The following is a 71,904-nucleotide window of genomic DNA, read 5'->3' as shown; positions in this document are numbered from 1 at the left end:
ACACAGGCACTAGTACCCTCCACCAGGAAGCCTACACAACCCACTGAACCAACCTTAGCCACTGGGGACAGACACCAAAAACAACGGGAACTACGAACCTGCAGCCTGCAAAAAGGAGACCCCAAACAGTAAGATAAGCAAAATGAGAAGACAGAAAAACACAGCAGGTGAAGGAGCAAGATAAAAACCCACCAGACCTAACAAATGAAGAGGAAATAGGCAGTCTACCTGAAAAAGAATTCAGAATAATGATAGTAAAGATGATCCAAAATCTTGGAAATAGAATAGACAAAATGCAAGAAACAGTTAACAAGGACCTAGAAGAACTAAAGATGAAACAAGCAACGATGAACAACACAATAAATGAAATTAAAAATACTCTAGATGGGATCAATAGCAGAATAACTGAGGCAGAAAAACGGATAAGTGACGTGGAAGATAAAATAGTGGAAATAACTACTGCAGAGCAGAAGAAAGAAAAAGAATGAAAAGAATGGAGGACAGTCTCAGAGACCTCTGGGACAACATTAAAAGCACCAACATTCGAATTACAGGGGTTCCAGAAGAAGAAGAGAAAAAGGGACTGAGAAAATATTTGAAGAGATTATAGTTGAAAATTTCCCTAATATGGGAAAGGAAACAGTTAATCAAGTCCAGGAGGCACAGAGAGTCCCATACAGAATAATCCAAGGAGAAATACGCCAATACACATATTAATCAAACTGTCAAAAATTAAATACAAAGAAAACATATTAAAAGCAGCAAGGGAAAAACAACAAATAACACACAAGGGAATCCCCATAAGGTTAACAGCTGATCTTTCAGCAGAAACTCTGCAAGCCAGAAGGGACTGGCAGGACATATTTAAAGTGATGAAGGAGAAAAACCTGCAACCAAGATTACTCTACCCAGCAAGGATCTCAATTCAGATTTGATGGAGAAATTAAAACGTTTACAGACAAGCAAAAGCTGAGAGAGTTCAGCACGACCAAATCAGCTTTACAACAAATGCTAAAGGAACTTCTCTAGGCAAGAAACACAACAGAAGGAAAAGGCCTACAATAACGAACCCCAAACCATTAAGAAAATGGGAATAGGAACATACATATCAGTAATTACCTTAAATGTAAATGGACTAAATACTCCCACCAAAAGACACAGATTGGCTGAATGGATACAAAAACAAGACCCATATATATGCTGTCTACAAGAGACCCACTTCAGACCTAGAGACACATACAGACTGAAAGTAAGGGGATGGAAAAAGATATTCCATGCAAATGGAAACCAAAAGAAAGCTGGAGTAGCAATTCTCATATCAGACAAAATAGACTTTAAAATAAAGACTATTACAAGAGACAAAGAAGGACACTACATAATGATCAAGGGATTGATCCAAGAAGAAGACATAACAGTTGTAAATATTTATGCACCCAACATAGGAGCACTTCAATACATAAGGCAAATACTAACAGCCATAAAGGGGAAATCGACAGTAACACATTCATAGTAGGGGACTTTAATACCCCACTTTCACCAATGGACAGATCATCCAAAATGAAAATAAATAAGGAAACACAAGCTTTAAATGATACATTAAACAAGATGGACTTAATTGATATTTATAGGACATTCCATCCAAAAACAACAGAATACACATTCTTCTCAAGTGCTCAAGGAACATTCCTCAGGATAGATCATACCTTGGGTCACAAATCAAACCTTGGTAAATTTAAGAAAATTGAAATCGTATCAGGTATCTATTCCGACCACAATGCTATGAGACTAGATATCAATTACAGGAAAAGATCTGTAAAAAATACAAACACATGGAGGCTAAACAATACACTACTTAATAACGAAGTGATCACTGAAGAAATCAAAGAGGAAATAAAAAAATACCTAGAAACAAATGACAATGGAGACACGACGACCCAAAACCTATGGGATGCAGCAAAAGCAGTTCTAAGAGGGAAGTGTATAGCAATACAATCCCACCTTAAGAAACAGGAAACATCTCGAATAAACAACTGGACCTTGCACCAAAAGCAATTAGAGAAAGAAGAACCAAAACACCCCAAAGTTAGCAGAAGAAAAGAAATCATAAAAATCAGATCAGAAATACATGAAAAAGAAATGAAGGAAACGATAGCAAAGATCAATAAAACTAAAAGCTGGTTCTCTGAGAAGATAAACAAAACTGATAAACCATTAGCCAGACTCATCAAGAAAAAAGAGAAAAGACTCAAATCAATAGATTTAGAAATGAGAAAGGAGAAGTTACAACAGACACCGCAGAAATACAAAGCATTCTAAGAGACTACTACAAGCAACTCTATGCCAATAAAATGGACAACCTGGAAGAAATGGACAAATTCTTAGAAATGCACAACCTGCCAAGACTGAATCAGGAAGAAATAGAAAATATGAACAGACCAATCACAAGCACTGAAATTGAAACTGTGATAAAAAATCTTCCAACAAACAAAAGCCCAGGACCAGATGGCTTCACAGGCAAATTCTATCAAACATTTAGAGGAGAGCTAACACCTATCCTTCTCAAACTCTTCCAAAATATAGCAGAGGGAGGAACACTCCCAAACTCATTCTACAAGGCCATCATCACCCTGATACCAAAACCAGGCAAGGATGTCACAAAGAAAGAAAACTATAGGCCAATATCACTGATGAACATAGATGCAAAAATCCTCAACAAAATACTTGCAAACAGAATCCAACAGCACATTAAAAGGATCATACACCATGATCAAGTGGGGTTTATTCCAGGAATGCAAGGATTCTTCAATATATGCAAATCAATCAACGTGATACACCATATTAACAAATTGAAGGAGAAAAACCATATGATCATCTCAATAGATGCAGAGAAAGCTTTCAACAAAATTCAGCACACATTTGTGATAAAAACCCTGCAGAAAGTAGGCATAGAGGGAACTTTCCTCAACATGATAAAGGCCATATATGACAAACCCACAGCCAGCATCATCCTCAATGGTGAAAAACTGAAACCATTTCCACTAAGATCAGGAACAAGACAAGGTTGCCCACTCTCACCACTCTTATCCAACACAATTTTGGAAGTTTTAGCCACAGCAATCAGAGAAGAAAAGGAAATAAAAGGAATCCAAATTGGAAAAGAAGAAGTAAAGCTGTCACTGTTTGCAGATGACATGATACTATACATAGAGAATCCTAAAGATGCTACCAGAAAACTACTAGAACTAATCAATGAATTTGGTAAAGTAGCAGGATACAAAATTAATGCACAGAAAACTCTGGCATTCCTATACACTAATGATGAAAAATCTGAAAGTGAAATCAAGAACTCCCATTTACCACTGCAACAACAAAAAATAAAATATCTAGGAATAAACCTACCTAAGGAGACAAAAGACCTGTATGCAGAAAATTATAAGACACTGAGGAAAGAAATTAAAGATGATACAAATAGATGGAGAGATATACCATGTTCTTGGATTGGAAGAATCAACATTGTGAAAATGATTCTACTACCCAAAGCAATCTACAGATTCAATGCAATCCCTATTAAACTACCACTGGCATTTTTCACAGAACTAGAACAAAAAATTTCACAATTTGTATGGAAACACAAAAAACCCCGAACAGCCAAAGCAATCTTGAGAACGAAAAAGGGAGCTGGAGGAATCAGGCTCCCTGACTCCAGACTATACTACAAAGCTACAGTAATCAAGACAGTATGGTACTGGCACAAAAACAGAAATATAGATCAACGGAACAGGATAGAAAGTCCAGAGATAAACCCACGCACATATGGTCACCTTATCTTTGATAAAGGAGGCAGGAATGTACAGTGGAGAAAGGACAGCCTCTTCAATAAGTGGTGCTGGGAAAACTGGACAGGGACATGTAACAGTATGAGATTAGATCACTCCCTAACACCATACACAAAAATAAGCTCAAAATGGATTAAAGACCTAAATGTAAGGCCAGAAAGTATCAAACTCTTAGAGGAAAACACAGGCAGAACACTCTATGACATAAATCACAGCAAGATCCTTTTTGACCCACCTCCTAGAAAAATGGAAATAAAAACAAAAATAAACAAATGGGACCTAATGAAACTTCAAAGGTTTTGCACAGCAAAGGAAACCATAAACAAGACCAAAAGACAACCCTCAGAATGGGAGAAAATATTTGCAAATGAAGCAACTGACAAAGGATTAATCTTCAAAATTTACAAGCAGCTCATGCAGCTCAATAACAAAAAAACAACCCAATCCACAAATGGGCAGAAGACCTAAACAGACATTTCTCCAAAGAAGATATACAGATTGCCAACAAACACATGAAAGGATGCTCAACATCACTAACCATTAGAGAAATGCAAATCAAAACTACAATGAGATATCATCTCACACCAATCAGAATGGCCATCATCAAAAAATCTACAAACAATAAATGCTGGAGAGGGTATGGAGAAAAGGGAACACTCTTGCACTGCTGGCGGGAATGTGAATTGGTACAGCCACTATGGAGAACAGTATGGAGGTTCCTTAAAAAACTACAAATAGAACTACCATATGACCCAGCAATCCCACTACTGGGCATATACCCTGAGAAAACCATAATTCAAAAAGAGTCATGCACCAAAAGGTTCATTGCAGCTCTACTTACAATAGCCCGGAGATGAAAACAATCTAAGTGTCCATCATTGGATGAATGGATAAAGAAGATGTGGCACATATATACAATGGAATATTATTACTTAGCCATAAAAAGAAACAAAACTGAGCTATTTGTAATGAGGTGGATAGAACTAGAGTCTGTCATACAGTGTGAAGTAAGTCAGAAAGAGAAAGACAAATACCGTATGCTAACACATATATATGGAATTTAAGAAAGAAAATGTCATGAAGAACCTAGGGGTAAAACAGGAATAAAGACACAGACCTACTTGAGAATGGACTTGAGGATATGGGGAGGGTGAATGGTAAGCTGTGACAAAGCGAGAGAGAGGCATGGACATATATACACTACCAAATGTAAGGTAGATAGCTAGTGGGAAGCAGCCGCATAGCACAGGGAGATCCGATCGGTGCTTTGTGACCGCCTGGAGGGGTGGGATAGGGAGGGTGGGAGGGAGGGAGATGCAAGAGGGAAGGGATATGGGGACATATGTATATGTATAACTGATTCACTCTGTTATACAGCAGAAACTAACACACCATTGTGAAGCAATTATACTCCAATAAAGTTGTAAAAAAAAAAAGATTCACATCTCTCTAAATGGACTAAAGACTTAAATATAAGACCCGAAATTGTAAAATTCCTAGAAGAAAACATAAGGGAAAAGCTTCTTGAAACTGGTCTTGGCAATGATTACCTGAATTCCACATCAAAAGCACAGGGAACAAAACCAAAAATTGACAAGTTGGGATGACATCAAACTAAAAAGCTTCTGCACAACACAGGAAATAAAACAGTGAAAAGGTAACCTAAGGAATAGAAGAAAACATTTACAAACCATTTATCTGATGAGGTTAATACCCAGAATATACAAGAAACTCCTACAGCTCAATAACAACTACAACAACAAAATAATCTGTTTTTAAACATGGGCAAAAGACTTGGATAGACACTTCTCCAAAGAAGACCAAAAATGGCCACCAGGTGCATGAAAAGGACCCAATATCACTAATCATCAGGGAAATGCAAATCACAACCACAATGATATACCACTTCATACCAGTTAGGATGGCTATCACTAAAAACAAAAGATAAGTGTTAGCAAGGTTATGGAGAACAGAGAATCCTTGTGACACTGTTGGTGGAAACCTACATGGGTACAACCCTTATGGAAAACAGTATGGAGTTTCCCCAAAAAACTTAAAATAGAACTATCATGTGACTCAGCAATCCCACTTCTGGGTGTATATCCAGAATACTTGAGATCAGTATCTCAAAGAGATACCTGCAATCTCCTGTTCATTGCAGCATTATTCATAATAACCAAGATAGGGAAACAACCTAAATGTCCATCAAGAAACAAATGGATAAAGACAATGTATGACATACATTCAATGAAATATTATTCTGCCTTAAAAAAGAAGAAAATCCTACCATTTGTGACAACATGGATGAACCCGGATGACATTATGTTAAGTGAAATAAGCCAGTCTCAGAAGGACAAATATTGCATGATTCCAGTTATATGAGGTATCTAAAATAGTCAACTTTGTAGAAGCAGAGAATAGAATGGAGGTTGCTAGGGGCTGGAGAGAGGGGAAAATGGGAAGTTTTTGTTCAGGAGGTACAAAGTTTCAGTTATGCAAGATGCATAGGTTGTAGAGATCTGCTCTACGACATGCACCTATAGTTAACAACATGGTATTGTGCACTTAACTTTTTGTTAAGAACGTAGATCTCATAATAAGCGCTCTTACCATACACACAAAAATGAAGACACAAGGAAACTTTTGGAGGTAATGGATGTGTCTATATGTTTATTACGTTGACTGTGGTGGTACTATCATGGGTGTGTGCACATGTCCAAACTCATCAGATTGTATTCACTTAAACATGTGCAGGGTTTTGTGGGGGTTTTTTGGTATAGAAGTTATACATCAATAAAACTGTTTTTTAGGGGCTTCCCTGGTGGCGCAGTGGTTGAGAGTCCGCCTGTCGATGCAGGGGACACGGGTTCATGCCCTGGTCCGGGAGGATCCCACATGATGTGGAGCGGCTGGGCCCATGAGCCATGGCCGCTGAGCCTGCACGTCCGGAGCCTGTGCTCCACAATCGGAGAGGCCACAACAGTGAGAGGCCCGCGTACCGCCAAAAAAACAAACATACAAAAAAAACCCTGTTTTTTATTTTTTATTTTTTCTCTATGTGGGCCTCTCAATGTTGTGGCCTCTCCCATTGCGGAGCACAGGCTCCAGACGCGCAGGCCCAGCGGCCATGGCTCATGGGCCCAGCCGCTCCGCGGCATGTGGGATCCTCCCGGACCGGGGCATGAACCCGCGTCCCCTGCATCGGCAGGCGGACTCTCAACCACTGCGCCACCAGGGAAGCCCCAAACCCTGTTTTTTAAAAGAAAACTCAAGGATGTCCACTCTCACCACTATTATTATTATTATTATTATTATTATTATTATTATTATTATTTTGTGGTACACGGGCCTCTCACCGCCGCGGCCTGTCCCGTTGCGGAGCACACGCTCTGGATGCACAGGCTCAGTGGCCATGGCTCACGGGCCTAGCTGCTCCGCGGTATGTGGGATCCTCCCGGACCGGGGCATACACGTGTGTCCCCTGCATCGGCAGGTGGACCCTCAACCACTGCGCCACTGGGGAAGCCCTCACCACTATTATTCAACATAGTTTTGGAAGTCCTAGCCACGGCAATCAGAGAAGAAAAAATAAATAAAAAGAATACAGATCAGAAAAGAAGAAGTAAAACTGTCACTGTTTGCAGATGACATGATACTATATGTAGAGAGTCCTAAAGATGCCACCAGAAAACCACTAGAGCTAATCAATGAATTTGGTAAAGTAGCAGGATACAAAATTAATGCACAGAAATCTCTTGCATTCCTGTACACTAATGATGAAAAATCTGAAAGAGAAATTAAGGATACACTCCCATTTACCATTGCAACAAAAACAGTAAAATACCTAGGAATAAACCTACCCAGGGAAACAAAAAACCTGTATACAGAAAACTAAGATACTGATGAAAGAAATTAAAGATGATAGAAACAGGTGGAGAGATATACCATGTTCTTGGATTGGAAGAATCAACATTGTGAAAATGACTATACTACCCAAAGCAATCTACAGATTCAATGCAATCCCTATCAAATTACCAATGCCATTTTTTTTTTTTTTTTTTTGCAGTATGCGGGCCTCTCACTGTTGTGGCCTCTCCCACTGCAGAGCACAGGCTCTGGACGTGCAGGCTCAACGGCCATGGCTCATGGGCCCAGCCGCTCCACGGTATGTAGGATCTTCCCAGACCGGGGCATGAACTCACGTCCCCTGCATCGGCAGGAGGACCCTCAACCACTGTGCCACCAGGGAAGCCCCTAATGGCATTTTTAACAGAACTAGTGTTAAAAACCTTAAAATTTGTATGGAGACACAAAAGACCCCAAATAGCCAAAGCCGTCTTGAGGGAAAACGGAGCTGGAGGAATCAGACTCCCTGACTTCAGAGTATACTACAAACCTACAGTAATCAAGACAATATGGCACTGGCACAAAAAGAGAGATACAGATCAATGGAACATGACAGAAAGCCCAGAGATAAACCCACGCACCTATGGTCAAGTAATCTATGACAAAGGAGGGAAGCATATACAATGGAGATAAGGCCGTCTCTTCAATAAGTGGTGCTGGGAAAACTGGACAGCTACATGTAAAAGAATGAAATTAGAACACTCCCTAACACCACACACAAAAATAAACTCAAAATCGATTAGAGACCTAAATGTAAGACCGGACACTATAAAACTCTTAGAGGAAAACATAGGAAGTACACTCTGACATAAATCACAGCAAGATCTTTTTTGATCCACCTCGTAGAGTAATGGAAATAAAAACAAAAATAGACAAATGGGACCTAATGAAAGTTAAAACCTTTTTGCAAAGCAAAGGAAACTACAAACAAGATGAAAAGACAACCCTCAGAATTGGAGAAAATATTTGCAAACGAATCAACAGACAAAGGATTATTCTCCAAAATATATAAACAGCTCATGCAGCTCAATATTAAAAAAACAAACCACCCAATCCAAAAATAGGCAGAACACCTAAATAGACATTTCTCCAAAGAAGACATACAGATGGCCAAGAAGCACATGAAAAGCCGCTCAACATCACTAATTATTAGAGAAATGCAAATCAAAACTGCAATGAGGTATCACCTCACACCACTTAGAATGGGCATCATCAGAAAATCTACAAACAACAAATGCTGGAGAGGGTGTGGAGAAAAGGGAACCTTCTTGCACTGTTGGTGGGAATGCAAATTGATACAGCCACTATGGAGAACAGTATGGAGGTTCCTTAAAAAACTAAAAATAGAATTACCATATGACCCAGCAATCCCACTACTGGGCATATATCCAGAGAAAACCATAATTCAAAAAGACACATGCACCGTGATGTTCACTGCCGCACTATTTACAATAGCCAGGTCATGGAAGCAACCTAAATGCCCACTGACAGACGAATGGATAAAGAAGATGTGGTACATACATATAATGGAATATCATTCAGCCATAAAAAGGAACGAAATTTGGTCATTTGTAGAGATATGGATGGATTTAGAGACTGTCATACAGAGTGAAGTAAGTCAGAAAGAGAAAAATAAATATCATATATTAATGCATATATGTGTAACCTAGAAAAATGGTTCAGATGAATTGGTTTGCAGTGCAGAAATTGAGACACAGATGTAGAGAACAAACGTATGGACACCAAGGGGCGAAAGTGGCAGAGGAGGGTGTTGTTGTTGTGATGAATTGGGAGATTGGGTTTGACATGTATACATTAATATGTATAAAATGGATAACTAATAAGAACATGCCTTATAAAAAAATAAAATTAAAAGGAAAAAAACCAGTGTTCACAAAAACAAAAAAACAAAAACACTTTTGCAAATGCTTTTAGTAGTTTTGGTAATTGCCCCAAACTGTAAAGAACCAACGTGACCCTTGAGTGGGAATGGAGACTCAAACTGCTTCCTCCAGATAATGGAAACCTAGTCAGCAAACCAATGGAACAATCTCCCCGGGCTCGCAGCTACATGGGTGACCTCCACTGTGCGTTCCAAGTGAAGGAAGCTAGGCCAAAGGCCTCCATTCGGTGTGATTCCATTTGTGTGACATCAGTTCTGGAGAAGGCAGAAATATAGGGTCAGAGGAGAGAGCAGTGGTTGCCTGTGCCGAATGCGGGGTGGGGGGTGACAATAAAGGGAGTCAGAGAACTTGACGGGGGGCAGGGTGGTACTGATGGAACTCTTTCGTCTTTTAATTGTGGTCGTGGTTACACAGTGCTTTGCATTTGTCAAAACTTACAGGACGTGCATTAAAACCAGTGAATTTTAGTGTGTGTGAAGGTTTTCAATGTTTTAATAAAAAGAGTGTATATTAAAAAAATCATTCATAAACATACCATCATTAGTAATAACATTTTGGTGTGTATTTTTTTGTGTTTATACAAAAAATGAGATCAAACTTCTGCAGCTTATTCACTTAAAGCATATATTGGACAACTTTCCATATCATTAAACATAAATCAACTCCTCCATTTTCAAGGTTCCATGGCACTCCACTCATAAATGTACCATGGCTTACTTATCCCCATAGTTGGGAAAATAGGTTGCTTTCCATTATCTACCATTTCCATTATTTATTATCACAAAAACGTTGTGGTGAACAAACCTTCGTGCAAACCTACTGCTCTTTTTGTGGATAAAATGCATAAAGATGGAACAGTGGGCTTAGCTCTACATTGACAAACTGCTGTCCAGAAAGGCTGCCACACTGTATAGCCCACCAGTTCTATGTGAGACAAAAATTCCACCATTTTAATTTGTATTATCTGATCACTAGTAATTTTTTTTTTTGGTATGTATGGCTGTTAACTATTTGATATTCTTTTCCGAACTCTTTATGTCCTTTGCCCCGCTCTATCTTGGGGTGTTCATCTTCTATTTCCTTATGGATTTGTAAACATTCCTTATATGTTAGTGATAGTAACTTTATGATCTTGATCAGGCCTAGCAATGACTTACTCTATGCTTTTTGTCTTTAGTATCATGTTTACAAAAGCTTTTTCTACTATTTTAGTCTGCATTTTATGGTTGCAAAAAACAGAAGCTCATGCAGAACCTCCACAGAAAGGAGGTGGGATGGGGAGGGTGGGTATTGTTAGAGTGGATGTAGGTGACATCAAAATCCGGGAAGCCCAGGAAGCCTAAAGCACTGGTCTCCAGACTCAGTAGCACACACCACATTGGAGTGTGGGAAGAGAACATCAGCCCTCCTACTTGAGTACATATATGTTTACAGTTTTTATAGGAAACTAGAACAAATGTACATAAGATGTATAAAAATACGTGTTCAGTTTATAGAATAAAACAAATACTCAGGTATCCATCACCTGGGCTAATAATACCATTTATTTGTTATCTCATCCTTTCAGATGTCTGCTTTTTTCCCCACATGCTACCTCTGACAACCACTTGCCAAATGTTTGTGCAGTAGTACACGTAGACAATGTGTGAGTAAGTAAATATGCGTGCGCTGGAGGAGGCGTGTCAAGTTGTTGACTCCGAGGCCCCACTTGTCTCTGCCCGCCAGCTTCTTGCTCTACCCACAGGCCTCCTTTGCTGAGTGGTTTACACCTGGCTCGTGGTGGCTGTGCTGGCCCGGCTCCTGCACCTCCTCGTCATGACCTTCTTGCTTCATTCAGCTCCTGTTGCTCATCGGCACAGCCTTCTTCCGTCCATGCTCCAGAGCTGGCTGTGACCGGTCCAGCTGTGAACTGGCAGGCTCCGGGCTGCGGAGGGTTTGACCGTGTGGTGCAGTAGACTGCACTGCCCACCAGAGGCCCACGTGAGTGGGCTGCTGCCCTCCGGCGTGTTCATTTTAAAGGAGGATGTAGCATTAGAATCTCTGTCTTCATTAGAATCTCTGTCTTCATTTCGTTAAGTTCATCAAGTTCTGGTATTAATTTTTAGTAATCACCACCAGTACAATATACTACCTTTGTTACGCAGTCAAGTTTTATAAGCCATGTATCTGTTTCCATACTTTCATTTGTGACTTGATCCAGCTGTTGAATGCTAGGTAAGCACTACACTTTAACAAATCATTATGGCTTTGTAATATATTTTAGTAACAGTAAGACAAGTCTTTTCTCCTTGCTATCATTTTTACTGTCTTCCCTTACTTTCCTTGAACTATTTTGCACATTTATTTTTCCAGATTAATTTCAGAATCTTTTTTGTTGAGCTCCCAAAAAACGCCCCTGCAAATTTTTAAAGTTTATTGAGGTGTGTACGTATAAACTAAATTATACCCTTCCTGCCTGTCCCTGTTAAGGGTGGAAGTTGATTCTCTCAGGGCTCCATAGCCCCACTCTCTTCTGTAACTGAGAGCCTTTCTGGCGACTGAGCTGACCAGGAGACGGGCAGATTTAGCCTCCCTCAGCTTCATTTAATTACATCGGCTGTTCTCATCAGCCTGACTGCGCAAGGGCAGGATGGAAGTCAAATGGTTCTCAATCTGGTTTCAATTCAGTATTTGAAAATGCTCAAATGGAAATACTGCATTTAGCCTTGATAAAGCCTCACAGGCTAACCAAACAGCCTATTTCTCCTTTGTGCTGGAATTATAGCAACTCAGTGGAGAAACCCTTGGTATCCTATGCTGAACATAAGTTCTGATAAGGAATGATATATGTCTTTGATTAAAAATTTTAAATGGAGTGATCAAATAATTACCAGAAAATGGAATTTGTTTACTTGAGAGATGCTTTCAAATTATGTGTTTCAAGGAAGCAAAATTAATTAAAGAGCTTCCTGGTCAGGGGAAGATGAATTACTTCATTATTCTTAACTTTTTCTCTTCTCTATTGGGAGAAAATTAGTAGGCTCCGTGGTATTGGGGGCGGGAGGGGGGGAAGCCAATGTGCTGCAGAGCAGTGGTCCTCAAACCTTAATGTGCATAAAAATCACGTGGGGATCTTGTTAAACTACAGATTCTGACTCAGGACACCTGGATGGAGCCTGATTCTGCGTTTCTAGTCAGCCCTCAGGTGATCCTGCTGGTCCAGGGACCACTTCTGGGCATCAAGGCTGTAGAGGGAGGTCTAGGGTTAGCTTTGCTGCAGACTTGCAGACAGGTCCCCCTTGGCCCTTCCTCTCCTACACAGCGAGGACGTACGGGATGGTCTCTGCCACGTCTGATACCGTGATGACACAACAACCTCAAGGTCATCCGAGAGACCTCAGCACCCAGCAGATGCAGAGCCCAAGGCTCTCAAGACTGGGAGGCTCTCTTACCATCTACACAGTTCAGCTTGGCCCCGTACCTCTGCATCATCCCAGTGGAGACTGGATAGGGGGCCCCCAGCTGAGGACCACCCCCTCAAGCAGTACTTCACACGGGTCATGTGTAAGGGCAGCGCCTAGGCTTGGTCCATAAAAAGGGACTCGGCGGGCACACGAGTCACCAGCCCCACAGCTGACAGTGACCCAGTGCTGCTACCTGCAGCCCGAGGGGAAACTGCCTGCTCTCCCCTCCAGTTCATTGCCCGCTCGGCGTCCTGGGCCCCAGAAAGCGCCCCCATGGCCGCCGAGCAAACTGCGCTGCCTCTCTGAGCCGGGCCCCTGTTGGCCCCACCTCCAGCTCGAGTCACCAGAGCTGCGGAGTGGGGCTGCGGAGACCTCGTCTGACCGCCTGCCTGACCCCCGGCCCCATCCCGCCTCTGCTCCGTCAGAGCTCTCCGAGAGGCTCCTTCAGCCGGCTCTCACCTGCAACCTGGAGGAGCCGGTAGCTCGCGTTCCCGTGTCCGAGCTGCAGTGAGTCGCTGGACGATGGCAATGCCTTCTCCACATCGCGCTGTTTTCTTTCAAGTGCCCTTCGTGGGAACTCTTCTTCCCCTCCTCAGTTGTTTTGTTTCTTTTTATTTTTTTGAGTTGTAGATTACAATCAAATGCAAACACCCAAAGTTTATACTTAACACCTCCTGAGCTACGCAAGTCATCACCCAGCTCCAGCCAGAAAGCGTCTCCACGGCCACGGAAGGACGCCTGTGCTTCTCATAGTAACCGCCCACCTCCTGCCGCAGGTGAGCACTGTTCTCATCACCACCGTAGATTAGTATTCCCTGTTCTCACAGCGTCTCATCTCATCCTCAGTTATCCCTGTTCTACAAATAAAAAATCCAAGACAAGTGAGTTGGTGTTTCTAACCTGGTCCTGTACCCGAGCAGGACACTGTGGGGCCTTTCCAGAACAGACCCCCTCCCCCCGCCCAGATCCTCCACCAGCCTCTCGTCCGCAGGAGAGTTTTAGCCTCCTAGGCCTTCCCTGAGTTCCAAAGAGAAAAATTAATCAGAGAAGTGCGAAAATACAGACGAAAGGAAAAGAGTCAAGTAAAACAAAAAAAGAAGAGTTTAGGTATTAAAGTCAGGGACCTTTAGTTCCTCCTCAAGGGCTGTAGATAATATTCTGAGCCATTTCCTTTGAGCTGCTTTGCAGATACCGAAACTCCCACCAGGTGGAAGAAGTTGACCGCATGCTGATCACAAGCAGGTAGACTTCAGACCAGCTGGAACCAGGTTGATGGTGTTGACTCTCGCTTACCTCGCCACTGACCAATCAAAAGAGTGTCCACGAGCTGATCACGTACCCCACAACGCCCCTCCCCCACCCTGTCTTTAAAAACCTTTCCCTGAAGGCCGTCCGGGGAGTTTGGGCCTTTCCAGCACTAGCTACCTGGACTGCTTGCTCGGTGCCCTGTGATAAATGCTGCACCTCACCCACACCCCGTGTCCGTGCATTGGCTTTACTGCGTGTGGGCGAGTGGACCCAAGTTTGGTTGGGCAAGAGGCCGACCTGAGTACTGCCTCCCCCATGAGTGGGATTGGTAACCCCTGTGTCCTCCTTGACTGGGCACAAACACAGTCACACGTGCAACACAGACAGGACACCCCTCCACGATGAGGTGTTGCGGCTCCCTGAAAGCAAAGGACCCAATTTATAAACTTGACTTTTCACTGGATATTCAGTGATATTAAGCAAAAATAAATATTTTTTTGTGTGATAATGAGATTGTGGGTTTTTTTTTTTTTTTTTTTTTTGTGGTATGCGGGCCTTTCACTGTTGTGGCCTCTCCCATTGCGGAGCACAGGCCCCAGACGCGCAGGCCCAGTGGCCATGCCTCACGGGCCCAGCAGCTCTGCGGCATGTGGGATCTCCCCAGACCGGGGCACGAACCCGTCTCCCCTGTGTCGGCAGGTGGACTCTCAACCACTGCGCCACCAGGGAAGCCCGATTGTGGTTGTTTTTAAAAGACTGAGTTGGTATCTTCTGTAGATGTGCACACATGTGGGACTGGGTGGGGTGGGAATGGGTGGAGGTGTAGAATAAACAAGGTCAGCTGCATTGAGAGTTACTGAAGCTGGGTGACGGGCGTATCAAGTTCACTAAACTAGGCCACTCTTTGAGTATGTTTAAAATTTCCCACAATAAAAAGGAAACTCAAGTTTTCCTTCAATTAAATATCCACAGAGATGTTCTCCTGAAGTATGACACAAAGTGAGTGACTTCTAAGACCCCCTAGGAGGGGCAACATTAGCGCCCTCAGACTCCTAACGTGAATCAAAGCAACGGTTGCAGTGGGCGCCTGGCAGATGGATCAGATGAAGCTCTGCGCTCGGCCCTTCCAGGGCCTCCCCGACACTCAAAATAGAGCCAGAGTCCCTGCCATGGACTCCAGCGCCCAATGTGGCTTCCGGCCCCTTCTCCAGCCTCCTGCCCTCCCTGACTCACCAGCCACTGTCACGCTGGGCTCCGTGCTCTTCTTGAGCATCCCATGCTCACTCTGGGGTCAGGGGCTTCCCCCCAGATACTCACATGGCTCACTCCCAGTTTCCAAATGGTCACCTCCTCAAAGAGTCCTTCCATGACCAGTCACACTAATACCCATCCTCGTTACTCTCCAAGCCCACCTTCTTTTATTTTTCTTCCCCACTATACGATTATCTGACCCCACTTTATGCATTTATCTGTTGATGGTCTGTCAGCCACACTAAAGATGAGCTCCCCCAGCTAGGAGAGTTCCCTCCTGTCTCCCAGCACAGAGAACAGTCCTGGCACGTGGCAGATGCACGATAAATACTGAAGGAACAGACGAACAGGCTGCTGAGCACAGCTGGGTGTCCTGGGGCCAGAGGAGGAGAAATGCTCACTCATGACCTGTTGTTGGACCCTCGAAGGCAAGTAAGCACCACCCTGTGAGCCAAGCACAGGCAGAGATGGCACAGAATTAAACCAACTTGGCCCAGACTGGCAGAAACTAGGCCCCAGGAAAATCTGAGCAGCCAGACACAGCAACTGGCCCCTTAGGTCAAAGTGGGAGTGACTTTCCATTGTTAAAGCCAGAAATCCTTGATAGGAACAGTCACAATCTGATGGAGCAGCCGCACCTGTGGTCGAAGCCCTCGCTGCAGCCAGCAGCCCTCCAACAACCCGCTGTCCTGAGCATCACTTTCTAGAACGTGGAGGACTGCCCTCCTCCTTGGAAGACTCAGAGCTGCTTGAAGACTAACAGGCCCCTGCACCCACCCCACTCCTGAGGAAGAAGCTGCTCTGACCGTGTACTCATGCCCTGCTGTTCCTGTCAGGACCAAACGCCCCAAAACTTCTGGTTTCAACCTGGTGGTTTTCCCCAGAAACTTTCTTTTCTATATTTGAATACCATTTAAGAAAACAGGTTTGAAGAGTTCATTAAGGCAATGTGACCAAACAGCTCCAGGCTCAGGTATGTATGGGGGCGGGGACAGGAGATGGGGGAGTTCCAGGAATTAGGGTTCTGCAAGGCAGGTTCCAGTGTGGGAAGCAGGGGGCCGGAGGCAGGGTAGAAAACACTTATAATCAAACCCACTTGCTGACAGCACCTGTTAAGCAAGCCTCAAATCACTGCCCTCATCAGGACCAAAAATAACATCAGCCGTCACTTCCTGAGCATGTGCTGGTGTTCTACACGGCTTCTCTAACCCTCACACCGACCTTACCACACCAGTGCTATTATAACCCCAGGTTACAGGTAAGAAAAGTAAGGCTTCGAGAGGTTACCTTAGCATCGTCAGGATTGAAACCAGGCTGGTTTCAGGGCAATGAACTCCTGAGGAGCAACACACGATGGACGGACAGGCTGCGTGCAGGTGCTGCACACCGGCCACACCTGCAGGGGAGGAGCCCGAGTCCGGCCAGCTCTGAGGGTTGCTGGCCGTGTGGCCCCCAATTCCACGTCACCATTCCTAGAGAACGAAGTCTCTCCACTAACACACCTGAAATGATGCCATCAATCAACAATGGTGAGGGGACAACTGAAGTTTGCCCTGAAAACTGTTTTTTTTTTTTTTTTTCCTCTAGTTAATCCACTACCTAACCTTGGCAAGAGGGGACTATTTCGGACTACCTTCAAGTTCAATAATATAATTATACAAAATATAACAAAAATAACAGCTACATAAAAACTGAGCAGCACTGTGCTAGTTTAACTTAAGTGTTCATAACTGGAGCCTGAGAACACAGCCTGAGTGGGTCCTTAATACTCTGGAATGACACCCACCCAACACTAAACAGCAGTTGCCTATGAGGAAGGTGGGGGAGTGCTGGTTACAGGGACTTGAGCTTGACCTGCCATGTCTAATTTTTTAAAGGAACACATTGGTGGATTTCCACTACAATAAAAGATTAATGTTGAAGAGCCAAAGGAAATGCATCCAAATAGTTTCCTGGGGGTGGAAAAATGGTGGTTTAAAAATTTTTTCAACTTTTCTGTATATTCCAAATTTTTATGTTATAATCATGGAAAGACAAATAAACTTTAAAGTACATTCTTTTTTTTTTTTTTTTTTTTTGTGGTACGCGGGCCTCTCACTGTTGTGGCCTCTCCCGTTGCGGAGCACAGGCTCCGGACGTGCAGGCCCAGCGGCCATGGCTCACGGGCCCAGCCGCTCCACGGCATGTGGGGTCCTCCCGGACCGGGGCACGAACCCGTGTCCCCTGCATCGGCAGGCGGACTCCCAACCTCTGCGCCACCAGGGAAGCCCCTAAAGTACATTCTTAAATGAAGAGAAAATACCTAAGTTCTAAAGAGGGTATTAAGGAACACGTGGCTAGAGGTCATTAATTGTACCTCACTAATAAATAGGAATAACCACCCATATCTTTACAGAGTAATGTAACTCAGAACTAGTAAAATGTATCAGCTAAATGGATGAAAAATGCTTGTGTGACTGCTCTTTGAAAGGGTAGCTCTCCCTCACACACACAAATTTAAATTGTGCTATATGCAAAATAAAACACTTCTTTAGAGCACTATTGGTGATCTGAAAATTTTAATTTCTTTTAACCTTGTATTTAAGAACAATGAGAAATTTTAGTCTCTCATGCAGATGCATTCACAATTTCAAATCATTTACTGGGTTCACATTAGCTGTCCAACCCACACAGGCTTTCTACCGTTAAGAGTCTCAGCTCTTACACCTGAGGTATCAGCTACTTCACGGACAGCCAGATGCAGAAAATACTTCTGGGCCTGCTGCATGGACAGCATTCTTATAATTTTCAAATAAATGCCATTTCTTAAAATATTAATTCCACTGAACAGTCCAGCAAAAACACCATAACCCATCCAGGTCAAGGTCTGCAAGTGGCACTTTGTTGAGAGGCAGCCTTGATTTTAATTTCCCCAAGATTCACAATGGAAAGGTTGCCCCATGGGTACACAGCGCCCCCGTTTTGTCTGGATTCACAAGGTCCCCATGAGTGCCCCACAGCACTGGGACAGGCAGGGACCTGACTAGAAATTGGGACCCAAGTTCTAATCTAGATTCAGAAGTGAAGCCAGCACCTTAATCTCTGGGATTGTCCGCTCACGAGTAGAGAGATTTGGATTGGCATCTCTGAGGTGCCTTTCCCTGCTTCTAAGCCTTTAAGCTTGACACTGGAATGAAGAGCAAATAAAAGGTTTCTTCAAAAGCTTCTGTTCCTTTTCTGGATCATGACACAAGCGTTAACCTCCAACAGCTGAGAATGAAGACAATTTTCTCCAGCACAAGCTGCTGCAAAGTGATCCACACAAATGTTCTGTGGCTTAAAACAGACCATCTTTTTAAATGTCTGGTATTTTAGATACTTAAGATCGTTGTTACATGAGAGTAGTCTTTTATTAAGTTCCTCACCTTCTTGACAAGGTTCCTGGGAAAGTCATTCCAAACCAACTACTCCTGAGTTGAAGTTTATATGAACTAAATCTTGGTGTTTTTTAAGTAAGGGAACCTAAAAGAAGAATGGCACTGTATGAGTTCGCTAGGGCGCTGTCACAAAGTACCACAGCACCGGGGCTTGAACCACAGATGTTTATTGTCTCAGCAGTTCTGGCGGCCAGAAGTCCCAGATCAATGGGTCGGCAGGGCTTGTTTCTGGAGGCCTCTCTGTGTCTTCACGTGGTCTCCTCTCTGCCTGTGTCCCAATCTCTTCCCATAAGAACACCAGGCATGTTGGATGAGGGCCTTTCCTAAAGGCCTCATTTTAACTTCATCACCCTTTTAGAGTCTGTCTCCACTGGGTTAGGACTTCAACGAACACATGAATCTGGGGGAAAGTTCAGCCCATAACCACTGGAGTTTATGACTTTTCTTTTTCACATGCCTTGACATAAATATCTATAGTAGGTTTTAACATTAAGTATTGAGAATTTAAAACCCAAAAGATAGCGCCATGTCACGTGCAGAGCACAGAACTGATGTGCAAGGAAAGCCCATGTCTGATGAAGCGCCACACCTGTTACGGTTTGTTGAGACTTTCAGAGGCTTTGCAGCAGCTTCAGGTGGAGAATGGTGATGAACGGTCAAGTCCAGACAGCAGGGAAGTTAAGTTCAGAAACAAAAGTCAGCATCTTCCTGAAGGGCTGTCTGCCTAGCACTTTGTGGATGGATGCACCAGATGACGCACCTAACTCACCCAGATCCAAACCTGCCCCCCTCCACCCTCAAAACAGTCTCTCGAGGCCCCAGTACCCCAGCCACCGCATCAGAGGCACCTGGGGTGGCAGGTGTGAATGCAGGTCTTTGCATCCTTCCTCAGCTCAGTGAACCCAGCCCTGGGCCCGGGAACCTGCACTTTAACAAGCACCCACCTACCTGCCCCCTCGAGTCTGGGGGTCTCAGCCCAGAGAGGTATAAGCTGCCATCTCTGCACCCACAAGAAAGGCCATGGTTGTCCAAGCTGCAAAACTGAGCACACCTTTATTTCAGACAAGTGCAATCCAGTACAGGCAGGAAGGTACTCTGTACACACTCATGATTTGTATCCTCTCATACCCATTTGGCAGGTCCCTAAAAGCCTGGCACACCATTCAGTTAAAAAAATCACATGAAAGATCCCTAGGGAATCTGATCTAATGGTTTGCCCCAAACAACGGATTTTCTCTCCATTAGTAAAATCAGCACCTGCTGACAGGGGAACACAATGCAAACCTGACAGTGATTTTCATTAACAAGCAAGACTACACTAATGCTTTCAAGCATAAAGATTAACTGTGAATGTCAGAAAGCCTAATTTGATTGCTATCAGCCACCAAGAACTCGAAGAGGAAAGCAAGGTCATTATGGAAGTTACGCTCTTCCTGGAAATTCACTACAACCTGCCAGAGCAAGAGTCCAAGACACTGGAGAGACAGCCATGCTGATCAGAGGGCTCTGCTCACGCGGAGAGACCCCATGGTTGCGTCTTTTCCGGCTGTGTCCTTCCCTGAGGTCCATTCCGCTGGCTTCATGGCAACTTGGTCCCCTGGTCTCAAGGTGACCATTTGGGAGACTTCTGCTTAAGAATCCATCCTTGCTGAACCCAAGGGTAGCATGCCCTGCCCAAAATTTAGGTGTTCTCCTGTTATGAAGGCCATTCTGTAGGTTGCATGTATATACATATAAGCATCAGCCCCTACGAGAGACAAAGCTTCCTTCCTCTTCAGCAGAGTAGCGCAGGCCGCGCTGCTTTGGCTAGCTCTTTTTCCTGTGTTCCCTCATGTGAGCAGCAATCGAACCAGCTATTTCTGCATTCTTCTTGTTCTGGCCAAAATAATTTAGAAACTCACCATCTGGTCCAATCAAGTACATTATGATTGTATGATCCACCTGCAGAGAAAAGGTGGGGGGAAGGAGAGGATGACAAAAAGTTCACCAAAATAAGCTGCTTATTTTACTGAATAAATGCTGCAGGATCAGAGACTTCACATTACTAGTTAAGCAACCTTTGTAGCACCTATTATTTATGGAACAGGCCTAAGTCTATTATACTAAATACACAGCAACGAATTATCTAAAATCTTTCCAGAAATTTGCCGACTATTGCCTGACACATTAGCTAGAACTTGGAATTCTTTTGGTTCAATCCTTAACACACTCATCCACACAATTTCTGAGAAAAGAATGCACTTCTAAGAAATGGCCACTGCCAGCCTTCATTAAACAGCCAATGTTTGGGGAACAGCAAAGCCTGCTTAGGAAGAGCCTACATTCATGAGTAAAATATTTCATCTGACCCCTTAACCATATTATAAAGAAATACCACATGGGATTAAAAGTGTTGGGGAAAAATACTTTCTTTATTAAGTTCTTGGGTATATTCTTTTATGTTTTAGGAAGAACTGGTTATCATTCAACAGGCTAAATTCTGCTTACCATGTTATATTATAAACAAAAACAGAAAAGTAACCACTAAACATATAATATATAAATTCTAATACAGTAATTAGTCCTCATATTAGTGACTCAACTGGAAACATGATGAGTGTTGTCCTCCCCTAAGAAATGTTACTACACTGAACAATCCTACCTGAAGCACATCACCCAGAAGTTCCTCAGGAGCCGTAAGTGCTACACCCCCAAGGAGTTACCTTAAATCCATTATCCACTTTCATGGCAAAGTTCTTAAAGTGTTCCTAGCTCCACCTAAAGTTTAGACTAGCCATCAATTTTTTTTTTTTAGTTATATGCTTCCACAAATCCAATTTTAAATGAGTTGAAGACTTGGCACTTAGAATCCTTGGAATTTATTCCAGGCTTGATTGCTGTCTGGCAAGACAAAAAGACAGACAGGAATGCGATCATACATACCAAGCTGGAGACACCCCAAATACACCCAGACACACGATGTGTCTGTTAGGTTATCGTGCTTTTATACACACACATTCATAAAGAGAGTAAATGGAAAGAGCCACTTGCTTATTCACATAAGTAAAGAATGTAGACCCAGAGGGCTCAGACAGCTGGTGATCTTGAGGGGGCTGAGAGTAATTCACTGCAGGAAGACAGGGAACCCGCGTTTCTCCAACTGTCTGACAGAGTCAGAACCAGGTCTCCAGGTGTCTCTTAAAGCCCTACTCCACAGCTTACACCTCTCTTTCTCCCCATTTCTTCCTCTTTCCTATTCTTTCTATTCTCTCTCCTCCTTAAAAAACCAGAATTTCAGCGTGTGTTGGGCTTATTTTATGAGTGTTCTTCACATAAATTACTTTTTAATACATAATAAAAATATTGTTCTACTCAAACTGTCAAACTTGTCAGTGGTCACATCTCAGTGTTCACTTGGGTTATGGGCACATCATATCATATGTAAATAAGAATGAAAGAATACACAGTAAATGTATACAATGAAGTCTTCCACTCCTTCCAGAGCCCCCGAGTCCCTCAGTTCTCCTCAGAGGGCACCACTACCACCAGTTCCTGCTGTTATTCTTCCAGAGAAACCCTCTGCGTCTATTAGTGTGTCGATAACCACCTATTTCTTTTTAGACAGAATTAACAACACACTATACTTGTTTTCTCACTTAGCAATATACTGGACGTTGTTCTGTATCAGTACATATATAGTAGCCTTTTAAAGAATGGTTGCTTGTTTTCCAGTCTTTGTTTTACAAACAATGCTATAGGTTATCTCTGTAGGACAAATTCCAAAAAATGGGTTCTCTAATCTAAGAAGTATTCCACTTTAAATGCTGATGATACTGACAAACAGCCTTCTTACGAGGGCCTATCAGTTTAATTCCCATCAACAATGCATGAAAGTGCCAGCTGGTCCAATTTCACTCCAACACTGCAGCATTTTCTCTTTTCCTAAATTAGATTTTGACAGTATCTTTGGCCTTTCTGATCTAACAGGTGAAAAATGGCATCACATTATACAATTCACATTTATTGTGAATAAAACTGAACATCTTTTCTTAGGTGTGAAAGCTCTTTGTATTCTTTTGCAAAAGTATTTCCTAATTAATATTTAGAAAATAATGTAATACTATACATATAATGCAATGATGTGCACATTTAGCTTTCAGTGGAATTCTAAACGTTTGTAACCTGGGTTACATATACTATGGGTCAGAGGATGCCACTCGTATTCAAAGCCAGAAGCTCACCTCTGTTGCTATCGAGATTAAGAAAACTTCATTCCTTTATCTCAACCTTTAAGGTACTCCCTCATTCCCTACATGTCCTTAAATCTTAAGTTTCCCACACCATCTCGCGGATTAAAATCTGTAACCTCAAGGGACAGAAGTCATACTAATGAAAAACTCAAGAAGCTGGAGAGTGTCTCCCCCTACTGGTTGATTTGGCAAATGTACAGCAGTGAACTCACAGATTCTTATCAAACGTCACATTCTTATGGCAGTAGACCAGTATTTATTTGTCAACATGGGGTCTGGGATAGGTTCTAGAGGATCCAAGAATCTCCGTAAGATGTACATATTTACATCTTGATTTTTAAGACTAAAAAACTTAATATCCATATTCTGGATTATCTGCATGGCTACCTTAGAGTGCAAATCTCAGGGCCCAAACCTTATTTATGTTTAAGAGCTCACTGGCACCTCGCCGTATACTGCTGGTTACAGTCAGACAAGAAAAAGATGCATCCTTACTAAGTCAAGACCAACCAGTCCAGGTAGGCTACACAATGAAAGGTTTCAAAGTAATTTAAATAAAAAACCACAAGGGGCGGCTGGCTGACTATAGAGGTGGGTGTCTCAAATCACATTCCTGTGGTGAGAAGTGCTTCGGTTTCAGCCAAGTATCTCTTATTACGTTAACTGAATGTTTTACTTTTTTTTTTTTTTTTTTTTTTGCGGTACGCGGGCCTCTCACTGCCGTGGCCTCTCCCGTGGCGGAGCACAGGCTCCGGACGCACAGGCCCAGCGGCCATGGCTCATGGGCCCAGCCGCTCCTTGGCATGTGGGATCTTCCCAGACCGGGGCACGAACCTGTGTCTCCTGCATCGGCAGGTGGACTCAACCACTGCACCACCAGAGAAGCCCATGTTTTACTTGTTTTATAAGTTGTTTGCTCTAATTTGTAAAATTTATTTTAACTCTAGAATTATGAGCTATAAGCAACAAGACTAAAGGGTGTTACCTAGTTTACAACTGTACGTATGTAAACAATTTAATAAAACTACTCAGCACTGGAAGTCAGACTGACTAGCTCAACTGCTCCCACTATCATCATAAGTTAAACCTCAAAACCAGTCAATACAACTCTCTTTCATAGGAAGAGTAAAGAATTCTGAAAAGCTCTTGTTTCTCCACGGCTTCCTTTCTGCTCTCCTCTCATTCTTCTCATGCTGCTGGTGTGACAAGAGGAAACCACAGTAGGGTCCCTCTACTTTCCTTAAACTTAGGGTGTAAGAAGAAAATGCTAATTTTTCTTGTCTTTTTCTCCCATGAACTCAAGTTTCCCTAAGTCTATGAGGCACCAGAACTAGAAAATAAGATTATTGTGTGGGCTTAAGGCAAAGGGACCGGAAACATGCTTTTAATTTAGGCCAAAGGCTACAGTGCTGGGACTTCCCTGGGGGCACAGTGGTTGGGACTCTATGCTCCCAGTGCATGGGGCCTGGGTTCGATCCCTGGTCAGAGAACTAGATCCCACACGCATGCCGCAACTAAAAGTTCGCATGCCACAGCTAAGAAGCCTGCCTGCCGCAACTAAGACCCAGCACAACCAAATAAATAAATAAATAAATAAAATATTAAAAAAAAAAAAAAAAGCTACAGGGGCACATGTGCTTCAGGTTCAAAAGTGGTGAGGAAATCACAGTGGGCCGTAGAGACAAAGCACCACAGTGGGATGTCCCCTCTGCATATCACTCTTGGGAGCTGGCCATGGCGTTGCGGGAAGAGCAATGACTCAGGATCCTGACCATCTTTCTTTCTTTTTTTTTTTTTTTGCTGTACGCGGGCCTCTCACTGCAGTGGCCTCTCCCGTTGCAGAGCACAGGCTCCGGACACACAGGCTCCGCGGCCATGGCTCGCGGGCCCAGCCGCTCCGCGGCATGTGGGATCCTCCGGGATCGGGGCACGAACCCGTGTCCCCTGCATCGGCAGGCGGACTCTCAACCACTGCGCCACCAGGGAGGCCCGATGACCATCTTTCTTTCTACAAAACCAGCTCTGTGGCTGGAAAGGCTCTTATGATTAATCACTTTGTCTAACCAATACTATAGAGAAACTAGAGCATGACAACAGAGGAAAAAACCTGAAATAATACTAAAATACAATGTCAACTCTTCCTGTGATAGGGAAAAACGTCCACACTGAGAAGGAAACTGGGTGCGTAGGGGTGGCGCTTATGTTTCACTGTGAAACCACTGACGAGAAGAGGAACAAGGTGACCCAGGACTCCTGGGCAGTGCCAATGAACGTGAAGACGGCTCTTTAATGTAAGAGCTACAGAAGAACAACCTGATAGAATTTGTTCTTCATCATTAAAAAAACTTTATTAAGTACCTAATTATGTAGAGCATAATAGCTGCAAATGCAACGCAAATTATGCAAACGCATAGTTGGTATGAAAAGAAATCTTATGGGAAGTCTAGTTGCCTATGGCTTTCTTTTCTCTTGCTTTTCAGAATTCTTCCTGACTCAACCCAAAAAAGCAGTTCCCTACGGCCTAACACTACTTCTCAAAAGGAGTATATTTCTTATACCTCTTCATTGAGGGCAGAGAGAACCAATACAATGTTTATCAACTAAAATGAGCCTTGCCCCAAACGATTATATTATATTCTATTGAATCTAAGATATCCCTGATTTTATATTGCTCTATAATTTTATGTGCCACTAGAAAAGCAGGCAATTAAACTCTAAGAACAATGAATATAAATTAAACAATCATCCTTCAAAAAATATATATACTTCTTCTATCCTTTCAAACATCCCTAATTATTAAGGAATTTGCTATGATCTCAGATTATCTTTCGTTTTAATTTCATTTTTAAAAACAGTCGTCACGGAAAGCTATATGAATGTCTGGGACCTGGGAGCCTGTCCAGGTGTTGAAAGCTGTGCATTTGCTTACTATATAGTCCTCATCTTCGTCCTTGGGGCCAGGGCTGTAATACACTCTGAATGCTCTGGCCACTTGATCGATCTCTTCTTTTGTGCCAGTTAAGCCAATCAGTTTGGGAGAAAATTCTAAATAAACAATGAGAAAGACAGTGAAAAAGAAGCAAGCAAACCAACCAACCCTACACTTCAAAACACAGTATCAGTTATACAGCAGCCCCACTGCCACTTTCTTCCTGGAGTCCCTAAACATTTCATGTTTCAAAGAAAAACAAATTCGCATAGAACAAATGAAAATTCTCCTCTGTAATATAGGTCACATTCACCAAGATAGATCACACTGGAATTAAACTAGAAATCAATGGCAGAAAGATATCTGGAAAATCCCTAAACGCATGGAAATTAAACACACTTCTAAGTAACACATGAGCCAAAGAAGAAATCTCAAGAGAAATTAAAAAAATATCTTGAATAAAATAAAAATGGAAACACAACTTATTGAATCCATATAGTAGAAAAGAAGATTTAAATCAATAATATAAGTTTCCACCTTAGGATCTAGAAAAAGAGCAAATTAAATCCAGAGTATTCAGAAGAAGAGAATCAGAGCAGAAATCAATGAAACTTAAAACAGGCTATTAATAGAGAAGAGCAATGAAACCAGAAGTTGGGTTTTGGTAATATATAAGTCAAATCCTTTCATGACTAGTAAAGAGCTGGAGGGAATATATTCTAATTATTTAAATCACAATTTTTGTTAATTTAGTGGTTCTTAAATATTTAGCTGTAGTTCTGAGATATGCTGAAGTTTAAAGATACTATTATGAATTAAGCACGACAGTTTTCCATTGTATCATATGAGAAAAAAGTTTGCTTGACAATTAGTTCATACCAGATCAAAATACCTGTATCTCATTTTCTAACATAAAATCTCACAGCATGCACTTGCTATTAAGTTTTTGGAATTTATGTAAGTAAGCTGGGGAAGTCACTTAAAACACCTGGATTCATCAGACTACTGAGCCGAGTCCAACACTGAACAGCAGTACCTTCTTCCAAAGGTACAGGTAGCCTATTTTTATTCTTTGGACTAACTCATTCTAAATTGAAAAACTGCTCAGATACCGAAAAAGCAAGGTGGCTTGTTCTTCTTCCCTACACTCTGACTAAATGAAGAGAAGGTGAGTGAAGCCTGAATTAGTTGCACATCCAAACCTTTTCAAAAAATTGTTGAAATTGCAGTAATTTTCTAAATACCAACTTAAATATTTAAAAATCCCCCCCAAATGCGACTAGAAAGGATCACATCATCAATCACTGTATGTACCTGCTGATGAAGAATATTACCATAAGGTTTTGGTATTTCCATTAGGTACGGCAATTCAAATGTCTACTCATTTGGGGATTATCTAAGGTTTGGTTAATATGTGATAATAAACAATTACCAATATGACACACATTTAAATTGGAGATTATTTATCACCCAATGAGTTATACCTGCTTTTTACTGCTTTAGAAAATAATGATGCTATTGCTCAAATTTCTGACATACCTGTAAACTGTGGACATAAATTCTGCTTATATATAATAAAAACTCTAAAACTTCAACGAGAAAACAAATCTTTGTAACTTTGGGTTAGGCAAAGATCTCTCACATATGAAACCAAAAAATTATCTATAAAAGACCAAGCTAATAAACTGAACTTCATCAAAATAGAAACTGCTCTTCAAAAGCCATGGCTGACATGACAAGCCATAGACCGGGAGGAAATATTTGCAAATCATACACCTGATAAAAGACTTGTATCAGGACTATAAATAATAAATAAATAAGTAAAAATAAACAGCCCCATAAAAATGAGTAAAAGATGTGGAGACGCTTTACCAAAGAAGACATACAGATGGCAAATAACGACATCAAAAGATGCTTAATGTTAAAAGTTATTAAGGCAAACGCATTAATAAAACCACAATGAGATACCACTAAGCACCTACTGAAGGGGCTAAAATTAAAAAGGCTGACCCTACTAAGTGTGCGAGAATGTGGAGGAGCCGGAGCTCTCATACACTGCCAGCGGGAGTGTAAAAATGTACCGCTGCTTTGGAAAAAAGTTTGTCAGTTTCTTAAAAACTTAAACATTCACCTATCATATGACCCAGCCACCCCACTCCCAGGTATTTACTCAAGAGAAATGAAAGCATGTGTCCACACAAAGACGTACGTGTACATGAGTGCTCAGCAGCTTTACCTGTAATAGCCAAAGACTGGAAATAACTCCAATGTCCATCAATGGGATACTACCCAGCAATAAAAATGAACTATTGACACACGCTACAACATGGATGAATCTCAACATAATTACACTGAAGGAAGTCATTAAAAAGAAAGAGCATATACTGTATAATTCCATTTACATAAACTTCTAAAAATGCAAACTAATCTATATTGATGGAAAGCAGATCAGTGGTTGCCTGGAGACACGAGGTGGGCGCAGAGGAGGGACATGAAGGAGGAATTAGCAAGGGCACATGAAAGCTGCTGGGGGTGATGGATATGTTCACTCTGACTGTGGTGATGGTTTCCCAGGTGCACACATGTGTCAAAAGGTAACACACTGTGCACTTTAAGTATGTACTCTTTTAATATGTCAACTATCTCTCAATACATGAGCTAAATAATAAAATATACAGCAGGTCTTACATAAGACACATTTTAAAATAACTCAAAGTTTTAGTGGATATGCATTAGAAGGTATCATACAATAAAAATAAATAGAAAACTATTCATTAGTCCTTCTGACCAGTAGCTTAAATCAATTCCACCATAATTAAAATGGAAATTCCTGATTTTTAAGCACGCATGTTCCACACACTAGTACAACAACAAAATCTGTCTGATCAGATTTTTATTCTCATCACTTTTTTCAGCTTAAGAAACTTGAATTTAGAGAAATTACCCAAGCTCACAAGAACCTAAATATTCATCCTTAATTCTACCATAATTTATAGTCTTTAAAAGTACCTTCTAATAGTTTTTAAGTGCATGTTGAGATGTTTGAATTGAAATTCTTCCTTAAAATGGTAATATATGTGTTTATCATTAATATTTTAGATTTATAAAATATACACTGTGAATTCAAAATGTGCTTATATATCATAATTTTTCTTTAATCTCCCAATGAACATACTCCCGGAACATCTGTCTGTCCTAATTTTACAAAGGGAAGAGTGAGGTACTGAGCTGGAATCAGAAGCAATGTGTCCCCTCAATTCAAGGGTCTCTTTACTTTGTTGATATCTTTAGGCCAAGTTCAATCTTTCCTCTGTGACAAAATAAAGAGCCCTGCACCAGGAACTGAGAGGCCTCTTCCTTATTTATTTACTTACCGGCCACAGTCACAATCCTAAGACTCTTTTCATCCACCTGTAAAACTGGTGACAGTACCATACATCCCCCGTATCTTACAAAGCATTCCAAGGTCCAAATAAGCTGATCTTTCAAAAACTGTAAGAGCTAAACATATGTAAACTATTGTGAATAAAACACACCTTTTACATAATTTGCGATGGCTTCTTTTGTGTCCCTCTCTGGGTCAATAGTGATGAAAAGTGGAGTTAAATCTGGCAGAGTTGGAATACTATCTGAAAGAAAGTTCTCATTAATCAGTATTCACATTCTAAGGGAAAAGACAAACAGCAATTACAGTAGCGTGTAGGGAGTGCTACAGCAAGGTGTTAAGGCAACACAGAGGGACATCTAACACGGATGCGGAAGGGGATGGGACAGCCTCCAGGAAAGGCAGATATATATATATCTGTGGTGCAATCAGATAGATATCCTATCAAATATCTGCACCCCTGCACACATGCTGTTACTCAGAATCACATCACGTGGATATCCTGTCTCCTAATCCAATGCAATGTTTGTAGGATTCCCCCGCCCCACCCACCATAAACTATTAATAAGGACTGAATATCCTGGAACAATTCATTTTAAGAAGGATGTACATCACAGACCATACCACAGATTTCCTAGTCTAACCATGAGTCACCAGGGAAAAAGCAATGGCAGTGTCAGTGATGAAAGGCTACAAAAAGAAAGGGACACAAAGCAGAGTTAAGGGAGACCCAGACCCCACCAACATTTTTTTTTTTTTTTTTGCGGTATGCGGGCCTCTCACTGTTGTGGCCTCCCCCGTTGCGGAGCACAGGCTCCGGACGCGCAGGCTCCGGACGCGCAGGCTCAGCGGCCATGGCTCACGGGCCCAGCCGCTCCGCGGCACATGGGATCCTCCCAGACCGGGGCACGAACCCGTATCCCCTGCATCGGCAGGCGGACTCTCAACCACTTGCGCCACCAGGGAGGCCCGCCACCAACATTTTTAAGCAACCTAACATTTAGCATCAAAACAAGCTTCCTTTGGTAAAGAATAAGGTCATGGGAATCACAGCCACTAACAAGCCTAACACTGAGATTTTATGTTCTCACAAACTGAATAATTACAACCCTCCACCTAACAGTAATATAAGAATGTGAAAAGCATGGTAACATTAGGGACATCAAGTAAACACATACTTTATCATAGGAAGAGATGGCTTTCTTACCTATTTCATCCACAACTTGAATCATTTTTTCTAGTTCTTCTGGACAGATATCAGGGCAATGAGTGAAACCAAAATAAATCAATACCCATTGACCCAGGTAGTCCTTATCAGTTTTGGGCTCGCCAGTATGAGTTGTGAGGGAAAACGGGCCCCCAAGTAAAGGCTTTCCGATGCTTCGCTGCCGTTCCTTCTCCAGCTCTTAAACACACACGAACACACACCGAAGGGGAAAAAAAAAGTCAATCTAACCACAGGTACTCAAATGCCTGATCTATGGTTCATTCTATACTACTGACTGAGGGCACAAAATGTAGAAGAAATAGCCTCAGTTTTCAAGAAGCTTAAAAAATCTTTTAAGAGAAATAAGCATAAAACAAAATAAAATCAAACGCTATTGTATATAGTAAGGACTACAAGAAAAGAAAGTGGTCAAACTATTTTCTTCCTCCTCCAGAACAATTCAGTCCTTAGCCATCAGGTGTGGCCACGATGGGGGTGAGGGCACAGCAGAGCAGAATGTCTGAGCCCAAGTGGGCCAGGTGGGTGGCCTGGCAGTGGGTGTCTGAGCCTGAGTGTGCTGAGGAGGGCAGCTGCGTGAGGAGAGGACAGCAGCGATGGGAGCTCGGTTACATACAGGGGCTTGACCAAATAAGTAAATACATTAAAGAGCTACAGGTGAAAAAGGAGTTAGAACGATGGAAGGAGAGAAAACTAGAATGAACGCTGAAGTATTGGAAAGAAATGGGAGGTACAATACAAACTTATAGTTTCAAAATATATAGATACAAAATATATAGATACAGAAATAAGTACAGATGTAAATAAGCACCTCTCTCTCCTAGCTCTGTCCACTGAAAGGACCCGGGGGCGGATACACCCCAATAGCAGTGAGCTCATATCCTGACTTCTAATATCATCCTCCACTAAAAGGAAATGAGGCTTTTTAGAGAAACGGCTGATACCAGGACTGGGGCAGAGAAAGTACACGAACCTAGAACATCATTTTGTGTCAGAATTAAGGAAGAACCCAAAGCACATAGGAGGCATGTCAAAAGGAAACAGAAGCCTGTGTCGAAGGGGCTCCCACTGACCAATCTGGGACAATGTGAGCGTCAAACCAAAGAGAATAATGGATTACAACTCACTGGCTTGCTAGGAAATCATGAATCACACTGATATAAATAAAGGAATTGAGAGTTTGATGGGGAACAGAATATTTACATGTATAAATACATAATATTTACATGTGTAAATGTACATCACAAAATACATTAATTACATTTCCAGTAGAGAAGCCTGACACACACCACCTTAATCAAGTGATCAAACTGAACTTAAATCAGTAATGGGACAAACTGAAATCATATGACACCTGACTAAATGCAGTGAGAACACAGCGTCCTGAATCTAACCATGAGAAAACATCAGACAAACCCAAACGAAGGGACAGTCTACAAAATAACTGGCCTGTAATCTTCCAAGCTGTCAACGTCATGAGTCGGGTAAAGGCTGAAAAACTGTTACAAACTGAAGGAGACCAAAGAAAAAACTAGGTATGAAGTGTGCTTCTGAACTGGATCTTTCTGCTATAAAAGAAGGGCATCAGTTGGGACTTCCCTGGCAGTCCAGTGGTTAAGACTCTGTGCTTCTACTGTGGGGGGCATGGGTTCAATCCCTGGTTGAGGAACTAAGATCCCGCATGCCAAAAGGCACAGCCAAAAAAATTAAAAATAAATAAAATAAATAAAAGGAGGGCATCAGTTGCACAACTTGAATGAGGTCTGAAGACTGAACGGTGTAACATACTGATGTTAATTTTCTGATTTTGATGGCTGCATTGTGGTTATGTTGGGGAAGTATTTGGAGATGATGAGGCATCATGTCAGCAAATACTCTCAAACAACTTAGGCACACTTTTTTTTTTTTTTTTTTTAAAGATGATGTTGAGGGTAGGAGTTTATTAATTAATTTTTTTTTTTTTTGCTGTGTTGGGTCTTCGTTTCTGTGCGAGGGCTTTCTCTAGTTGTGGCAAGCGGGTGCCACTCTTCATCGCAGTGTGCGGGCCTCTCTATCGCGGCCTCTCTTGTTGCGGAGCACAGGCTCCAGACACGCAGGCTCAGTAGCTGTGGCTCACGGGCCTAGTTGCTCTGCGGAATGTGGGATCTTCCCAGACCAGAGCTCAAACCCATGTCCCCTGCATTAGCAGACAGATTCTCAACCACTGCGCCACCAGGGAAGCCCCAAGGCACACTTTTAATACTGTTTCATAATACAAGTTTTTATAAAACAAAATTATTAACTGAAGGTGCAATTCCAAACTAAAGTCAAAAGAAACTTGGCTTTTTCTACAATCGTCTCTACCATTACTTTCCTAGTTTGTCAGGTTTGTTTCATTTTGAAACTGAAGGAACTTAACTGCTTATTAAAATATGAAAATCTTATCAATAAAACACTTCTTGTTACACAAAAGAAATATACCTGTAGATCAATATGGATCTTATATTCCTAAAGTTCTAAAGCCTATGAATTTTCACTCCCAGCAGTAAACATTATCCTTTGTATAATGTCATCAAAAGAGACTCTCTAAAGAATCAAAACAGAGTAAGTGATACTTTAAAGATTTACTGGAAACTTCTAAAACAAATCTTAAAAGTCCTAAAATATTCACTAAAATATAAAGTTCTTGTAAACAGTTTCTAAACCCTCCGAGTGTTAGTCCAGAGCAGTTCCTTGCCGTGAAATTCCCTCTGGCCTGGCAGAACCTCATCTAGTGAATCCTTCACTTCTGTGTCTGTTTCACTATCATGGGCGCCTCAGTGGCTGGACTGCACCTTAATCATCTTTGCACCCTCTGGACTTCTTACTATCTACATCCAGATCTGTCCACAATAAGTCTTTTCACATGGTTAGACAGTGGTGCCCTGAACAGGTAAGACAGTGGAAAAACAGGTGAAATCCAAATAAAGTTTGTAGTTTAGTGAACAGTACTGTACGAACTTTAATTTCTCACTTTTGATAAATTAGCCATAGTTATACAAGATATTAACATTAGGGGAAGAAAGGTGAAAGATACATAGAAACTGTCATTTTTACAACTCTTCTGTAAACCTAAAATTATTTCTAGATAAAAAGCTTAAAAACAACAATGACAAATGCCAGTCCACAGCCAGGAAGGATTTTATTCAGCGCTGACCAGATGATATCTACTTACTCTCTGTCTTTTCTTTCTTGAAGTACTTCATCCCAGCCAGTAAAACTCCTCCAATAGCAAATGTGATGGCTAAGGACTTCCAGGAAACAGGCTACTGGGGCAGAGATTTCAAAAATAAAAATACTAGAAAGATGCAAACATTTAATCACACTAAATTTATTACAGTAGTTTTTAAGAGACCTACACACAGGCCTCGATCCTGTTAAATGAACAGCATGTTTCACGTTACTTTGGGATGAGAAAATACTTAAAGTTTCTGGGGAATGCAGTTGCATCTGGGCTAACACAATTACAAAGGCACTTCTTTCCAAGGGAAGGGTCCCTAAGTCGATTTCTTTTCATGTGGAAAAAAAGACCCAAGGCTCAAGCACCATGATTGTTACCACGTGTGACCCAGATCCCAACTGCTGATTTAAAAATCAGCTAATCACGGGCTTGTGCTTATAATGAGAATACATAGAAATAAACCAAATAAACTTAGGAGGTTAACCTAACTCTGGCTTCCAAAAGTAACAAAGCCAAAGTAGAAAAGACAGCTAAAAGTGGAACGTCTTGCAAACTGCAACATTATTCCTTTGTACTTTTTCCAAGTCCCAAGATAAAATAACTCATTAACCTTCCCCCAGCTCCGAAGACCACTTCTCTTGCCTATCACTAGAACCTAGTGGCTCTTAAGTTCTTTTGGGGTCAGAACTAGAACCCGGGAGAAACCAAAGAAAAAAAGCATATCCAGCACGCCCCTGCGATCCACATGTGCTCAATTTCAGGATATACACACCAGGCCTACGAAGGGACAGCCAAGTGATAAATAATAAAAATGCTCTGACTCTTCAATCATGGGTAACTTAAGGTTGAGCCCCCCCCGCTTAGAACACCTGAAACTTATTTTCTTGGCGCAAAAGCTAACTAAAATCCAAGCCCGGGTATCTAACCACGTGGAGAGGGTGTCGGTTCTGAGGTTCTCTTTACCGCTGAGGGTCCGTGCAAACCGGAGGGAAATGCGGGATGAGATTCTGTGACCCAGGGAGGTCAACCGGCGGAGTGGAGGACAACTTGAGGCCGAGTGGTTTCTGAGGTTATGACCAAGTGGGACGGGAAGGGCGCGCAGGGTTGACTGGCGAGCAAAGGCAGGGCTCCAGGTGTGCACTCACCCGGGGCTGCGAGGGGCGCGTGGGGTCTCCGCCGCCCTTCGGGTCCGGTCCTGACGACCCGGGCGGGGGCGGCCTCGCCGTGCTGAGGAGCCGGCACCGCAGGCAGCTGCCAGCAAGCCCCGAGGCCCGCCACGCCCCCTCTGGCGGCGCGCGGAGCCGCCCTAGCATAACCTTCGCGGTCCCCTCCCCGGGACCCCAAACCCCGAGGCCGCGAGGTAACAGAGACCAAAGTTTGCCACCCGTAAGCCGCATTATCCGGCCGGGCGCGCGCAACAACCCCGCCATGAGCTCGAGAGACCGCGCCTCCTTTGCCCCGCCCCCTCGACTTCCGGCGCCGTTTCCGCTTCCTCCGAAAGTGAGGGAGAGCCGCTCTTTCCGCTGCGCTCGATGGTGACGCGGTCGGCTAGCCGGTAGTCTGGGAGTTCTTCGCTGCGGAGTCGGCGCGCGGTAGGTGGTTCCTCGCAGCTGGAGGCGGGGCGGGGCGGGCCGGGCTGGGGTAGGCCTACGCGGGCGGGCTGCAGGGCTCTCGGGAGCTGACAGGGCCCGGAGGAGGGGGCCGCACTGGGGACCTGGCTGCGCGGCGGGAGCTGGGCCGGGAGTCCTGAGTGCAGCTCAGGGGCCCGGGGCTTCGGCGACCGCAGCCTCTCCTCCCTCACCGGGCGCCCCCAGCCTCGGAAAAGAGAAAACGGCGTCCGGAGACTGCCGGGACCGGGCAGCCCCCGTCCTCAGCCTGGAGGCCGGTCGTTGACCGCTTTGCACCCCTAACGTAGAAGCGGACCCATTGCGCTTGAAATAATGTGCTACTTTTTTTTTTTTTTTTGGTGGTACGCGGGCCTGTCACTGCTATGGCCTCTCCCGTTGCAGAGCACAGGCTCTGGACGCGCAGGCTCAGCGGCCACGGCTCACGGGCCTAGCCGCTCCACGGCATGTGGGATCTTCCCGGACCGGGGCCCGAACCCGTGTCCCCTGCATCGGCAGGCGGACTCTCAACCACTGCGCCACCAGGGAAGCCCTGTGCGACTTTTTAAACACATTTGCTGATTAGGATATTTGAGCGGTTAGGGTGACAAGGACTAGTCAAGTATGACTGAACTGCCTGGGATTTTTCCCAGGGTATAAGGAACCTGAATAGAAATACCGGCACTGTACAGAGCGGTGTCTCTCCTGCGTCACGTCCCAGCCCTTGACTTGGGCTCCCTGGGCCCTAGCATTCCTACAAGCCTATATTTACATAATCCCCCCTGTTAACGAGGCGGAGAGCTTTTCATTCCTTGCGAAAGTTGAACTCGCGTTCATTCTGCCTTGCCTTTGTCTCAGCATCTGCAGTCTTAATCTCCTCCCCGCCTCCGTGGCAGATGTGCAAAATACAGAAAAAGGAGGGGGGGGGAAGCCTTCTAATGTCCTTAACTTTGGATCCCACTCCCGCGGGGCCTTTTTCAGGGCTTCCGCTGAACAGAAGCATCCGGTGCCTGGTGGTGGTGGCCCCGGTGCGGGGTATTTTTTATCGACTGGCATCATCAGCCAGTGTTCTCCTCTGCTCGCCCACCAGGAGGTTTGTAGTAGTCTGTAATTACCTGTGTTTCTTGATTCCTGAATTGAGCTGGACTTCTCTGGAATATCGGCTCAAAGTAAATGTTCAGCACTTAAGATTATTTTTAATCAAACTGATTTTTCTGTCCTGAACTTGCCCATGCTTCAGATCTTCTCCCCCCACCCCACCTTATTTCTCTGTGTTTGTTTCTCCAGGGAGAAGGTAGTCCTCAAATTGACAAAAAACCCCACAAAAGTACCCTGCTTATTCAGGCAGTGAGTGTGTAAAATTATTGTTCACCTCTTTGCTCAGTTGTAGGTTAATTGATCAGACAGCCGTCAGATACATTAAAATTGAATTCAGGGTTTTTTTTCAGCTGGTCTGTTAACTTTTATTTGCCAGAGCGATTCTTTTAATAGCTGGACCCTTTATTTGCTTACCAAAGCTTTTTTTTTTTTTTTTTTTTTGCGGTACGCGGGCCTCTCACTGTTGTGGCCTCTCAGTTGTGGAGCACAGGCTCCGGACGCGCAGGCTCAGCGGCCATGGCTCACGGGCCCAGCCTCTCCGCGGCATGTGGGATCTTCCCGGACCGGGGCACGAACCCGTGTCCCCTGCATCGGCAGGCGGACTCTCAACCACTGCGCCACCAGGGAAGCCCACCAAAGCATTTTTATACAACTTCTTCATATTAAATTTATAATGTTAAATAAAATACTAGCTTCTAAAACAGTTCCTGGCTGAAAGTAGGTGTTTTATAGCTGTACATTGGATGAATTGCTAACACCTCTGAGCCTGACTTCATGCACCTGTAAAACTTTAGTGTTAAAAGATACCTTAAAACACTGTCTAGTGTAAACCTGTCACTTGTGAGAGGAAAATCAGAATGGTGTTGGTATTGCTAAGAGAGCTCACTGAAATGGAACCGGGAGGCCCTTGAGGATGTGTGACTTAGGCATGTCTCACCCTGGATGGAATCTGACCTTTGACCATTTATTGTCCTAATGACATCATCCAAAACATGTGCTGGAAACTCATGATACCTAGCGGACCCCTAGCCTGGAATAATTCGTGATTCCTTAAAGACAAATATTTCTTGACTTGTGTCAAGAGTCGATCACAGTTCTCAACAGGCAGCTAACTCTGTGGCTTTTCATATTTATGAACCCCTGACTCTTTCTCTTCCCCAGAACACTCTCAGTTTTACCTGAATCTGTGTTTCCCGAATTGCAGTTCTTAAGACCCCAAATAAACTCATTTCTTACTTGTAGCCTCCTGCATTGTTTTTTGGTTGACACACTTTTATTACTCCTCTTAAACCACCAAGGTCACAAACGAGTTTTTTTTTTTCTTTTTTTCCCCAATTTAGATGCTTTTCTTGAACGAGACAGGATGTAGATATTATTATCTGATATTTGTTCTATCAATAGTGACAAGGCTGATCAAATTTTGTGCTTGACAAAACCTTAGGCTGTTTGACTAGGACAACTAGGCCTAACTTCCTGGCCCTGTAGTTCACTTGCTTCATCTCAGGTGCAGATCTCCGCCCTGCGTGTCTAGCCACAATTTCCTGCCTCACCTTGCCTGTTACTGCTGTATCTAGCACAGTGAGTTTTGAGGCTATCCACCCCCCCCTTCTTTTTCCACAGCTACCTAGCCCACGTGGGTCTACGTATAAAAACTTGGCTCACGCATCCCTTCCCTGAGATGCTTCTGGCTTAGGCTTTGAGCGTCTCTTTATTGCAGTAGTTCCCTGTAACAGTCTCTCCTTAGTCAAGTCTAGGCTTGTCACATTTTTTCCTTTGACAGTAGTTTGAAGGGCTGTCTTTCTTCACAACCTCACCATAGATTCTTGAGGGCTTTCTACAAGGACCTTCAGCATTCTGCCAGTCTTAATTATCATAGAAGTTTTTTATATCATCTTGTAGCAAGTTTTCAGCAAGTAAGCATCCCTGGGCATTTCCTTCTATTCTTGAAAATCATTGGTGCCTAAGGTGGTTTTTGCAGAATGCTGACTGCTTATCCTGCACCATGAATTTTTGTAGGACTTTTTTTGAGGAAATCTTGTGAAGATTTCTGCATTATTCTGGTCTATAAAAAGTTGGGGTAGTTTCATTTATCTTGAGGTTCACTAGGCAGATATATAATTAAAAAATAATTTTCTTAACACGTATAGAGTGCTTTATGATTTACAAAGTAGACCACTTTGCATTAGAACTCAGTTGAATCTCACAACAGGTGATGAGAGTTATTTTGCTCTAAGAAACTGGAACTGCAATCAGTTCTAGGTTTTCAGCTTCACAGTTGCCAGCAGTTCATCATAATCCCTCTTAACTAAAACTTGGATAACTTAGCGTATGTAAATGGTGCAGGCAAAACTTCCAGAACCAAGTTCACTAGAAACTTGCTATTTTGCTTTCTTTTCAAAAGCAAATTATTTTCTTAGATCTTCTAATTCTTCCAGACTTTATTTTTCCCTAAATTTTAGAATGCTTTTAAAAAACTTTATAGTATAGACATTTAAAAACATGCATAAAGGTAGAGAGAATAAACCTCATGTACCCATTTTAGCTTTAACAATTATTCTCTACTCATCTACTTGTTTGTGTGTATTTGGTGAAGGATGGGGAGTATTTTGAAAAAGTTCTATGGCACTGGAATGCTTGTTAATTCTAAGTCTCCCCACTGGGGGTGTCTTTGAGTTTTTGATCTCTCTGTCCACCAGGATCAGTCTATCTGAGCTCCCTGGCATCTCCCTGAACCATAAAACAAAAGACTCTAAATGAGCCAGAAGAGTCAATTCCCGGCCCACTTGGTTCTTTTTTGCCCTGACTCACTCACTGTTGATTCCAATTGTCTTTCCATGAATGTGGTCTTGTCCTCCCTTATCTCTTATCTTTTCTTTAATAGATCACGGTATAAATTTAAGTTTCTGTTTTACAAAGTAATTTCTGTGTTTAATAAAATGCATATTTTTTTCTATCCTTAGCCTTATCTTTAAAAGCTATATGTAATGAGCATTTTGAATCTCTTTTCTACCCTAGAACACATTACTGCTTTGAAGTATGTGGCCCTTGCTGGGTTCTCTTCACATTACTTAACTTTCTTTAAAAAGCTGGCAAGGGCTTCCCTGGTGGAGCAGTGGTCGAGAGTCCGCCTGCCGATGCAGGCGACACCGGTTCATGCCCCGGTCCGCGAAGATCCCACATGCCGCGGAGCGGCTGGGCCCGTGAGCCATGGCCGCTGAGCCTGCGCGTCCAGAGCCTGTGCTCCGCAACGGGAGAGGCCACAATAGTGAGAGGCCCACGTACCGCAAAAAAAAAAAAAAAAAAAAAAAAAAGCTGGCAAATCTTCAGATACCCTGGAGTTTCCCTAAACTGAACTGTGTTCCAGTGGAAGGTGCGTCTGGGATGGGGAGGGTGGGAGGGAGGGAGATGCATGAGGGAGGGGATGTGGGAACAGATGTATATGTATGACTGATTCACTTTGTTATAAAGCAGAAACTAATAAAAAAAAAAAACCTAAAAAAAAAAAAAAAAAAAAAAAAAAGGTGCGTCTGATAGGGCTTTTGGTATCGCATGACAGAAACCTTAAAGCCAATTCACTTCGGCTTTACTCAGAGGAGATTTTGTTGGCTGATAGAACTAAATGTGTTTCCAGGACTTGACTTCCTTTCATCGGTCACATTGCTTCCTTCTGGGTTGGGTTTCTTCCCAGTTAACTCTTCCCTAGCAGCTCCAGTCTTAGTTAGCAGTTTTAGCAGAAGTAGTTCCAGTAGTTTTGCTAGTAGTTCCAGAGAAAGTCCCAGGGCTGATGCTTATTGACCCCCAACTGACCAGAGGGAAACTGGGCTTTTAGAGGCCAGGCCTGGGTCCTGGGTCTGCCCCTCCCCAGCCAGGAGGTTGAGGTTAAACCACACAGACTGAGAGTGAGAGTGGGTAGGTTCCTAAACAGACATTGGGGATGCTGTGACCAGAACAGGAAATGAATGCTGGGTCGGCAGTGACAGGTGTCTGCTGGACAAGATCAAATTAATTGGGACCAAATACCCTCTAGGAGATGTACAGTACATATTGTTACCCTAAAGGGACAAACAAGCTTGTTTAGCAGGGGATAAAAGCATTCCCAGAAACCATTTTCTCTCAAACTCTGGTCATAACGTTCCAATGATAACACTTGCTGAATTATCTTCTGGTTTGATTCTCTTATTAATCTATACTTGGAATCCCAAATATGTGAAGCCTTAAAAGACTAGAGGTTTTCAGCTTAAATGAGTTTTGTATTTATTTTAATTGTATCTCACCTTTCAAATCAGATTATCTCATCTATACTATCCCTCGTACATATTAACTGAGTTGGTATTTAGTGGGATTTTCAGATGGGACTGCAGGAAGAAATGAACAACAACAACAACAACGAAAAAAAAAAGTATAAGAACACCAAGGAATTTTTCAGGGTTTCCATCACTTTTTCTGGTTTTGTTTTACCTGTTTTGGGGCTCATTCTACCCAACCAGATTAAGGAAGGAATTTAGCTCATAATTGGATAGATCCCATAGAAAGTGTGTCATTAGTGACAAACAGTTTTAGACCAAAAAGAGACCCTTAATTCTCAAAAGTGTCAAATAGAAATCTGGCCCTTATTTCTGATTGTGGAGTTGTCACCTCCACCTCACAGGAGCACTCTGACAGGATTTCACATGTCTGTAGAAGGTTAAAAAGAACTCAGTAGGAATATTCAGCAAATGACTGGAGACCAGGAGTCTGAAAGTAATTTTAGAAACTATAAATGAATTTTTAGAAACAACTAGGCTTTAATAACCTAGACACCACAACACAATTTATTACTGTAGTTTTTACAACAAGCATAGTTGATCATTTAGGGTCCTAGCCTTTGATTTTTATTTTAATCCTTAGTGTTCTTGGCACTTTTAAGAGATTACAAATGATTATACATTGAGATTGTAAACAATCTAATAAAGTAATAGCTTTTTCAAGTCTAAATCCCTAGCACTTGTGGTCCACTGAGGCAGGGCAGAGATCATGTATAAGAAAACAAGAATACATATTTCCTGTTTCGTTTAGAGAGGAGGGGAATGTGCATTCAGGTTTTAAAAAGCTGGTACAAATTTGAATCCAACTTTTGAAGAACCAGGAATCACTACTCGCAGAAGTGAAAATAGTCAGATCAATGTCATAGCTTTTGTGCCGGATTTTTTTGTTTAAATTAATCCTCTCATCTTTTTTTCCTCTCTCTGTTATTGCGTATATAAAATATGAGAAAATTATTTGAAGTGACCTACCCATCAACAAAGAGAAAAGATCTAGTCTAACATAATATACTCCTAGTGGGAACTGATGTATAAAGTACAATGAATGAGTGTAATATACAACTCCCCCCCCCCAAAAAAAAATCTTGAGCTTTTGATAGAATTATTTTGGTGTTTGTGGAAGAAGGGGTGTGTGTGTGTGTTTGTTTAAAACTAGTGTATATTGGGCCTCCCTGGTGGCGCAGTGGTTGAGAGTCCGCCTGCCGATGCAGGGGATACGGGTTCGTGCCCCGGTCTGGGAGGATCCCATATGCCGCGGAGCGGCTGGGCCCGTGAGCCATGGCCGCTGGGCCTGCGCATCCGGAGCCTGCGCTCCGTAACGGGAGAGGCCACAACAGTGAGAGGCCCGCATACCACAAAAAGAAAAAAAAAAAACAAAAAAAACAACAACAAAAAACTAGTGTATATTTATTAAAAATTACAAATTATACCAGATTTGAATTTGACTTTACTAGAACTAGAATGCCTGTTCATGAATAGGATAATACCCTTTTGTAAATTGCTGTTCTTCTGCAGAATAGAGGTTATCATCTATTTTACAGATGAGAAAACTGAAGCATTTTGAGGACTTGGTAATTTGGACCTAAGACCATCAGACTCTAAAGCCCATGCACTTTTCTCTGTACCAAGCTACCTAGTGGATTGACTATTAAGTTTAATATTCATTTTACCATTTTCTTCAGTCCAGCTAGAAAATTAGATGTTTATAACTTTATCTTTTTCACTTTCCTTACTTAATTTAGAAAACTATTTGGAGATTATGGATGCTAAGCCCGAACCTGGACGCCTCAGTGAGAGTTCAGAACTTCTTTTCTCCTTTGGAGTTATAGCAGATATTCAATATGCTGATTTGGAAGATGGCTATAATTTCCAAGGAAGCAGACGGAGATACTACAGACACAGTCTTCTTCACTTACAGGGTGCTATCGAGCACTGGAATAAAGAAAGCAGCCCACCCAGTTGTGTACTTCAGCTTGGAGACATCATCGATGGATATAATGCGCAGTATCAAGCATCAGAAAAGTCACTGGAACTCATCATGAACACATTCCAAAGGCTGAAAGTCCCAGTTCATCACACGTGGGGAAATCATGAATTCTATAACTTCAGCAGAGACTATTTAACAAACTCCAAACTTAACACAAAGTTTCTGGAGGACCAGATTGCCCATCATCCTGAGACTGTGCCTTCAGAGAATTATTATGCTTATCATTTTGTACCATTCCCTAAATTCCGGTTCATTTTACTCGATGCTTATGACATGAGTGTCTTGGGCGTGGATCAATCTTCTCCAAAATACCAGCAGTGTCTGAAGATACTGAGGGAGCACAATCCAAATTCGGAATTGAATAGTCCTCAAGGTGAATTATTCCTTTGAGCTGAGAATCTAATACATTGTCTTTAAATTCTTCAGCTACCTTTAATTCAGCAGGAAGATGGACGATTAAGGTAAAAGTATACTGTCCTGTTGTTCAGGGTCAGGATTTCTCACATGCCTCACGGCACATGGCTTGGTGGCATTTGGTTCAAGATTCATTTATTTAACAGATATCTGAGTGCCTGATGTCCTGGCCGGGTACTTTTCCTAGGGCAGCTATTCAGAGGTGTAGGCCATGCTGATAGTCCCACTTTTTTATGGATGGAGTGGAGGAAACTAGAAGAAAGTGGACGGGACAGATAACAAATGCAACAGAAATAAGTGATCAGTGCCACCAAGAAACTAAAGGACAATATTATAGAAAAGGACTAGGGGTACCATGTTAGTCAGGTGGCCAGAAATAGCCTCTCTAAGGCAAAAGCATTTCAGCTAAGTGACAGGAAGGAGTCGTCCTTGGGAAGAGCGGGCAGGGCGGAGCACTCGAGACACACGCCAGTGCCTGCGCACAAAGCCGCGTCGGGCACCGTTACTGAAGGGCCCGTGGGCTGACAGGTGATTGTACAGTGGCTCAGTGGACACGGAAAACAGTCTGTGGTATATTCAGTGCAACGGGAAGCTGGGGAAGTAAGCAGAGGAGAAGTGAGATTAGGAGTAAGATACAGTGCGATTTACATTGCTCTAAGTTGTTACGGTTTCCTATTTTAAGTCGATTGCTGCCAAAAGTTCCTAAAGGAAAGTACAAGTGTCCCCATGTTAGCTAAGTGTGAATGCCCAAATGAGGGAAAATCGACATTCGATGGGTCTAAATTACTAAATTTGTTTCAGGACTTGCGGAGCCCCAGTTTGTCCAGTTTAATGGAGGATTCAGCCAAGAACAGCTGAACTGGCTGAATGAAGTTCTTACATTCTCTGACAGAAACCAAGAAAAGGTGGTGATTGTGAGTAAGTATTTAAATGATTTGATTACACTAGCATTTTAGAGAATGGATCTAGTTAGGTTTTAAAACATACGAACAATATTTAATAGTGTGATATTTTTATAAAATGAAAGCTTAGTTAAAAATTTTTTACTGAGCAACAATCTGAATGTAAAATTAACCTTTAAGCTTGAGTCAGGAAAGAATTGTAAAATAAAACATCTTGCCGTATATTAGAGCCTGTGAGTTGGCCCTTTAAGTTTAAAAGTAGTATTTCCGGGCTTCCCTGGTGGCGCAGTGGTTGAGAGTCTGCCTGCCGAGGCAGGGGACATGGGTTCGTGCCCCGGTCCGGGAAGATCCCACATGCCGCGGAGCGGCTGGGCCCGTGAGCCATGGACGCTGAACCTGTGCGTCTGGAGCCTGTGCTCCGCAACGGGAGAGGCCACAACAGTGAGAAGCCCGCGTACCGCAAAAAAAAAAAAAAAGTAGTATTTCCCCAAATGGGTTCAATTTGTGTAGTAATATATATAAGTGAAAAACTCCATCCAGGCCCCAGACCAAATCCCAGCCTCAGGAGACCTACCTGTGAGTGCAGTGACCTCTGCTGATGAGGTGAAAGCAAAGCTGGTGTCACAGGACGAGTGTGAGAGGCTCATCTGGCAGGTCTGTAACTGTGTCCACCATATGATTGCAAGGAAATAAAATGTGTTGTTTTCGTTTAGAATTACTTTTCACAGACATACTGCCATTAGAGGTTACAGGAACCTGGAGGTGCTTAAAATAGATGTCTGTATGTGAGCGTTGTGTGCATGCACGCACACACACACACACGAAGAACTGAATCTGGATTTGCAATATGGCTGGTGTACTTGGTTTGGGGGCTGAGATGAGTTCTCTCAGTTAAAATCGATGTGGCCTGATGGATGAGAAGATAGTACTGAGGGTCACAGGGACGGCATGCCATTCTGGCTCTTGTTTCTATGACCTGTGTGACTCTGGACAGATGTTGAATGTGCAAACTGCAGTTTCTCAGTATTGTATCAAATGAACTTATGAACATGAAATCCCTTTGAAAATGACAGGCTATTCAGATAGTTGGTAATATAAAACTATATTTCAGGGAATTCCCTGGCAGTCCAGTGATTAGGACTTGGCGCTTTCACTGCCGAGGCCCGGGTTGGATCCCTGGTGGGAGAAATAAGATCCCGCAAGCCACTCGGTGTGGCCAAAAGAAAACCATTATATTTCTATTAATCAGTTTTTACTTATTTATCTTTCACTGATGTGGTAAAGATATGAGATGGAGTAGGGGTATTTCTAGAATATCAAATGTCATTCAAGGCTTAGAAAATTATAAGGTGCCCTCAGGGGTTATAAGCATGACGTGACACTGTTTGGCTCTGTAATAAGTGGTTTCCAAAATGGCATACTTCTTGTCTCTGCTTTTTAGTTTTCACTGCCAAAATGTACCTGTTGTTGTAGAGAATACTGGAGCTAAAAGGGACCTCGAGATCATATAGTCAAACCTTTTAATTTTAAAGATAAGGAAACTGAACCAAAGAGATTAAACTACGTAGGTCAAGTCATAGAGCTCCTGAGACTGGAGGCCCCTTTCGTTGTCTTCTCCCTCCGTACCATTTCTTTGCACTTCCGTCAGTGCACCTGTCTGCGTTAGCATCTCGTACATTTCTTCCATTTTGCTCTAAGCTCAGACACTGGATGAACAACTGAGTGCCTCGGGTTTTCTTTAGCAAAGTTTAAAATGGCTAATAGACATTTTCTTTTGTTTCTGTTTGCTTCTTCACTTTCATTTTGGCTTCTCAGAAGTATTTGGCCTGCTCAAGTTTTGGCCATGCAGTTGGAAGGATAGAATTGCTATTAGCTGAGATATGCAACACTGCAGTAGGAGGGGTTTTGGGTGAAGAGTTCAGGAGTTCAGGTTTGAAAATATTAAGTTGCAGATGCCTGTTAGACATCAGGAGAGATGTTGAGTAAGCAGTAGGGACATATGAGTCAGAAAGGCAGAATAGAAGTTTGGGCCAGATATATAAACGTGGAAGTTGAAAGAATACAGATAGTATTTAAAACTGTAAATTACTAAGAGATCACCAAGCCATTAGGTACAGACAGGGTAGTGAAGCCTGAGGACCAAGCATTTGGGCACTCCTGACAGGACACTAGGGAAGTGAGGAAGCAGCAGAGTGAGGATCAGAAGCCGTTGAGGTTGGGAGAAAACTAGGGGGACAGCAGTGTTCTGGAAGCCAAGTATTTCAAAGAGAAGGGAGCGACTAATTGTGTCCAATGAGTCCAGCATGGCATCTGGGTCTACAAAGTCTCACAGCCTCCTGGGACTCTCATCCCTTATCACAGCTTGAAGAGTGGTTGTGTGTGTGTGTGTGTGTGTGTGTGCACGCGTGTGTGCACATGCTCTGTTACCTCCCCTTTTTTTACTTGTATTATAAACTAACAGATATTAAGCAGAATAAAATTTTCAGAATAAAATTTCAGGATAAAAATAAACAGTAATAGGGAAAAAAGGAAAGTGATTTAATGGGAAGAATCAAAGACCAGTGAGCTGTTGTACCTGTACGTTGGAGTGAAACTGTGGCCTGATGTTGATGTGGCCTCGTAGGTGCCTTGAGATCAAGAATTTGAAATTCTCTTGGCTGTATCTCCGGTGGAAGCTAGTATGAATGTTCCCTGCTTTAACTTAGTTTTCTCATCTGTAAAATGGCTATGGCCACCTTGATCTCATGGAGGTTTTTCAAATAGCATAAGTCAGTTCTTTATAAAACATTGAGTGTTTATATAAATGACGTATATATATAATCCACTGGCCCATCCCTAAACTGTTCTTTTACTTGGGAGTAGCTCTTTCTGTGTGTATAACACTCATACTCTTAGGGAAATCAGTGAGACTGGATTCCAGTTCAGCATCTGCCTGATCTCTGGCTGCCTTTACGGACCGCCCTGCCCGGGATGCCCTCAGTCTCCCGTGGTGGTGTCTGTGCATCTTAAGACTTTGTAGGCCATAGATCTCAGCGTTTCTGCGTATACAGCAGCCTCTCTCCCCTTGGATGCAAACTGTCTCGCCCTTCTTTATGCTCCAGAAACGTGGCTCTAGATTATCTAGTTTTTCATGTATGTGGATTCTCTCTGGTCTCGGTCCATATGAGTAGCAATACACATTTTCTTTATCCTGAGTACTAGTTTTTAGCCTTTTTTAGGTGAAAGAGGTATTTCTTAATTGGCTCATAACTCTTCTTCTCTTTAACTAACAGGCCATCTTCCCATTTATCCCGAGGCCTCTGACAGTGTGTGCCTGGCCTGGAATTACAGAGACGCCCTGGCAGTCATTTGGTCTCACAAGTGTGTGGTGTGTTTCTTCGCCGGTCACACTCACGATGGTGGCTACTCTGAGGATCCTTTTGGTGTGCACCACGTCAACATAGAAGGGGTTATTGAAACGGCTCCAGACAGCCAGGCCTTTGGCACAGTTCATGTCTATCCTGACAAAATGGTGCTGAAAGGGAGGGGCAGAGTTCCAGACAGAGTTATGAATTACAAGAAGGAAAAAGCTTTCCATTTTTAGTGTGATTTTATTTGTTTCCTTTTATAGAAAGAGACTGACTTGGCTTTGTGGTTTTGTTCCGCCTTCCTCTCCCCACATCCTGAATCTCATTGTTTAGTATTCTGTTTGCATAACAAATAGCTCATAAGATATTCTGAAATGTCATTTTTGGATAATATATCCCGTGTTGAAAATTGGAAAGGAAATGAATGAAAGTAGCATGAATAAACCAGGGAGGAGGCTGAGGTGGGGGGGATACAGTCCTCCAAACAGACTCTTTTTAGCCTTACCTGAGTTTTTTTTACTTTTTACAAGGAGAATGTATTCATTCACTGTATTAGCTATGTAAGTTAAAATTCATAAAAAAAAAAAAAAAAGCTCAGGTAAACTTTTCCCATTTACCCAGTTGTGTGAATGAGCTTTAGACATTTTTTGCTCAGAGTACCCATCATATTTGTACTTTTATAGGTTTATACTCCTGTTTCGTAAGCCAAAAACATCACCAGTTACTTCACAGGTGAACGAATAGCACCCCCATTCACACAGGTGAATGTGTGGTCTCCCTTGTGAACCTCTTGTGAGTTCAGCCAAAGCAGGACCAAGTGCCAGTGCAGCTGTGTGCCTGCCAGCATGTCTGTTTGGGCCCCCAGGTGGTGCTATAGGAGACTGTTGCAGGTAAATGAATTTACCCTTGACTCCCTTTATAGACAAACGGGGCATGTTTAACTGAGCTGTCATATATTCTAAGACTTATTTGCAGAAACACTCACTCAGTGGCAAATGGGGACTGTTCAAGTGTTGCAAAAGTTTGATTCAGGGCCTGAAAAACAGGAAGACAAAAAACCAGTACTAGTCAATGTAAGTGTGTCTGCTGAGTACCGAAGCATTGTGGGGCTACAGAGGCGTATCAGTTTCCGCTGGCTGCTGTAACAAATTACCACAAACTTGGTGGCTTAAACAACATATATTTGTTCTCTTACAGTTCTGTAGGTCATAAGTCTGAGATCGTCTTCACTGGGCTGAGATCAAGGTGTTATCAGGGCCATGCTCTCTCGGAGGCAGAATCGGTTTCCTTGCCTTTTCCAGCTTCTAGAGCTGCATCTCTTGCATGTCTTGGCTTATGGCCCCTTCCTCCATCTGCAAAGCTAGCAATGCAGCTTTTTCCAGTCTCTTGCTGCTTTGTTTTCACAGTGCCTTTCTCCCCTTCCGTCTGTAGTCAAATATCCCTGTGCCTCCCTCTTATATTGTAGTTACATTGAGGGCCCACCCAGATAATCCAGGATCCTTAATCACATCTGGGAAGTCTATTTTGTGATGTAAGGTAACATTCAAAGGTTCTGGGGATTAGGACCTGGATACCTTTGAGGGTCATTATTCAGCCTACTGATGTGACTATAATGCGCTCCCTGCCTTCACTGACTTTCCACAAGTGAGAGAGAGAAACAACCCTGCATACAAATGTATGAAGAAAGGACAGTGGCAACATGGAGGAGGGATTTAATTTTGTTTGAAGGGAATAGGGATGACTTGAAGAAAAATGGTTTAAATAGGTGTGCAGGTGCATTTCATGTAGACAGAACAGCGTAGCGTCATAGGATATGCTGAGTTCAGGAACTGCAAGTAATGCTATGAGGATTCACCAAACGGCGCTGGGGGATGGCAGGCGGTAAAGCGGGAAAGGACAAGCTAGGGCTACATGGTGAAGAGCCCTGAGTGACGAGCCAGAGTTAGAACTAAACTTGTCAGGCAGTGAGGAACCCTCCGGTGTCTGAGCTGGGGAATGTGTGAGGAAATTTGTGTCAATTCCAGGCAGTGGATAATGAGAGGCTGATATAGGAGAATGACAATGGGGAGAAAAAAGATTGTGAGGGTGGGAAGACAGAGATTTTGACAATAGAACTATTAAACTTACTAATAATACTTAAATTCAATTGAAAAATAGAGTTGAAAAGCAATTTCAGTAATACTCTTCAAAAGGCAGTACTTTACCAAGTTACTGCCTTTTACGTGCTTCTGGAGATACGAAAGGAACTGTGTATGTTCACAAAATTCATAGTGTTATATGGGAGATGCAAATATGATGAAAGTGTATTTTGGACATTACTTTTTTAAAAAATGGAAACATTACAGTCTTTGAAGCACAGAATCAGGCATTACTTGGAGAATGGGTAGGTCCTATATAGAATTTGGAAATAAATCTGTTTCTTCATGTCTGACTAATAGTTATACTAACGGAGGTATAAAAACCATAAATATAGCAGAAAACTGAAATCCTTTATTTGTATTTCACTGACCCTTAAAATAAATTTTACTTTAATTGCTTTAATATCAACTAGATTTTTTTTCCTTTACCCTCTAAATCTTGATAATTTCTAACTATCCAGTGGCCATTATGTAAAACAAAAAACATGCCTATCTCCTTTAACAAATATTTATAGAATACTTAATATCGTATTAAAGGCTATAAAAATAGGCAAACTACCAGACTCATTTTCACTCTACTAATACTTTTTGAGTCAAATATTTCCTAAATCTCATGAAACTGTCTCCACTATGGAGTTTGATGCTAGCATATGTAAAAGAGTTGCCATCCAGATGCTCTAAGACAGCACTGACCAACAGAAATATAATGTGAGCCACATAAGTAATTTGAAATATTTTAGCAGTCGCATTTTAAAAAGTAAATAGAAATAGATAAAATTAATTTTAATTATGTATTTTATTTACCCCAATACATCTAACATATTATTTTAACATGTAATCAATATAAAAATATTTTACATTCTTTTTTATACTAAGTCTGTAAAATCTAGTGTATATTTTATACTTATAATCCGTCCATTTGGACACTAAATTTTCATTGGAAATACTTGTTCCGTATTTAGATATAAAACTTGCAGTTGAAGAAGTAGATTCACATATCCAAGTTGTTCCAAACATACTTAAAACAAGTGTTCCAAACACACTTATAAGTTTTCTCATAACTGAATTGATGTTTTTAAATAAAAATGAAAAAATTCAAACTTCTTCAGTGTACATTTCAAGCGCTCAATACAACATGCAGCTAGTGGCCACCAGACTGTACAGCTCTGAAATGGTCTTCTCTCCAGGGCTACTTCTGACATTAAAAATATGTGTATAGATTTTGGTCTTATTTTTCTTTTAAAATGTATTTAATATTCTCTCTCTCCTTCTTTTTGGTCCCACATTCCTTTACTCTAGCTAACTTTCTTTCCAAGACATGCCTGTTCACTTGGTTCATCTGGAGTCCTCATTTAGTTCACGGCACTGTACCAGTTCAGTATACTGAGGTTAATTCAGGGGTACAGCCCTCTCTTGAACTCTTTCTATCATTATCCAAACCCTACTTCCCTCTATGTTATCAGGTGCAGCCCTTTGTCAGCTCTTTATATTTTGAATGCTCTCATATTACCTTGCTTATAAACCTTGCAACTATATAAATAAGCAGGAGGTCTGGAAGTAACCCTATTTTATAGATAAAGAATTATCCACGGGAGGTTTATACATTTGCCCAAGTCATATGGATAGTGACGTAGCTGAGTTAGAATTCATATTTCTTAACTTTTGTTTTGCCTTTTCTACTACACTGTGACACAACAGAATGTCAGACTCCTTCTCTTACTAGTCCCTTCCAGTCCTGTGTTGTAGGCAGCCTAACTTAGGATTTTTTAAAAAAATCATCTCTAGTATTAACTCAAATTACCTGAAATAAATTCCTAGGAAACTGGCATGTTACAATCATGTTTACAAAAAATTGAAAACTCTCATTTTAAGAACAGGATTCTTCATTTAAATTACTGTCTTGCAGTGAGTTGGCCAGGAGGACCGCATCTCCTTGTTTATATATACATAGACCCATGAGATAAATGGGAAAAGAGCAACTATGATAGCAATAGCCAACTGAATTCTTCCACCAACTGGATTCCTATAAAGACACACAAAAATTATTATAAATAAAAATCCAGTACAAATTATGAATTGCTTTGGTAACGAATATGAAGATTGATTTTAGTAAAACACATCATTACATTTTTGTACGGTCTTTTTAATTTTTTAAATTGAAATATAATTCTTATATTTCATATAAGAATTATATAAGAAATATAATTCTGCGTTTCAGTGACCTCAGTTGAAGGTCATAAAGCATTGTTAAAATGGATCTTTACGTTATGATTTTTGTGTCCTGTTTAAGAAAACTTTTCTTCCCCAAGGTCTTAAGGATACTAAATTATCTTCTATAAAAGTTTTATTGCTTTGCTTTTCACGTTAGATCTATAATCCACCTAGAATTGATTTTTGTGAAAGTTTTAAGGTGTAGGGGTTGTTTCACTTTTTTCCATATGGATATTCAATTGCTCCAGCACTCTTTATTGAAAAGATTGCCTTCCTTTGCTACCCTGGAGTGCCATCATTGTCCTAAGTAAAGGCCATATACATACATATATACATACATGTGTATATATATATATATATATACATGTATGTATATATGTATCTGTTTCTAGATTCTGTTTTGTTTCATTCATTTATTTTGCCAGTATGGGTTTATCTTATACTGCCATAGGATAATTATTTAGGTGTTCTTTATTTTAATGAGGTCTTTAATTTCTCTCATAATGTTTTATAGTTTTTATGGTTTTGTATGCAGAGATTTTGCATATCTCTGCTAGATTTATTCCTGGGGAGTTGATTTTTTGATGCTATAGATGGTAACTTTTTGTTTTTATCATTTTCTGTTACTTGCTGATAAAAATACAGTTGATTTTAGTATATTGACCTAGTATCCAGCCATCTTTTTAGATTTTTAGAAATTTTCTACATATGTGATTTTGTCATCTGTGAATAAGGAAAATTTAAATTTGCCTTTCCAATCCTTGGGGGCTTTTATTTCTTTTTCTCGCCTTACTGTACTGGCTAGGACAAGAGATAGAACAGTGTTGAGTAGAAGTGGTAACAGTGGCTGCTTCTCATTCCTGATCTCAGAGGAAAAGTTTTCAGCTGCTCACCATTAAGTATCATGCTGTGGTATAGATACCCTTTAACAGGGTAAGTTCCTTTCTAAATCAGTTTTTATGAGCTTTTATCATGAATAGATGTTGAATTTTATCAAATGCTCTTTTTGTATAGACTGAGAAGATAGTTTATTTTCTTCTTTCATTCCGTTAATGTGGTGAAAAACACTGGTTGGTTTTCAGATGTTAAACTAACTGTATTCCTAGAATAAACACAACTTGGTGGTTGGGTCATGAATTGCAGGACTTGATTTGCTAATGTTTTTGTTTTTTATTTTTTGCTAATTTTTTGTTTAGGGTTTTTCCATCTGTGGTCATGAGTGAGACTACTGTGTAATTTCTTTTTTCTTTCTTTCTTTTTTTTTTTTTTTTTTTGGTTGCGGGGTGGGTAATGTTCTTGTCAACTTTTGGTGTCCAGATTTTTCTGCCCTCATAAAATAAGCTGGAAAATGTTTCTTCTTTTTCTGTTCTCTGGAAGAGTTTGTTGAAGGTTGGCATTATTCCTTCCTTAAATGTTAGGTAGAATTCTGCAGTTAATGCCATTTGGTCTAGAAATTTCTTTTAGGAAAAGTTCATATTATATACTCAATTTCTTTAATAGTTATGAGACCGTTCTGAGTATTTCTTCTTGTGTCAGTTCTGGTAAATTGTATCTTTCAAGGAATTTGTCCATTTCATCTACATTTTCAAATTTATTGGGAAAAAGTTGTTCATAATATCCTCTTAATGATTTTTGCAGTATCTGTTATATGGGTAATATCTTTCTCTTTTTCATCCCTGAGATTAGTTATTTTTGTGCCTTCCTTTCCTTGCTCTCACTCTAATTATTTTCCCCTTTTTAGTCTTGCCAGGGTTTATCAGTGTTTTTAATCATTTCAGAGGATGAATATTTGGCCCTCTTACTCCTTTATTTTTTAATGTTGATTTTTTCATTTCATAGATTTCTGCTTTTATATTTATTTTCTTGTTTCTTTGGGCTTAATTTACTGTTCTTTTACTAACTTCTTGAACTGGAGAGATCCTACCTTCTTCGAAGCTTAGCTCATTGACTTTCAGCCTGCCTAGTTTTTGTTTTGTTTTAATATATGTATTTAATGGTATAAATTTCCCTCTAAGCATGCTTTTTAGCCACATCCCACAAATTTTAATATGTAGTCGTCTCCTTATCATTCAGTTCAAAATATTTTCTAATTTTCATTGTGGTGTGTTCCAAATGTTATTTGGAAATATATTTCCTAATTTCCAAACATACAGTGGTTGTCTATTATTTTTGTTAATGATTTCTAGCTTAATTGCACTGTGGTCAAAGAACATGCTCCATAAGATTTCAGTTCTTTGAAATTTGTTGGAACTTATTTCATGGCTCAACATAAAGTCTTTTTGCAAATATTCAACGTTTACTTGAAAACAAAATGTGAATTCTGCCATTCTTGGTGCTGGTATTCTATATATGTCCTTTAGGTCAAGTTTTTTATCGTGTAGCTCAAAATTTCTATATCTTTATTGATTTTTAAAATCTTCTTGTTCTATTAGTAACTGAAAGAAGTGTATTAAAGTCTCCCAAAATGATTGTAAATTTTTTAGTTTTTCTTTTTCGTTCCGTCCATTTTTATTTTATCTATTTTGAGGCTATGTTATTAGTTATGTATGCTTTTTAATAAGTGGTGTTGAGATCACCAGAGAGCCAAAAAGGAAGAAGATAATATTGGATCTGTTCTTTTTGCTGTTACACTAGGATAAACTCTAAATAGGTCAAAGATTTAAATGTAAAAATGAAACCATACATGTATTAGAAGAAAACTTAGGTAAGTTACTTACAACCTGAGAGGAAGGAAAGTTTTCCTAACTATGACTCCAGATCCAGAAGCAATAAGGGAATGGACTGATAAATTTGGTCACATTAAAAAAAAATTTGTTTTCATGGCAAAGTGTACTTTGCATAAGCAAAGTAAAAGGACAGTAAGAAACTGCAAAATAAATTTTTCAGCTTATACCACAGACAGAGGGTTAATAGCCCTAGTATGTAAAGAGCTTCTAAAAGTAGAGAAGGCCAACAACCTTAGAAATTGGTTAAACCTATACTCTCAGAGATGAACCAATATTTATAGAAAAAATGCAAATGGCTCTTAATCATATGAAAATGTGCTTACCTTTGCTCCTAATAAAAGAAATACAAATGAAAACTACCCATTTCTCAACTATCCAGTTAGTAAAACTTTAAAAATTTGACAATACAGTTTGTTGGTACTATTTTGAATCGCAAAAGATTGGATACAACCTGAACAGTAGAGGACTGGATGAATATACTGTGGACCTATCAGCAGAATAAGGAAAGTCTTTATATACCACAGGATGATCTCCAGGATGTAGTAAGGGGAAATCAAGAATACAATTGTGTATAATATGCTACCACTTATCTAAGACAAGCAGGAATACCAATGAATGTACATAATTTGCTCCATTAAGAAACCATGGAAGGGGGCTTCCCTGGTGGCACAGTGGTTGAGAGTCCGCCTGCCGATGCAGGGGACATGGGTTCATGCCCCGGTCCCGGAAGATCCCACATGCTGCGGAGCGGCTGGGCCCGTGAGCCATGGCCGCTGAGCCTGTGCGTCTGGAGCCTGTGCTCCGCAACGGGAGAGGCCACAACAGTGAGAGGCCTGCGTACCGCAAAAAAAAAAAAAAAAAAAAAAAAAAAAAACCATGGAAGGATAAACCATAAAGTTGAAAAAAGTTTCACCTATAGAGAAAGGGAGGACATAGGGTTGGGGGATAGAGAAGTTAGAGTTCTTTAAATGTACTTTGTCTTGTAGATTTGACTTTGGAACCACGTAGATGTTTTATATAATTATAAAACAAAATTACTATATGTTTAATAAAGTATCCTTAGAAATTGAAAGTAAAATGAAATAAATGAACTTAACTGTCTATTCACTTGGTGGGATTAGCACAGTTACTATTCCAAGTAATTTGAATGTACATCCCTTAGAGAGATGTTCCCTAGAAACAGCAACACAAAATACCTATTTTCAGTAATTATATTGTTATTCTGAGATTGTGTTTGTATTGTGGGATGAGTCAGATGAGTTATGTTGAGGTCACTGAGACTAGAGATTTTTTGACATGATTAAAAGTAAATACAGATTTAAGATTGCTGATAAGGTCAGATGAAAACTTGTGTTCCTGAATTTGAATTCTAGGATCAATATGAACTCATAAGGGATTTTATCTTTAACTATATATGTAAAAAATATATATATATCTTTATATATGTAATACACATATACATATGTATACATATATATTTATGACACACATACACATATATACATACCTATGCACATATATGTGAATTTTCCTAGTTCTGCCCACTAAAAGAACCCAACTCAACCCAGTAGCAGTGAGCACCATTTGTGCCCAGAATGTGACCTCTAAATACCATTATTACCTACTGAAAATAATGAGGGCTTTTTGGAAAAATGGTTGATTCCAGGTCTGGGGCATAAAATGTACAATCTTAGCTTGGAACATTTTGTCATACCAGAAAGCAAGGAAGCAATCAACGTTTACTAGGGTCGTGTCAAACAGAGTTCTGGTGCCAACCTGAAAAAGTGCCCCTGGTCAAAGATGAGACAGTTTAAGCAACTGCCATGGACTGAGAAACATCAAATATGTTGAAATCCATGACTTTATAATGGTATTATTAAATAAACAAAACTCATTGGTCACTTTTGGAAGGTGCCCAGAGAAGAAAAACTCATTATTCTGAAAACTGGTAAATTAAGAGAGTCAACTCCTTTTCCTCTTATGATCTGTGTCTGAGTAGTCCAAGAATTGATAAGTGGAAGTTTTCCAGATAATAATCAAGGAATGGTATAATTAGGTTATGACAATTTTGCAACTCAAATGAATTAGTGGATTTAGGCAGTGATCACCAAAGATTTTATATTAACATTACAGAGAAACAGCTAGGTGTTATGCACATTACGATGGAAGTACATAACACCACCCATGAAGTGGTCTTGCTTAGTGATGATGATGATGAGAAGAAGAAGGAGAAGGAGGAGAAGACGACGACGACCAGAATCTGGCCAAGCTTCTAGATCTTACCACCAATTTATAGGAAATATGAAGCACAGAGGAACAAGCATTTATAATACAACTGTGAAAATATAAACATTGGCTGGAAAACTCATAATACTGAGGAATTACTGTTTTATTTTCTGTGTGTGATGATGGTAGAGTGGTTATTTTTTAAGTGCTTATCTTTTAGAGATACATACTGAAATATATAAAACATAAAACAATATGATGTTTGAGATTTATTTCAGAATAATCAGGACAGTGATAGATGATACAAGATAGGATATACAATGATAGTTGTTGGAGCTGGGTGATGAGTACATCTGATTCATTATATTAGTCTCTCTGCTTTTGAATGTGTTTGAATATTTCAAAATAAAAAATTAAAGCAGAATTTTTTGTAATTGCCAAAAAGTCCTCCTTTTTTCTAATGCTGACCTAAAAATCTACTTTTTAAAATTAAACTATCTATACTTGCTTCCGTTTTGTTGGTGTTTGTATAGTATGTTTTTTCTATTTGACTTTCAGTGTTTCTGTTTCTGTGTATATTTGTGTATATTTGTGTTCTCTTTTGTAAGCAGTGTTTAGTTTTTAATCTTTTATCCATTTTGAAAATCTTTATTGGAATATTTGGAACAATTACATTTAATGTAGTTTCTCATATATTTGAGTTTAATTCTCTGTCTTAACATCTGCTTCTTATTTTCCCCATCTGTTCTTTTTCTCTTCTCCTTTCCTGCCTTCTGTACTCCTTTTCTTTCAGTGGTTACCCTAAGGATTACCACATGAATCCTTGACTTATCAAAATCTAATATAAATTGATACTTTTACCCTTCCCAGATAATTCAAGGACCTTAGAACACTTTAGCTCCATTTATCCCCTTCCAACTTATATGCTACAGTTGTCATGTATTTTTTATTTTTCTATTATTGTTTTATAAAGTTAATGTTCACGTACATGTACCCACAGTTTTATATTTTGTTTGCTATTCACTTTTCCCTAAATATCCAAGCATCCTTTTGAGATCACTTTCCTTCTCTCTGGAGAATAGACTGGCAACTACCTGTGGTGACACAGGAAACTGTGGTATTCATAAAAGTATGAATGATCATGAAACACTGAACCAACTCTTGTTAGCTTCCCTTGTGAAAAGGAAAGATTTCTCTCAAAAGATTTCTGTTTACAGTTGTGTCAGTATTCTCACTTACCTACTTGATCTGACCAACCTTAAACGCATCTGATTTTAACAGTTGAGTTGAAAACTTACTTTGATGAGCTGTGGCACAGGCTCAGCCATGCTGTGATAATCACCAGACCAAAGAGCTCCCTATAAAATAGCATAGATTTCATATTTTGAAGTGGCTGTGAAGTGTCATTTTCCCCCTGACACTTGATTCTGCTGGTTGTCTGATGACTTCCTCCAAGATATATAGCATCTACAAAATATTTTCAAGTCTAACCATGACTTATAAATTACTTTTTCAGACCTTTTAAAGCCCTATATGAAAATAAATTTCATCTTATGAGGCAGATACGAACTTCATGACTATTCCCCAGTTTATAGGTGAACAGAGAAACAACAACAAAAAACAAACAAAAACATATATAAATCACTCACTTCATGTCACGGGGAGGAAGACCACAACCAAGAAGACAATCCCAGATTTGATCAGGGACTCTTTTCACATTGTTTTAGAGGGGTCACTGTTAGGCAGTTTCAGCTCAAATCAGTGATTTAAGCACAGATTGCAGGAGATTGGGTCTCGTCTTAGTGGAGTGGACTGACTTGTAGTGTGAGTCTAATGATTTAGGGGTGGGTATACGCTTCTAGAAATATGTGTTAAAAGGTTGTATCTTTTACATAGCATAGAAAATAATAGTATTTGGCCAAATACCACCAGAAGCCCCCACTTTGATTTCACTGCGCCTCATGGGCTTCAGGTTGGTGGAGGTGATTGAAACCATTTGGTCTGCATTCCCATCAACTGACCCAACCTGACCTAGTTTTCCAAAGATTAGGGCCTATAATGTAGCAGCACTTCACCAGTGGGACTTAGGCTACAGGTCTCTCAATTTTGGTGTTGGCAGATGTTACCAGTGGGATAGAAAGGAAAGGAGGGGGGCTATTTGTGAGACCAGGGAGTCAAGGATGGGAGGAAGCAAAGGAGGAGATGATAAAACAAGAGCCAATGGTGGTGACAAAAGGAGGAGAGGACATGAGATATATAAGGGCAAGGCTGGCAGAGGTTGACCTCTGATGGGGCTGATCACACTTGTAAATAAGATTCTGGCTTGAAGCAGGACTGAATCCGAACGCTGATGGAGTTTTCACCTCATTAGACTGGACTGAATGTTACTGTACGCGATCCTTGCTCGTTACAAGGGGGTCAGGGTCCAACTGCCCGACGATAATATAATGCAACATGTAGTAGTGATCACAGGTTTGGTAGGCAGTGCTGGCTTTGAATCCTGGCTCTATCATTTCATCAGTTTCTTTAGCTTATAAAGGAGATTATATCTTCCCTGCTCCTTATGGTGTTGGGGGAATTAAATCATAATCATGCACAGATAAGGTGTCGTAAAGGAACAGATTTCTCAGTTCTTCCCCACCCCTTCCAAAGAGTAAAAAATCACTGCTCACCTGCCTTCTTCCTCATGTAAGATGTTCTGTTTTGTATGAAGCAAGAGGTTGTATGCCAAGCCAACAGCCCACACGATACAGAAGAATATGTGTATTGCAGAGACACTCTTCCAAATAAAGTTACCTAAAAACAGATATCCTGGTGCTGTTAATCGTGGAATCACATCCCAGAGAAAAATGATCTCTTTGTATTGCTTTGCCATAATCTGCCTTCAAGTAAAGCATTCAGAAAAGGCTGGGGGTTTTTTGTTTCGATTTGCCCTCAAATCAAAAGGTTAAAACAGTATTTATAAACTTCAGTGGACATTTATTATTTTGATTGTCCAGCATCTCCCCTTCCTACGATGACGACCCTTATTTTTTCTGGGGATCCACCCTTCCCACCCTCCTGGTTTATGTGTCCCAGACAACTGGACCTTAGCAAGGTCGATCAGTGTATTCCGTTCTCTCAGTGACAGTGATTTGTCTCAAGATGAACAGATAATGAATCAGGGCCAACAACTCCATTCTGAGCCTTTGTGGAGCTATCAGGGAAGTGGCTTCTAGATTCTATTGGACCCAGCATGGTGAAGCTGTGACCTTTGTGTGGCAGGGCTACCACGTGGAACCCAGGGCTGAAGTGCAGTAGATGTGGAACTAAGACTGCAGACAAATTTAAGTTCTGAGCCTCCACCAGTGCCTGAAGCCAGCACCATCCCAGCCTTTTCAGTAAAGGATCTCAGTACATCTCCCTTCATCTTATAGGCCATTTGAGTTGAGTTTTTCCCTTGCTTGCAACTAATGGAGTCCTAACTGATACACCTTGAAGATGTAAACAGAGATCTAGGGGCCTTGTACAAGGAGCCCGAGCATCTGGGGGATGGGAGTTTTCCCCACCCAGGTGGGAATCATTAGTCTTTATTCTAAGGCCCTGAGAATTTTCAAGCCCCACTAGTAGAAGCTGATTTAAAGAAAGTGACAACCTGCCGGACTAATATTCCCCATTAATAAGAGAATGTTAGTAAACAATGTAAAAAAACCTTTTTTTTCTGCTCTAAGACACTGTTTCATAGAATGAAACTGTCCAACTAAGGTTTACTGAGTTTTTAGGGCCATAAAAGGTGAAGCAGCTACGTTTTGCCCCCAATTGAGGTAGGTGGCCTGTGGGCAATACAAACCGCTATTTTAAGTGAATTTTTTATGTGTATACTCACCTGGGATATACATGTAAGGAATCCAAGGAGCAGGTTACAAAACAAATACATGATAAAGCCTCTGTGTTAGAGCCATTGACTGACGCAACAAACATTAGGTACCTGCCATATTCCTGGCCATGTTTAAGCTAGACCTGGGCAAAGATGGGTTAGACATGATCCTTTCAAGGGGCTTACAGCCTAGATGGAGGAAACATATATAAAAGTGTGCAAGAAACTGCTGGAGTTACTGTGATGGTACATAAGGAGATTAGGGAGAGCAACATGTATCAGTGAAAAATCTAAAGATGTGTTATAGACATTATAGACAGTTTCTCTACAAAAGTAGCAGTTCAGATCCATAGGCGATGAATGAATTAAAAATCAGAAAATGACTAATGGGAGTGGTCCTGGGAGAAGAATTGTATAGACTAAATGCATAATAGACAAGGATCACCGCTAAGTATGGAGACAAGGTTAGCAGCTTGATTGTTGCCCATCTTCCATTAGCTTGGTGGCTTAAGAAATCAACGCGGTGACTGAAGCCCTTCTCTCTCAGGGGCTAAACGGCATAACTACTGTACCACCTCAGTATGAGATCCTGGGTTCCAAATTGATAAAGACTGTCTTAGTATGGCACGTCCTTATCAAGTTTTCCTGAAGATGGGTGAGGACAATCTAGATTAGAATTTGCCTCCCCTTATGATCAGAAGGGAGAAGAAAGACACAGAGAGCTCCAGTTTTCTCCTGGGGGTTGGCAGATAGACTCTCGTCATTGAAGGGAAATCAGATTTGCTGTATCTCCATTCAGAATCCAAGGTTCATACCTGTGACAAGAGGGTTAAGTCCAACAAGCAGGGTCAGACCGGCAGGAACTGTATACACAACCTGTTAGCAGAAAAAGAGGAAATTATATGGGTTAAGAAGGATACCCAAAAGGAGAAAAAAAAATTTTTTAAAAAAGGATGCCCAAAAAGAGAAGAAGAAGAAGAAAAAAAAAGGATGCCCAGTATAGGAGGTGTTCAGAGGTGTGTAGGGAGTAAAGAAAGATGACAGCAGGGGCCACCACACTCCGTGCCTTACCTCTAGCTTTCAGTAGCAGCTGAGGAAGTGGTGACCTCTGCCTTATGGCATTTACCATGTCAGGTTGTAATTCTGTCTGCCTTCCTCCTAGACTGTAGGCTATTCCAGGAAAGACTTCTTCATCTTCAAGCTCTAGCACTGAGCAGGGTTTTGGTCTCAAGACACAGGGACCTCCTAATCTCTCCCAATCAACATCCATGCCTAAATGGCCTTTCCCTACTTTTCAAAAAATGCTCTTAGAAAAGCAGGGCAGGAGCAGCCCTAATTAGCCACATGGCCCTGCTGGGTCTAGCTCCATGGACCATCCAGCCCCATATTCCATCTCTGCGAGTGAGACCACATAAAGTTTACTAACAGTGTATGGATCAGATGTGCCCAATAAGATCAGGCTCTTCATTTTGGAAACTGTTGTAAGTTGGTTTGGAGTTGGGAAGGCTGGCCCTGAAGAGTCCCTATTTTCAAGCCTCATTCATGGCAAGGAGGCAGATTCTGGAAAAACCTATTGCTTGTGTGGTGTGGGCAGAGGGCAAGTAGGGGGTGGTAGGTTTATAAGAAGCATGGGGCCTCCCCAGAAATGTAGCTGCTTAACATCAACTGTGATGCTTAGTTAGAAACCTTTAGTTTATAAGGAAGTTGTCAGAGCTGAACATTTTAAGTGATTTGCTGTCACTATGAAAACATGTCTGTCTTGACTCTGGGGAGAGAAAGCATCTGGATTACAGACCATGTTCATCCTTCCTACTCCATCCCGAATGATGACTAGAATATCAGCCAGTATCGGCATTTGCAAGGACAGTCACGCTGCCGAGGCTTAGACCAAACTTTAATGTGCATATGAATTACCTGGAGATCTTACTAAAATGCAGATCTGATTCCAGAGGTCTGGGGTAGGGCCCTAGATTCTGCTTTTCTAACAAGCACCCAGGGGACACTGGGGCTGTTGTTCCAAGGGCCACTTTTAGAGCAGTAAGGTGTTAGTTTCCTCCTAGTGAAGAACTACATGACTTAGCTACTGAGGGAGAGAGAAACAGAGACAGACAGACAGAAGTTAAACACATACACATCATGCAGTATTTAATTGTGCTCTCCATAAGAAATGTTTGGCAGAGATTTTTAGATGTGCATTCAAATGTATCAGGTATCTGTGATTAATAGATTAAGGGGTCTGAAATCTTATTTCAGTGTGTTTTAAAGACATGAACAAAACAAACCTTTAAACTAAGTAATGGTTTCCCATGGTAGCTGTGCCATGTTAATCCTTATTTAAATGCTTTTCTCTGTCTTGAATGAGATAAGGATTTTTTTTTTACAGGCAGAGAGACTGAAAATAATTGTTTTTAATACACAAGTCAAAAACAATGCACAGTATAAACAATAATGAACTCAGTAGAACTCACTTACAATGGTCTTTCATCTTTTTGTTGGTGGATTTTTTTAAACTAAAGGGTATCATAACATTTATTTACTATAGTTAGTTTAATTGAACACATAGTCACTGAGTCCCACGACAGTCATTCCTAACACTGCTCTCCCCTGTCCCCGGCCATTATACAAACTGAAAAAGCCAGTTTGTTTTCTCCCTCCTTAGCAGCGAGGGGTGATCACGTTCCAGCAATGAAATGGAAGGAAAAGTCTCCTGGGGGCAAGGCTGATCCTCAGAGCACTTAACAATCAATATGTATGAGTGCTCACCAAGCAGAATGGATCCCAGACCATAAGCCATGTTAGAGGCTCCTTGGGAAACATTTCCTCCCTGATGAAAGGGAGAAAAGCACAGGAGGAAAACTGGTTTTGCCTCCTGCCTTGTTGCTTCCTACTTGGGATGCTCTTGTCTGGGCATGAGATGTTTGGAGCTGCAGCAGCCATTCTGTAAACATGAGAGGATATATATCACCTACCCATTGAGGATTGGCAGAGAAGCAAGACAGAAAGCCCAGGTCCTTGATGACACTGTTGACCATTAAGCACCTGCCTCTAGACTTCTTGTGAGATGGTCTGTATTTTTATAACCTGATGCTAGTCATATTTTCTATTATTTGCTCCTGTATGCATCCTGATACAAGTATCCTCCATAAGCAAGATGTGGTAGGGAACATGGAAATCAGTCAGGTACAAGCCCCCAACGCCCAGTAACGTATAATTGATTCATCTGTGCTTTCATTGTTTTATTCACTCAAGAATCAATATGGGAAGAACTGCCATAGAAAGGTTCTATGCTAGGTTGCCTAAGGACCACCAAGAAGAGGGAACTGGCCTCTGACCCCTGGAAGCTGGCATATACAGAGCCAACTCTAATGCAAAGCAGAATGAGTTAGTGGTACAGTAAAGGTTCAAAGGAAGGATGGTTGGAACTTATGGGGAAGAGGCAGAGAGATTTTGCAGGTGAGATAGCATTTGAGATAGACCTGGAAGCCTGAGTAGAGTCTGACATACAGGAATTCTCAGGGCAAGGCAAGAAGTGGACTGGGCTTCCCAGACCAAGTTGAGAAGGTGGGTTAGGGCTGTATTGTGGTGGGCCTGGAATGCCAAGTTGGGAGTTTCAACTTAGACATCTTGGGAAATGACAAAAGTTTTTGAAGCAGGAAGCAATATATGGGGAGTATTATAGGAATGGAAGATACTAGAGGCAGCTCGAAGAGCTAGGAAGGACCCACAAGGGTCCATGTGGGAGGAATGGAGGGCTAAACTGGGGGTGAGGGAGGATGTCTTTGGGGGCCTGGTGTTTATTATTATTCATATTACATCATCCAAGCATGAGGTGAAGGGTAAAATGTGCAGATACCGTACAGATAAGCAATTAGACCTACATTGTTTTTTGTTGAATTGCTTTGTTCTTTGTTTTCTGAGGGGATCTCAAAGACAGTGGTAAGAAACAGAGATGTTAGAGATGGCTGAGGTTTTGAGCAAGGATGACTCAGAATGACTGCTGATAACAGAAATGGTGAGTCAGAAGGAAGAGTGGGCATTGGAGGGAAAGATGCTGGGTAAGACCTTGTGTGTATCTGAGGAGCCACTGTGACGTACAGGTGGACAGATGTAGCAGTCGTTTGGAAATTCAGCATTAAGCTGGATATTTGGAACTGCAGGAGAAATAACACTTGGAACTAAGGATATGGATCATAGTGCTGAGGAAGAGGCAGGGGCATGTGAATCTGGATAGTAAGAATATCAGAATGTGGTTATATTTATAACCATATATATATATAATATATATTACATTCTATATATATAATAATTCCAAATGCTTTCACTTGTTGTTACTCTATACACAGTCAACGTTATTCCAAAGCCTAAAATCATCTCATCGGTGATATTGTACAGTATTGTATATCTGTATTGAAAGAACCGAAATTTAGATATTTCCAAAAATGTGTGGAATGAACTCCCCCCTCCTCTAAATGGTTCAACCAGAGCATTGGTTCAATGTATACTGTAGGTTTTATGGGCTTTAATTACTTTTTATGAATGTAGCTCACTGAATTAGCAGAACCACATACCTTAAGCCTGCCATTTTCTCGTCAAATGTTTGTTGGAGTTTCTGGGTAGAAATTCATGAGGATTGGTTCACTTAACCTTGAGAGATCTATTCTGTGTCTTCAGAAAAGTGTCCTCAGTTGGCCCATTTTATTCAAAGGGAATACTGCTGAAAGGCACCTCTATCTCTGGAAAATTCTGACTTCTCAATCTGATCCTTCTCCTCCTAATATTTTAGGAAAAAGCACTTACTAAGGATTTGATTTCTGAGTTTTTAAGTAGACGAAGCAGGGAGGAGGGCAAATAGATAAACCTGCGTGTTTCACGCAGTCCCACAATTCTTTCAGGTGTGGGAAGGCAACTCCTACTCACCATCCACACTTCTGCATCTGGATCATTTACCTGGAATGCCAAAACGTCAGCATTAGCGACATGCTGTCATGTTCCATTCCAGCATTTGGTCTGCTCTTTATTCATTTTAGTCATTTTCTAAACGCTGCAGTAGGGACCGAGGATACAAGGAGGAGTAAGACATAGTGTAGCCGATGGTGACGGGGAAGGGGCTATTGGCTGAACCCAGCACCTGGTTTGAACACACAGTCACACCTACCTATTTGTAAAGAAGGGCACAGGGGGTCCGCAAAGGGCGAACCAAGCCCAGAATGGGTATCTTAAGGGCCCTCCAGTCTCAAGGAATGAGGAAAGCTATCACAAAGGGGCCCCAAAGCAGGCTTGGAAGGATAATTAGCTGCAAAGGGTTTTGCTCTGCTTCCTCTAAGCCGTGAGCTCAGTCTCGCCCCCAGGCTGTCTTTTTAGAAAGGTGCCAGGGCCGCTTCTACTCAGGTCCCTGCAAAGGGACACGCGCCGAACCAGTTCCTTCCAGCATGTGAGCAAACGCGACCATATGATCACACCTGTCTCAGCTGGAGCCGGAGTGCGGGTTCCCGGATCACCAACCCTGACTCCAGCCCTCCCCGTACAGGGCCGGCTCCTGCGACCCCGCCGGCCGCTCGGCCTACACCGCACGGAGCCTGGGGCGGAGCTCGGAGCCCGGGGTCCCGCCGCCCGCCGCCCGGCCCGGGGCGCTGACCTGCACGAAGGCTGCCAGCGCGAAGAAGGCGCCCATGAGCCAGTTGCAGGCGCGCCACAGGCCCGGCGCCCCGCGCCCGGCCGCAGGCGCCATGGTCGGGCGGCGCGGTCCACGCCGCGGCCCCTCCTTCCGCCCGGCCCGCTCCCCGGAAGGCCCTCGGTCGTCCGGTCCCGGGGCCACTGGCCGGCGCGCGCCCGGGTAGGAGGGGCGCCGGTCGGGCCTTCCTGTGGGCCCCCATTCGCTCCTCCTAAAACGTAGAGAGGCGTAGGTATCTGCCCATTTCTCAGACTTGGAGAGTCACAGAGCGCCTGGGAGGCTGGTTCAGCGTCGCACAGCTCGTCCTTGGGGGCAGGAAGTCGCATTTGAACCCAGAGAGGTGCAACTGCAATGCCAGTTTTCACTAAAGCTGCCTTCTAAACATTTTTTAAAAATTAGAGGAAATTAAAGGGGAGGGAGGGAGGGAGGAAAGAAGGAAGGAGAAAAATAGAGGCGTGTGTGTGTGTGTGTGTGTGTGTGTGTGTGTGTATGCGTATGCGTGCGCGCTTTCTGGTTAGTGTTTATGCATTTCTTTCCAAAGCTCAGAAACTTTCAAAGCCCTGTAAGCATTATGGTAATTTCTCAGAGTGACGACAGTTACATTAGCATCTCATACAGCTCACAGCTTTTCTTAAGACAGCCTTGTTTATCTTCATGGGCTTTTATTATCAGAGGTATTTACATATTATACATATTTACAATTCTTTCCCACCACCAAACCAACAAATTATCCACACGCGTTGCTCATGAATTTCTTATGAACCAAAGACACTTGAAATATTCACTTTTCTCTCCTCGCTTGTTTTATGGTCTTTTTCTGTTTTGTAATTTACCCTTCTGATTAGTTCTTCCCGGGGCTCATTTACACATCCATAGGCCTCATCATTTTTGCTGTTCTAAAGTCTTTATCACTTCAAATCATGAGCCTGTTCTCCTGTGCTCCTCTCCTTTTCGCTAAATCTCCTAAAACTCTTTAGGAATTTTTGTTTTTTCTTTCTCTGTTTCATTCCTTTCAAATAATGCTTATTTCAAGAACGTTGTCTGCTGGATGCCTGGCCCCGTGCTTGGTGCAGGGACCATGAAAGGGACTTGCTGTAAGCTCTCCAGGAAAGTTTGGAAATGGGGTCTTTAAAGAGATAATTAAGTTAAAATGAGGTCATATGGGTGGGCCCTTATCCAATATGACTGGTGTCCGAGAAGAGATTTACACACAGACGTATACAGAGGAAAGACCACGTGAGGACACAGCGAGAAGACCACCGTCTGCAAGCCAAGGAGAGAGGCCTCGGGAGACACCAACCCTGCTGACGCCCTGATCTTGCCCTCCCAGCCTCCAGAATTATGGTCAGAAAATAGGTGTTTGTTGCTTCAGTCCCCCGGTCTGTGGTACTTTGTTATGGCAGTCCTAGCAAAGTAATACAGGAAGTGATCGTTGCCAACCAAACGGAGGTGTGGGTGGCAAGGAGAGAGTGGTATGAAAATGCTTTGTCAACTGTTGTGTGCTGTGCAACTACCCTGCAGTTTATATTTTTCGGTGTTGTCTGGGGCATTCACGGTCACTGTGTGGACATGTGTTGTTTTTGCTGGCGCAGGGTTCATTCCTCTTCTTATAGGATCAGCATCCCAGTTACTGGGGAAGGACCCTGCTCCCACTGTCAGGGCATGTAAACCAGGAGGGCTGGCGTGCTGGTGCCTTTCCAGAGATGGGCAGGTGACCGTGGCCTGCCGGTTGGCGTAGCCCATCCCCCTGACCACAGCGATTGGGTTTAGGATGGTATGTGATGCAGGTTGCCCAGATTCAGTCCTGTGCTGGAGGGAGGGTTGCCAGATAAAATACAGGAAGCCTAGTTACATTTGAACTTCAGATCAACAAGGAATAATTTTTTAGTATAAGTGTGTCCTAAATATTTGCTAAATCCGGTAACCCTAGCTGGACCATTAAAGAGAAGCTTTCTTTTTGCTGAGGGTGTTGAACTGGTAGCGTGTAAGCTGGAGCTGCCAGGAGAAGGCTTTTCTGAGCGTGAGCTCAGGTAGAGGAAGCAGAGCTCAGAGACAAAGAAGGCAGGAACCGGGTAACATCGCGTGAGTGAGGCTCTGGGTCCAGCCCCACCGACCGCTGGGCACGGCCTCACCACCCTTCAGCTTTGTGAACCATCTCAGTCCCTTCCTCACACACAAGCCTGTGTGAGTCAGGTTTTTTGTCACTCACGACATAGAACGATGACTTGTAAAATCACGATTCAGTAGTTAAGCCGATGCTTGAAATCCTCTAAATCCTCCCGCTGCATGTTTGTCCAGATTTTGCAAACATAGACTCAGCCTGAAAAGTCATGAGAAATAAGTTTAAGTGAATCCAGTATCCCAGAGAGCTCTGCTTGAGAGGTCACTCCATTTCCCTTTCTAACTGTGGTGTCACACGCTGCAGGGATGAGGAGGTTTGGAAGGGAGCGGGGGCCTGTCAATGCTGGCCTCCCCCTGCCGAAAGGGTGGCACGCGGGACCTTCATCCTGCCGGGCTGCTTCCGGGCTGCCAGGTCAGTGGCAGCGTCATGAGAGCAGTCAGAGCCACTGGTACCAGGCAAAGGGGACTTGCTTCTCTACCAGAACCTGACAGTGCCTGGGTGGCATGTGGGCATCTGTCCTCTGAGAACTTGGAACTAGAGGTGCTTGAGCGTGGGTGTTGGTGATGGCCACCGGATATGTTTGGGGACAGTGATGCTGGGATAAGAGTCCTGCCCCGTGCCCGATGTTGCCCGTCCACCTCCCTCTGTCCACCACCCGGCTCAGCAAGGTTCCCCCTCGCATAGTCTGCTGGTTCTGTGTTGGGGAGGAGCTGGGGTGGGGAGGGGTTTGGAACAGGACCGCAGAGGGGCTCTGCCTGGGCTGTACCGGCTGCTCCTACGGTCTCTGAACTCAGACACGCACCTCACCAGGGCAGGGATTGATTTGCTTCTGCCAAACCCATCTGGGCTCCGTGAAGGACTCAGGTTTCTCCTGTTAGCAAAACGTAGACCATATCATGAAAGCCCTAAGTTTACTCACATCGATTGACACTGAAAGACACCTGGCTCAAACAATGTTCCTCGAAATCCTGGCCGTCCCCTTACACCACCAGTAGGAGAATGTGTACTGGTTCAAGGCACCCTCCATGTGTGTTTCCCTTCATCACTGTGTCCCTCAGTGAGTGAAGCACTCATTGAGTCATTTATTTCATCTGTTCACTGAACATTTATACAGGCCTTAACTATGTTCAGGCACTGAGCTGATAACTGATTATGTGACCCTGAACAGAAGAGATACAGGCCTTGCTCTGTGGAGCTTACAGACCTCACAGGAATCACCCAAACAGTCAGGTGGTCCCAGCAGTTCGAGCTGTGAAGGAAAAGCCAGGGCCGCTTGGGGAGATGTGTCAACGAGGGGAATCGGACCTCTATCAGGGACTTCGAGAAACTGTCTGGGGAGGTGACTTTTGGGCGTGGCCTGAAGGATGAAGGGGTGAATGCGGTGATGCCAGCCCTGAGCTCTCCAGGGCCGGCATGGGCATAGGTGGACACAGAGGAGGCTGGAGAGGTGCCGCCTCGGGAGGCTGGCTTATCCCTAGTGTTGGGAGAGCCCAGAGCAGCAGGAGGCTTGGCTCTGAGGTCCCTGCAGGAGACCAGGAAAGACGCGATGCAGCACGGATGAGCCACCTCGATGGGGTAGAACCACAGGGCTGTGTGTGGGGACATGGTTAAGAGTTTGGGCCTCATGGCTGAGGACTGGCTGCAGGAGGAGGTGGACTCACCTTGGCACCTGCCCATGTAGGGACCCCTCCTCCCTGTTGCCCTTGCTCCGTGCGGTTTCCCTGGAAGGTCAGGGCTTGTTAGTAGTTTATCTCCCCATGTGGGGATGAGAGTCCTCCTCTCCTGCTTCTTTTTACACTTTGCTTTTGTTGCTTTTATAGCACTTCTTAGTTTTTACCTTGCACTGATTGTTACGTGTGTTGTCCACACTCCTGGACTATCCCACAAATGGCAGGAGAAAAGGACTATAACTTACTTATTTTTATTCCCCTCCCACAGTACCTCACATACCTGGATACCAATGGTATCCAACAGTGAGTGGGGATGCCTTGAGGCGTTGTAAGAATATTGCTGAAAGTTGGGTTTGATGGGGGCGGGGAGTGTGTACTAGTTAACAGGTATTGGGCCTGCTGGGTTAGGCAGTAGTCTAAGCCCTTTGTCTAGATTAACTCATTTCATGTCCACAACAGGTCAATTAGGTAGATACTATTATTACCCCCATTGAATGGATGAAGAAACTGAAGCATAGACTAGCTTTTAAATACACTGGTTGAGAAAGACCCCAGCTCTCTGACCTGCGAGTCAGAATTGGGCTTCTCCAAGTCCATGGAGAGGCCCCCTATGGGTTTATGGAAGCAGCGAGCAAGGTAGGCCCAAAGCTCTCCCACCCACGAGGGAGAAGCATTTCACTGAGTAGTTGCTCCTAACCAGAGCTGGGAGAGGGAGGCTTTAAGGGGTCATCCATAGACACAGGCTGGAGGGGCAGTCCTTCAGGGCCTGCTTTGATGCCAGCTTGCTTATCTCTTAGCTCTTTTCAAGACCAGAGGGATTTTCCACCCAAACCTTGACTTTCAGAGGCTGATTAGATGAGGCTGTATTCGGAGGTCGGAAAAGGTAAGTGTCTTTGCAGCCCCCTTCTTCTCCAATCCTGACTCTCTGAGTTTGGACCGGGCTGGGAACTGTGGGTGTCCACAAGGTGGCGGGCTTCTGCTTCCAACAACTCTGCCCGGAGGAGGGCACAGTGGGCCGGCCGTGCTCCCCTCGGCTCCGCCTGTGTGGCTGTGATGTAGCCTTTCTGGGTGGGTATGATGTTGGTATCAGCCTGAGGTGAAGAGGTACAAACAGAACTTTGTACCAGGAAATAATGTGGGTCCCAGCAGGCGTGTTGCTGACCTGGAGCTGAGCTTTGCTGTGTCCTGGCAGAGCTTCAAACTGTTTGCCATCCCAGGATTACAGGAAAATCAGATATGCTTAAAGAGAGCCATCACTTCTAATATCGGAGCGTTCCAAAAGTAAATAATAATGACAGTAGCTATCAATTATTGAGTATTTACCGTGAGCCCGGCTGCTGCCCTTTCAACATCTTGCAGTCACCACAAATGGTGCATTGCTGACCCTAAACTCGTCCTCTTCCTTTATCCCACAGGGCCCGCCCCTCAGGCTTCCCTCCCTCCGTGAGTGGCATTGTCCCCTTTTCAGTGACTCTTTGCGTTTCTTGCATACAGCTGCCTTAGCAAATGATCACCAAACTGGTGGCTTAACACCACAGACATTTATTCTCTCACAGTTCTGGAGACCGGAAGTTCAAAACCGAGGTGTCAGCAGGGAGCGTGTCCTTTCCTGCCTCTTCCAGCTTCTGGGGCCCCTTGTGGCCACATTACTCCAGACCCT

At 42.3% G+C, this 71,904-nt stretch overlaps 3 protein-coding genes across 7 annotated transcripts; 1 reads left to right on the top strand and 2 right to left on the bottom strand.

The window, feature by feature from the left end:
* Positions 1–20,038: 20,038 nt before the first annotated feature.
* LOC132478746 (protein SCO1 homolog, mitochondrial) lies at positions 20,039–35,434 on the bottom strand. Of its 3 annotated transcripts, XM_060082129.1 has the most exons (6): positions 35,117–35,434; positions 33,966–34,056; positions 30,755–30,952; positions 29,699–29,791; positions 26,163–26,278; positions 20,039–20,945 (listed from the first exon to the last, which is right to left on the bottom strand). In XM_060082129.1, the coding sequence occupies exons 1-6, from the start codon at positions 35,399–35,401 to the stop codon at positions 20,811–20,813; spliced, it is 918 nt and encodes a 305-aa protein (XP_059938112.1). In that variant the 5' UTR covers positions 35,402–35,434; the 3' UTR covers positions 20,039–20,810. The 3 variants fall into 3 exon arrangements, with proteins under 3 accessions (XP_059938112.1, XP_059938113.1, XP_059938114.1); XM_060082130.1 differs by lacking the exon at positions 26,163–26,278 and having other exon boundaries at positions 20,803–20,945; XM_060082131.1 differs by lacking the exons at positions 20,039–20,945; positions 26,163–26,278; positions 29,699–29,791 and adding an exon at positions 29,807–30,237.
* A 7,286-nt stretch (positions 35,435–42,720) lies between these two features.
* Positions 42,721–57,309, top strand: ADPRM (ADP-ribose/CDP-alcohol diphosphatase, manganese dependent). 3 transcript variants are annotated; one of them, XM_060082182.1, is made up of 3 exons: positions 42,721–43,334; positions 44,177–44,293; positions 56,833–57,309. In XM_060082182.1, exons 1-3 carry the CDS (start codon positions 42,734–42,736, stop codon positions 56,973–56,975), a joined length of 861 nt encoding a protein of 286 aa, XP_059938165.1. In that variant the 5' UTR covers positions 42,721–42,733; the 3' UTR covers positions 56,976–57,309. The 3 variants fall into 3 exon arrangements, with proteins under 3 accessions (XP_059938165.1, XP_059938162.1, XP_059938164.1); XM_060082179.1 differs by lacking the exon at positions 56,833–57,309 and adding an exon at positions 47,550–48,149; XM_060082181.1 differs by lacking the exon at positions 56,833–57,309 and adding an exon at positions 47,550–47,777 and having other exon boundaries at positions 44,177–44,289.
* Positions 50,647–66,778, bottom strand: TMEM220 (transmembrane protein 220). The gene is given in 7 exon segments (XM_060082183.1): positions 50,647–51,785; positions 58,224–58,283; positions 59,598–59,721; positions 61,597–61,657; positions 65,699–65,728; positions 66,417–66,715; positions 66,718–66,778. Coding segments are annotated over 7 exon segments (771 nt in total). The 3' UTR covers positions 50,647–51,649.
* Positions 66,779–71,904: the final 5,126 nt, after the last annotated feature.

This window comes from Mesoplodon densirostris, chromosome 18 (genome assembly GCF_025265405.1).
Source record: "Mesoplodon densirostris isolate mMesDen1 chromosome 18, mMesDen1 primary haplotype, whole genome shotgun sequence".
Classification (NCBI taxonomy): Eukaryota; Metazoa; Chordata; class Mammalia; order Artiodactyla; family Ziphiidae; genus Mesoplodon; species Mesoplodon densirostris.
This window is presented reverse-complemented; position numbering and strand designations above follow the sequence as displayed.

Coding starts and splice junctions, on each gene's coding strand:
- LOC132478746 (XM_060082129.1), bottom strand. CDS start 35,401: ATGGCGGGGTTGTTGCGCGCGCCCGGCCGGATAATGCGGCTTACGGGT. Junction 34,057..35,116: donor CGCGCCCCTCGCAGCCCCGG/GTGAGTGCACAC, acceptor CTGCCCCAGTAG/CCTGTTTCCTGGAAGTCCTT. Junction 26,279..29,698: donor CATCGCAAATTATGTAAAAG/GTGTGTTTTATT, acceptor TTGTTTATTTAG/AATTTTCTCCCAAACTGATT.
- ADPRM (XM_060082179.1), top strand. CDS start 42,734: ATGGATGCTAAGCCCGAACCTGGACGCCTCAGTGAGAGTTCAGAACTT. Junction 43,335..44,176: donor GGAATTGAATAGTCCTCAAG/GTGAATTATTCC, acceptor AATTTGTTTCAG/GACTTGCGGAGCCCCAGTTT. Junction 44,294..47,549: donor AGAAAAGGTGGTGATTGTGA/GTAAGTATTTAA, acceptor TTTAACTAACAG/GCCATCTTCCCATTTATCCC.